The sequence below is a fragment of the Heterodontus francisci genome, chromosome 34 (genome assembly GCF_036365525.1).
Source record: "Heterodontus francisci isolate sHetFra1 chromosome 34, sHetFra1.hap1, whole genome shotgun sequence".
NCBI lineage: Eukaryota > Metazoa > Chordata > Chondrichthyes > Heterodontiformes > Heterodontidae > Heterodontus > Heterodontus francisci.
Genome location: NC_090404.1, coordinates 11788358 through 11860446, shown reverse-complemented (window position 1 = coordinate 11860446; position 72089 = coordinate 11788358). Strand labels below are relative to the sequence as shown.

Sequence of the window (72089 nt, the reverse complement as noted above, 5' to 3'; positions counted from 1 at the left end):
GGGGGCAGCAATACAAGATGGACATTAACAGATCAAATATAGAATTTAGGAGGAATTTCTCTACTCAGAGAGTGATGAGAATGTGGAGATTGCTGCCACATGGGGTGAATCAAGCAGACAGCAAAGATGCATTTAAGGAGAGGCTTGAGGGAGGAGGGATATGAGGGCAATGTGGTACGAGGTAATTAGATTGGTTGGAGGCTCTTTTTTTATTCTTTCATGGTATATGAGCATCACTGGCAAGGCCGACTTTTACCCATCCCTAATCGCCTACTTGAACCGCTGCAGTCAGTGTGGTGCAGGTACACAGTGCTGTTAGGAAGGGAGTTCCAGGTTTTTGACTCAGCGAAGGTGAAGGAACGGCGATGTAGTTCCAAGTCAGGATGGTGTGTGGATTGTAGGGGAATTTGCAGGTGGTGGTGTTCCCATGCATCTACTGCCCTTGTCTAGGTGGTACACGTTGTGGGTGCTGTCGAGGGAGGCCTTGGCGTGTTGCTGCAGTGCATCTTATACATGGTACAGACTGCTGCCACTGTACACCAGTGGTGGAGGGAGTGAATGTTTAAGGAGGTGTTGGATGGGGTGCCGATCAGGCGTACTGCTTTGTCCTGGATGGTGTCGAACTTCTTGAGTGTTGTTGACCTGCTTTTCTAGCACTTTGACAGAATGGATAGGGAAAGGCATTATATACTTAATGGAACAGTGCAGGAACAGAGGGACCTGGGAGTACATGTACCTCGATCTTTGAAAGTGACAGGGCATATTGAAAGAGTAGTTAGCAAAGTATATGGGATGTTGGGCTTCAGAAATAGAGGTAGTGATTACAAAAGCAGGGAAGTTACACTGAATCTTTATAAAGCTCTGGTTAATCTACAACGAGAGTTTTTGCATCCAGTTCTGGTCACCGCGCTTTCAGAAGGATGCGAGGGTCCTTGAGAGGGTGCAGAGGAGATTTACCAGAATGGTTCTAGGGATGAGGGAATTTAGCTACAAGGTTAGGTTGGAGAAGCCGTGGTTGTTCTCCTTGGAGCAAAGGAGGTGTACAAGATTAGAATAGGTTTAGATAAGGCAGACAAAGAAAAACTGTTCCCATTAGCTGATGGTACAAGGACCAGGGGATACAGATTTAAGCCTTTGGGCAAGAAATAGTGGGGGTGGGGGGTGGGGTGGTGGATGTGAGAAAGAACTTTTTTACACCGTGAGTGGTAATGGCCTGGAACTTGCTGCCTACAGAGACGATCAATGACTTCCAAAACAAATTGGATAGGCACTTGAGGGAAATAAACTTGCGAGAACAGAGCAGGGGAATTGGACTGATTGGATTGTTTGTCCGAGAGCTGACATGGACTCAATGAGCTGAATGGCCTACTTCTCAGCCGTAATGACTATATGGCATATTTGTGTAATCTCTCCTTGGAATTTAACCCTTGGAGTCCAGGTATCATTCAGGTAAATCTGCACTGCACCCCTTCAAAGGCCAATATATCATTCCTCATGGCTGGTGCCCAGAAGTTAACAGTACTCCAGGTGTGATTTAACCAGGGTTTTGTGTATCTCAGTGCTTTTCCAGTCACACGGATCATTGAAATCTTTTCCCACAGAGCAGACAAACCCTTTTGCTTCAACATTCAAAGGCCAATGATATTCAGGTCCTGATGATTTGAGTGACTGTCAGAGCTCGACATGATCTTTGTTTTGACCTTCCAGTCTGCAAATCCTCCCCTTCTAATACCCTGTAAAAGGAGTTTACAGGAGCAATCACTGTCAGTCCAGGATAGAAATGCGCAATTGAGCAGGGAGCATCTGTAAATAGAGGAGGAGAGAAAATGGTGAGAAACCCCCAGAGTGCAGAGTGATAAAGCAAATGAGTCAATGATCACAATGATCTTCCAGACTGATCGTGATCAACAACTTCAGATCAGAACTGCTGCTCCAATGAGGCGGTGCCGTAGTGGTAATGTCACTGGACATCCAGAAAAATAGGACATGGGTTCAAATCCCACCAAGACAAATGGTGAAATTTGAATTCAATTAATAAATCTGGAATTAAAAAGCTAGTCTAATGGTAACCATGAAACCATTGTTGTAAAAAACTAACTGGTTCACTAATGTCCTTTAGGGAAGGGAATCTGCCATCCTTACCTGGTCTGGCCTGACTCCAGACACACAGCATTGTGGCTGACTCAAATGGCCTAACAATTCAAGCACGGACAATTAGGGATGGGCAATAAATGCTGGGCAAGCCAACGATGTCCACATCCCATGAACAAATAATAAAAGACTGCAGCAGCTGTTGATAATGATTCTGCTGCTGCCATTTACACCTCCTCTAAACCCATCTGTTGTTTCTTTTCTTGTCCCATTACCATCTCCTTCTGCCTTGCACCATCCTCTCTTTAGTTATTTAATATTTCCTGCCTTCCACCCTGTCACAGACCTTCCCTTTTGTTCTGTCCTCCTCTCCCCCTTTCCCTACCTCTGTATTTGTTTAAAACCAGTTACATCTCTAACTTTTCCCAGTTCTGATGAAAGGTCACTGAGCTGAAACGTTAACTCAGTTTCTCTCTCCACAGATGCTGCCTGACCTGCTGAGGATTTCCAGCACTTTCTGTTTCCATCCAGATTTCCGTCTCTGCTTCAATGGTTTTCTCTCCTGGTCACTGGGACCCGGAAGCCCCGCCCACTCCTTGTTCCCTCACCAAGATGGCCGCGGATGCGCCCTCGATGACGATGACGGCCGGTTACCTCGGTAACCCGGGCCTGTCATCAGGGAGAAAGCCTGGTCTCGCCGATCCGCCCTGACTCCCACTCGCAAGATAGTGGCCAGTTTCCCCGCTCCCCTGGGCCTGTCTCGATGGTGTAAACCCGGAGCTTGTAGCCTCTTATTGAGGGCCTCAGGCTGGGTGCTAATAAAGCTTCCCAGCCTACCCAGGGCTCCAATTCCTCCCCTGCGCCCACAATCTCCTCCCGCCTCCCGGGCCGCCTGTTCGCCTCAGTCCATCTCCAACACCCACACTACGCATGCTCAGAGGACAGTGCCGTCCCCGCGCCGACGCACTGGGCTCCTGTTGGCATTGATAGGGGACTTTCTGCTATGCGGGAAGTTCTGAATAAATGCACCGCCATTGAAAACTCCAATTGCTGAAGAGAAAATGGATTTTTCGTCATCGACTTAGCATTGGGCCTTTCTTACTACTTGTTGAGGTGATGCTAACTTCACCCAGCGTCACCGGCTAAAAACAAAAACTGTTAAGTGCCCTAATGCACCACAAATATAAAACAAACAATACAATAACACACACAAATAGTTAATTCAAAATGTGAAAGTGTAGTTCGATCATTGCCTTGGCTGTGGAAGGCACCAAGCGTACACATGGACACTCTATCCTCCTTCTCCAGGGCCACGAAGCTACAACACTGGCATCTCCCTGGCAATGTGGAAAATTGCCCAGGTATGTCCTGTATACAAAAAGCAGGACGAATCCAATCTGGCCAATTACTGCCCCATCAGTCTACTCTTCATCATTGGTAAAGTGATGGACGATGTCATCGATCGTGCTATCAAGCGGCACTTGCTTAGCAACAACCTGCTCACTGACAGTCAGTTTGGGTTCTGCCAGGGCCACTCAACTCAAGACCTCATTATAGCCTTGGTTCAAACATGGGTGAAAGAGCTGAACTCAATAGGTGAGGTGAGAGTGACCCCCCTTGACATTGAGGCAGCTTTTGACTGAGTATGGCATCAAGGAGCCCTAGCAAAACTGGAGTCAATGGGAATCAGGGGAAAACTCTCCACTGGTTGGAGTCATACCTAGCACAAAGGAAGATGGTTGTGGTTGTTGGAGATCAATCATCTCAACTCCGGGACATCACTGCAAGAGTTCTTCAGGGTAGTGTTCTAGGCCCAACCATCTTCAGCTGCTTCATCAATGACCTTCCTTCAATTATAAGGTCAGAAGTGAGGATATTTGCTGATGATTGCATAATATTCAGCATCATTCACGACTCCTCAGATACTGAAGCAGTCCGTATAGAAATGCAGCAAGACCTGGACAATATCCAGGCTTGGGCTGATAAGTGGCAAGTAACACACAAGTGCTGGGCAAAGACCATCTCCAACAAGAGAGAATCTAACCATCTCCCCTTGACATTCAATGGCATTACAATTGCCACTATCAACATCCTGGGGTTTACCATTGACCAGTAACTGAACTGGAGTAGCCATATAAATACCGTGGCTACAAGAGCAGGTCAGAGGCTAGGAATCATGCGGCGAGTAAATCATCTCCTGACTCCCCAAAGCCTGTCCACCATCTACAAGGCACAAGTCAGAGTGTGATGGACTACTTTCCACTTGCCTGGATGGCTGCAGCTCCAACAACACTCAAGAAGGTCGACACCATCCAGGACAAAACAGCCTGCTTGATTGGCACCCCGTCCACAAACATTCACTTCCCTTCACCACCAACGCACAGTGGCAGCAGTGTGTACCATCTACACGATGCACTGCAGCAATGCACCAAGGCTACTCAGAGAGCATCTTTCAAACCCACAACCTCTACCACCTAGAAGGACAAGAGCAACAGATGCATGGGCACAGCACAATCTGCAGGTTCCCCTCCAAGTCACACACCATCCTGACTTGGAACTATATTGCCATTCCTTCACTGTCACTGGGTTAAAATCCTGGAACTCCCTTCCTAACAGCACAGTAGGTGTACCTACCCCACATGGTCTGCAGTAGTTGAAGAAGGCAGCTCACCACCACCTTCTCAAAGGCAATTATGGATGGGCAATAAATGCTACCTAGCCAGTGACACCCACATCACAGGAACGAATAAAAATAAACCCCTGCACAGACAAGACCATGGAAGACAGGCTGGCAGCCAAAGCCCCATGGACTGCACCCATCCTGGACCTACAAATCAGAGAAGTCTTCTTCATCAGTGCTCCTGCTACAAGACTCAATATCCACCTCCTCACCATTGGTGCCCTGTGTCTGTTTGGTCCCTGTAAATCCAATCTTCTGATTTCTGTTTTGTAGTGATCTTTCCATCCATTCTGCTGCCTGACCCTACACTCTACACAGCCTGATCTCAGTCACCTTGCAGATTGTACATATTGTTACAGATATCAAGCTGGTTACAAAACAGGAAACAGACAGTAGGGGTTAACAGTAGCTTCTCAGACTGGCAAAAGATGGGAAGTGGTGTTCCACAGGGAGCAATGCTGAGACCACTGTTATTCACCATTTATATAAACAATTTGGACTCAGGAATCAGAAATACAATTTTGAAACTTGGGACAATTAATGTAAACCATGGATAAAAATTCCCAATGAATAAAATTTGAGCACAGCTCATTAAATCTTTAATTCAATTGCAGAATAAACAAGGATACTGGGAAGTGATCAACTGGGCACAGTGGCGCAGTGGTTAGCACCACAGCCTCACAGCTCCAGCAACCCGGGTTCAATTCTGGGTACTACCTGTGCGGACTTTGCAAGTTCTCCCTGTGTCTGTGTGGGTTTTCGCTGGGTGCTCCGGTTTCCTCCCACAGCCAAAGACCTGCAGGTTGATAGGTAAATTGCCCCTAGTATAGGTAGGTGGTAGGGGAATATAGGGACAGGTAGGAATATGGGATTAGTGTAGGATTAGTATAAATGGGTGGTTGATGGTCGGCACAGACAGTGGGCCGAAGGGCCTGTTTCAGTGCTGTATCTATCTATCTAATATATATATATATATATATATATATATATATATATATATATATAAATAAATATGTAAAACTGCTTTATTTATTATTAATTATCAAATGGGGAGGCATAGCTAATACTGAGGAAGACTATGACTAAATTTTGATGTCTAACATGCATACATCAATAAAATAGGGAATTCCTGGAAACACGCTGTAGGTCGTTCTTCATTTGGAGATCAAATGTCTCTGGTATAATAGTACCAGTAGTTAACAGACTCCGATGAACTCCTTCATCTTTATATTATGCAGACGATACAGAACTTGGATGAACTGTGAGGAGGGTAGTATAGAACTTCTAAAGGACATAGACAGGTTGGTGGAATAGGAAGACAAGTGGCAGATGAAATTTGATAGGTGAAGTGATTCACTTTGGTAGAAAGAATGCAGAGAGGCACTATCAAATAAAGGGTACAATTCTAAATGGGGTGCAGCAGCAGAGGGACCTGGGTGTATATGATTGGTGACAGTGACTGTGGGGTTGGTTTATATCAGACAGGAGGAGATTGGTGTCAGTGACTGTGGAGTTGGTTTATATCAGACTGGAGGAGATTGGTGTCAGTGACTGTGGGGTTGGTTTATATCAGACAGGAGGAGATTGGTGTCAGTGACTGTGGAGTTGGTTTATATCAGACAGGAGGAGATTGGTGTCAGTGACTGTGGGGTTGGTTTATATCAGACAGTGGGAGATTGGTGTCAGTGACTGTGGGGTTGGTTTATATCAGACAGGAGGAGATTGGTGTCAGTGACTGTGGAGTTGGTTTATATCAGACAGGAGGAGATTGGTGTCAGTGACTGTGGAGTTGGTTTTTATCAGACAGGGGGAGATTACAGCCTTGGTCCAAACATGGACAAAATAACCGAATTTCAGAGTTGAGGTTACAGTGACTGCCTTTGACATCATTAGGGTTAAGCAACGAATTCTGGCCTTGGCAATGATGCTCACATCCCAAGAACTTACACTGAGACACCAAATCCAGGGACGACGTAAAGTCACATACCAAATCCAGGAACCACTCACACTGAGACACCAAACGCAGGGACCATTAACACTGAGGCACCAAATCTGGCTTCAGTGCGCCTCTGATTGGATGTAACCAGTGCAAAATCAAGTCTAATGTTCCTGATGTATTTTTCTGTGGGAAATGCAGAGATGTGAAAGGGAGGAAATTGGGCTCAGGCCCGGAAGAAGGTTCCTTGAACAAACAATTCACGAGGCTGTTTTGTGACTCGTCTTAATGAGCATAAAAAACAAGAAATGAAGAAGAATGTGTCAAGTGGCACTGGTGGTGTTAATAGTGGTTTCAAACCCTAATCACTAATTCCTAAACCGAACATCCCATTGACTACCCACAACCACTAACCCCAATCTCAACCAATAACCATTGGCCCCAAATGCTAACCCCTGACCCTACATCCTAACCCCAGCCCCTAATGCGAACCAAGGATTATTGACAAGGATCAATGAAGGAGCTGAAGAGCTAATAAAGGAAGAGTTTGAAACAATTCTCTCGATTAAGGAAACATTTGGTGGTATGTTAGTAACAGGAGATTAAATCAACAAGACCATCAAAATCAGCAATGACAATTATAAAGATCAGAACATTTCAAAGGCTCTCACATGCGGTATCTGTGGAAGAGTTTTACTAAATCAGATCCAAAAAGGGTGAGATGATGCAGAAAATATTCTATACAGGGGCGGTTCAAAGGAAATCCAGACGTGTGTAAAGTTCAGTCTATGACACCCACAAGCCGTGCACTCAAACTGAACAAGCTTGGGGTTTCTTCTTATTCTTTTTGCAGTAGAAGCAAAAAACCACATTAAATATCAATATCTGAGTCAGAACTCCAGACCAAAGCTTCCGGTGTAACAGTGTGGATATGGTGTAGGCTGCCTGTGAATTTCCTCTGAGGACAGTGTTTGACCATGTTCTCCAGGGTCTGTTTCGGAGCTCCGCAGTCCCATAATGGAGATGCTTTAAACTTCCTGCCATGGAGAAGGTGGCAGCAGTCACCATGAACGGGTCTGAGGCTGTTCTCGGTTGGACGATGACAGCCTTCTCGTGGCTCACCCTGTTCTGTCATCTTAGATCACAACTAACATCATCTCAAAGGACACTAAACTTGTTAAATCAACCTCCTGGTGAGAGCAGCAAATGAAACAGTCCTCTTCAGGAACAGAGAAAACCACATGTCTGGTCAACCACCCCAATATGTCAACTTAACATCGAAGGCATCTCTCACACAAAATTCCAACATCTCCAAAGCTTACCCTCCCAACACCTCTCCGCCTCTCTACCTCGCTTTCCTCCTTTATGACACTTATTAAAACCTACCTTTCTAACCCAGCTTTTGGTCATCTGACCTAATTTCTCCTTATGTGAATCTGTGTCAGTATTGTTATTATAATGCTCCTGAGAAGCACCTTGGGATGTTATCATTAAGTTAAAGGCACTATATAAATACAAGTTGTTGTTATTTACTCAGGAAACTCAGGGTTTCTGCCCTAGTTCTTTAAGAAACACACATCAAACACATCCACCAGTTTGACACAAATAGACATATTACAGTTTTTGACCCAGTTGTTTGCAATGACCCTCACAATAAGCCAGGCCTGTTACATCAAACAAAGCATTGAAAGCTGCACTGAACTGAAGTACACCCAGTATTGCTGGCGTTTTCACCACAACAATACATGTAGGGGAGTGAACAATCCCCAATGTGTACAAACCACCACTCATACAGTGACCTGACCCACTGCTCCCTCCTCTTCAACATCCATTCGCGACTCCTCAGATACTACCTGGACAATTTCCAGGCTTGGGCTGATAAGTGGCAAGTAACATTCGCGCCACACAAGTGCCAGGCAATGACCATCTCCAACAAGAGAGAATCTAACATCCTCCCCTTGACATTCAATGGAATTACCATCGCTGAATCCCCCACTATCAACAGACCTTCCCACGGTCCTCACATTTATACGGCTTCTCCCGTGTGACTGTGCTTGTGTCTCGAAAGGCCAGATGAACGGCTGAAGCCTCATACGCACACAGAACACGAGTACGGTTTCTCCCAGTGTGAATGGTGCTATTCCCTTTCATGTTCAAAGGATATCCAGATCCTGATGCTTGACTGTCAGATCTCGATGTGATGTTTGGTTTGAATTTATTGTCTGTAAATTGTCCCCTTCTGATACCCTCTAAAATGAATTTAAAACAAGATAAAGGAGACGTGAGAGAGAACCCACAAAAACACAAAGGCAGCTAGTCAAACTGAGCATCTGCAACTCAACCAGAAGTTTGACAGAAGATCCCAAAACCACAACCTTCAACACCTGGAAAGACAAGAGCAGCAGGTACATGGGAAAACCATCATCTCCACGTCACACACACACCATCCTGACTTGGACATTTATCACTGTTCCTACATTGTCACTGGGTTAAAAACCTCCAACTCCTTGCATTGTGGGTATATCTTCACCACACAGACTACTGTGGTTCAGGTTGAAGACCCACCATCACCTTCTCAAAGAGCAGCTGGGGGATTGGGCGATGTACGCTGGGGGATTGGGCGATGTACGCTGGTTTGCTATTGACACCCACATCCCAAGAATTACCTTTTTTCAAATCTATATAAAGCCTGCAATAAAGCAAGGATGCTGCAAATCTGAAATGAAAAGGGAAGATGCTGGAAATTCTCAGCAGGTCAGGTCAGTTCCTGCAGCATCTGTGGAGAGAGACAGAAACAGAGTTAATGTTTCAGCTGAAAGTTTGGATGAAAAATTTCTCCACAGATGCTGTTTTCCAGCAGCTTCTGCTTTTATTTCCAAAGCTGGTGAAGTTGTGACACTCACTGTTTAAATCACCTGAATATAAATATATAAATGTAAATACATATAAATCCAACATAAATATAAAATGTTCCAACTCCTGGAATTTTCCTTTTAACTGCGGGGAGTCTGCGGGGTTTAGAAAGTTGAACAGTTTATGGAGCAGCTGGGGTCGGCCTGAAGCCCCGCCCACTCTGTTGCATCACCGGGAGGTCAGCTTGAAGCCCCGCCCACTGATGCGCGACCAGGGGTCGAAATGATGCCCCGCCCACACTCTGCTGCATCAGGCGGATCAGCCTGAAGCCTCGCCCACACTGCTGCATCACTGGCATTGGCCTGAAGCCCCACCCACTCTGTTGCATCAGCAAGGGTCGGCTGAAGCCCCACCCACTCTTGCATCACTAGGGGGTTAATCTGATGCCCCACCCACTCCGATGCATCACCTTAAGCACCGCCCACTCTAAGTTGCCTCACCTGCCCACAGGCACTGTGTTTACCCCGCGGTGACAGACTCGAGGGCGCGGGACACTGGCTGCTATCTTGGACAGAGCGGGATCACGGTGCACGCGCGGACAGCTTGATGACGACACAGAGCGTGAGCGGGGCTTCAGGGTCCTAGTGACCAGCAGGAAAAAATCATTGACTCGTTGATTTTAGACTGCGTTTGCTGACAATGCAACACTAGATGGCACAGTACTAGCACATGCGCAAATGCAGTCTCTTCCACTGAAATGTCACCGTCTGCCATGTTCAGGCAGCTGCCAGGATTAAAGATGGCGCTGCTCAATTTATCACAAAAAACAAATTCAGTTCGAAAATCCCCTCAATGGTTGCCCTCGCTGCTCCATCCCACCCCCAACAGTCCTCTGCTCCTTCCTGCCATTGCACTTCTCTTTGCCACTCCCTCCTGTGCCTGTCTTCTTGCCGCTGCCACTCACTCTGGCCTCGCTGCTTTCCCTCCCGCCTCCGGCTGCTTGCTCCCCACTTCCCCAACCCCCACTCACCCCGCTCTCTGGCAGCTCGATCCCGGCTACACATCCCCCCCACCCCCAGCCACTTGCTCCTGACCTCGCCATTGCTCCCCCCGCCACTCAGCCAATCATGTCCCGCTCCTCACTCCCCTCCACAGCTCTCCAGCCGTCCGCTCCCTGCTTCCCCCCACCGCCCCTCCAGCCTCTATCTCCAGGCCACGCCACTTCCCTCCTCTCGGCTTCTCACTACCATGTTCGATTGTTCTCCGCCGCACCGCCCAAAGTAGCAAAGCGAGGGGTGACGGAGCAATGTAGGAGCAAGTGGCCAAGAGGAGAGAAGCGGTACGGCCTGGAGCTAGCGGCTGCGGGGGGGGGGGGGGGGGGGGGGGGGGTGGAAGCAGCCAATGGGAGTGGGAGGAGGAGAAAGCGTCGGGGGCAGGAGCAAGTGGTTAAGGGGCGGGAAGCGAGCGGGGGGGGGAAACGAGTGGATGAGGTGAGGCAGCAGCATGGCGGGGATCGAGTGGGGTGAAGCGGCATTTGAAGAATGGATGGTGGGAGGGAGGCGGGTACTGTTTGAGTGAATGGAGACAGCTATTGAGGGATAAAGATGTAATTTAGTGGTGATGTCACATGCACATTCATACTGGCAGGCCGGAAAGCGTTTGCACGCACTGATGACATCCGCGATCACTCTGCACATGCTCAGCATTGTCAGGAGTTACTTTGTCCAATGATATCTTCCTGCAGTCAACAGCTTTATTCCTCACTGTCAACCACAAGGCTGCAAAGGTCTTCATCATACCCTGCATGTTAAAGTCTAAATCATTGATATATACTGATATTGATATTGCTATAGTAGCGAACCATGCAGAGCCCCACTGGAAACAACCTTCCAGTCACAAAAAAATTACACTCTCGACCATTACACTTTGCTTCCTGCTGCTCCAGCTGATGACACTTTTTGCACATATGATTGTCCAGGACACGAGAAGCATCCTCGAGTTCCCACATGGAACAGGGTACACTCCACTGGGCTGAGGTGCCCTGCCATGCCTTTATTTATGAGACTATTAATTGACTTAACTGGAATAAACGTAAGATTTAAATAAATGAAGACTCATCAGCTACTCACCAGTCAGCTGCTTCCTTTGTGCTGACGTCACTTTATTTCATAGGGAGTTAACTTCAATGTTTTACTAAACTCTTATCTGTATATCTCAGATTGTAATTTACGGAAAAATTCAGAACCCTTTATTGTCACTATCCCTTGTTATTTAACTTTATCTGATTAATTGAACACTGTCTGGAATTATATGGTAAATTATCAAATTGGCTTTTATGCTTATTAATTGATATTGCCTTACTTTATAGCTGATTAAATGCAGTGACCAGATCTGTACACAGTTCTCTATCTGGGGGAGGGGGGGGGGGGGGTCTAACTATTGTTTGTACAGTTCTAGCATAATCTTCCTGCTCTAGGCCTTGGCTAATAAAAGAAAGTATCCCATATGCCTTCATGACCACCTTATCTACCTGTCCTGCTACATCCAGGTATCTGTGGACATGCACTCCAAGGTCCCGCTGGTCCTCCCCACCTTTCAGGATCCTACCACTCACTGTGCATTCCCTTGCCTTGTTTACCCTCCCACACCTCTCCAGGTTGAATTCCATTTGCCAATTTTCTGCCTACCTGACCAGGCCATTGATATCTTCCAGCAGTCTACAGCTTTCTTCTTCATTATCAACCACACAACCAATTTTCGTATCATCTGTAAACTTCTTAATCGCGACGCATACATTTAAGTCTAAATCATTGACAAATACCAGAAAAGGCAAGCGGCCTCATGCTGAGACCTGTGGAAACCCAAATGGAAACAGATTTTGAGTCAGGATGAGATTGACAGCAGCATCCAATCCTGCAGTCACCAGTGAACTCACTGGGGTCTCAGCTGTTTCTTTGAATTAGCAAATCCCTTCCCACACACAGAGAAGGTAAATGGTGTCTATCCTGTGTGAACTTGCTGATGTCTCAGAAGCTCAGATGAATCAGTGAATCCCTTCCCACACTCAGTGCAGGTAAACGGCCTCTCCCCAGTGTGAAGCCACTGGTGTCTCAGAAGGTGGGATGACCGAGTGAATCTTTTCCCACACTCCAAGCAGGTGAACGGCCTCTCCCCAGTGTGTATTCGCTGGTGTCTCAGAAGGTGGGATGACTGAGTGAATCCTTTCCCACACTCACAGCAGGTGAACGGCCTCTCCCCGGTGTGAGTACGTTGGTGTAGCAGCAGCTCGTTTTTACTTTTAAACCTCTTCTCGCAGTCAGAACATTTAAATGGCCTCTTATCATTGTGAACCCGCTGGTGTGTCTGGAGGATTGATAAACTATTAAATCCCTTCCCACATTCAAGGCAGATGAATGGTCTCTCTCCAGTGTGAACTCGCTGGTGTGCAGCGAGGTAGGATATTGTTGAGAATCCCTTCCTACAAATGGAACAGGGGTATGGCCTCTCCCCAGTGTGAGTGCGCCGATGAATTTCCAGCTGGGATGGGTAACTGAATCCCTTCCCACAGTCTCCACATTTCCACGGTTTCTCCGTGGTGTGAGTGTCCTTGTGTCTCCCCAGGTTGGATGATCAGTTGAAGCCTCGTCCCCACACAGAACACGTGTACAGTTTCTCCCCGCTGTATATGGTGCAATGTTTCTTCAGGCTGTGTAACTGGTTAAAGTTCTTTCCACAGTCAGTGCACTGGAACACTCTCACTCGGGTGTGTGTGTGTCTCGGTGCTTTTCCAGTTACACTGATGCTTGAAGTCTTTTCCCACAGAGAGAACAGGCAAACATATCTCCTTCCACATTCAAAGGATAATGATATGCAGATTCTGATGACCCTGTCAGATCTTGACGAGATGTTTGGTTTGAGTTTGCCTGCGAATCTTCCCCTTCTAATCCCCTGTAAAAGGAGGTTACACAGAATGACACAGAATACACAGTACACAGATAGGCCATTCAGTCCAACTAGTCTGTGCTGCTGCTTATACACCTCGTGTCTGCTCCCATTCCATCTACCTCATTTCAGCAGACCTTTCTATTCCCTTTGCTCTCATGTTTTCATCTAGTTTCCTTTTGAAAGCATCTCAACTATTTGCCTCAACCACTTACACATTCTACCCACACTCTGAATAAAGAAATCTCTCATTGCCTTATTGGATTTATCAGTAACTGTATCCATGGCTCCTAGATTTGGATTCACTCACAAGTGGAAACATTCTCTCCATGTCTACCCTGTCCAGTCCACTGATAATTTTAAAGAGTTCGATCACGTCACCGCTAAGTCTATATTTTCCTAATTAAAAAAGCACCAACCTTTTCAATCTTTCCCGATAGCTGTAATTTCTCAGTTTACAGAAGCCATCACTATCAGTCCAGGATAGAAATTCACAACATTCTTTCCTCCTGCTTCTTGGCCCAGGTTAGCTGCACATGCGCCCTACTGCACATTGCCTCCTTTAAGGATGGTGGCCGTTAACCTGGGCCTGTCACCGGGAGCAGCCCTGCTGCTGCGCACCACTTGGTGCAAACGCAGCACCAGTATCCTCTTATTCAGGGTTTGAGGCCTACACCGGGTGTTTAGGAAACCTCACCGCCCACTCATCGGCTCCATTCCTTCCTGCACTCGGCGGTTTCTCACCCACTGCGAATCCGACAATTGGCTTCGCACAGCTCCAGCACCCTTCACTGCACCGGCGCAGGGGCTCCTTCTAATGAAGATAGGGCACATTCTCTCCTGTGGGGAATGCTGGGTAACAGCTCCGCCATTGAAAGACCGTCTTACTGAACAGAAAATAATGTTGTGATCCAATTGCGATTGGAGCCAAAAGGCCAAAATATAAAATTAATGATCAACTGATACACAAACCCAAGTGCATCTGCCCTCCACCATAATTCTGTCCCAGATGTCGTTAACAGCAGCAACAACAGCAGAACCAACCCCTACAGTCAGATGTGAATCCCCTAGTCTGTCAGCGAGTGGGGTGAACAAGCAAATCTCATCCCACACTCTCTTCCTAACAGCACTGTTTGTGTACTTACCACCCACGCCTCCCCAACCAAGGACTGCAGCGGTTCACGAAGGGGGCTCATCATCACCTTCTCAATGGCAATTAGGGATGGGCAATAAATGCTGGCCTAGCCAGCAACGCCCAGATCCCATGAACAAATAAAAAAAAACATACACAACATTTTAACAGCCTCACTGCAGCAAGAATGCACTGATCATGCATCAAATAATTTCAACTTTGAAAGCTGGTGTGTTAATAGATGGGAAAACTGAGTAAGTCTCTTTACACATTTCAACTGTCATTACAGCACAGAAGGAAGCCATTCAGCCCATTGAGTCCATGCTGGTTCTCTGTAAAGCCACCCAGTCAGTCCCACTCCACCACTCTATCCCCATAACCGAGCAAGTTTATTTCCCTCAAGTGCCCATCCAATTTACTTTTGAGATCTTACCACCTCTGCTTCCACTACCCTCGGAGGCAGCGAGTTCCAGGTCATTATCACATGCTGTATAAAAAATTTCTCCCTCATATTCCCCCTACATGTCTCATCCAAAACCCTAAATCTGTGTCCACTGGTCATTGTATTTTTATTTATTTTATTTTGAGATACAGCACTGAAACAGGCCCTTCGGCCCACCGAGTCTGTGCCGACCATCAACCACCCATTTATACTAATCCTACACTAATCCCATATTCCTACCACATCCCCACCTGTCCCTCTATTCCCCTACCACCTACCTATACTAGGGGCAATTTATAATGGCCAATTTACCTATCAACCTGCAAGTCTTTTGGTGGTGGGAGGAAACCGGAGCACCCGGCGAAAACCCACGCAGACACAGGAGACCTTGCAAACTCCACAAAGGCAGTACCCAGAATTGAACCCAGGTCGCTGGAGCTGTGAGGCTGCGGTGCTAACCACTGCGCCACTGTGCCACCCATAGCTAATGGGAACAGCTTTTGTCTACCTTATCCAAACCAGTCATAATCTTGTACAGCTCTATTAAATCTCCCCTCAATCAACTTTGCTCCAAGGAGAACAACCCTAGATTCTCATACCTCGCCTTGTAGCCAAAATTGCTCATTTCCTGGATCCATTCTGGTAATGGGCTGACAATTGTTAAGTAACATTCACGCCACACAAGTGCCAGGCAATGACAATTTCCAACAAGAGAGAATCTAACCATCTCCCCTTGATCGTCAACAGCATTACCACTGCTGAATTCCCCACTATCAATATCCTGGGGCTGACCATTGACCAGAAACTGAACTGGACCAGCCACATAAATACTGCGGATACAAGAGCAGGTCAGAGGCAGGGAATTCTACAGTGAGTAACTCACCTCCTGACTCCTCAAAGTCTGCCCACCATCTACAAGACAAGTTTTTTTGTATATATTATTCTTTCATGGGATGTGGACGTCGCTGGCTTTTGTTGCCCATCCCTAATTGCCCATGAACTGAGTGGCTTGCTAGGCTATTTCAGAAGGCAATTAAAAGTCAACCACATTGCTGTGGGTTTGGAGTCACATGTAGGCCAGACTAGGCAAATTTCCTTCCCTAAAGGACAGTGAACCAGTTGGGTTTTTAATGACAATCAATGATAGTTTCATGGAACCAGGACTAATACTAGCTTTCAATTCCACATTCTAATAATTAATGTATTCACTGAATTTAAATTTCACCAGCAGCTGTAGTGGGATTTGAACATAGGACTTATAAACAGAAGTAGGCCATTCGATAAGATCATGGCTGAGTGCTTGTGGTCTCAACTTCACTTTCCTGTCTGTCCCCCACCTCCCCCAGAACCCTTGACTCCCTAGTTTATCAAAAATCTGTCTAACTCAGTCTTGAATAAATTCAATGACCCGGCCTCCACTGCTTTCTGGGGAAGAGAATTCCACAGACTAATGACCCTCAAAAAATTTCTCATCTGTCTTAATAAGGGAGACCTCTTATTCTTAAACCGTGAACCCTAGTTCTAGTCTCCCCCACAAGGGGAAACATCCATTCTACCAAGTCTCCTCAGGATCTTATATGCTTCAATAAGATCACCTCTCATTCTTCTAAACTTCAATGGGTATAGGCCCAACCTGTTCAATCCTTCCTCATAAGATAAGCCCTGAATCCCAGGAATGAATCGAGTGAACCTTCTCTGAACTGTTTCTAATGCAATTATATCCTTTTTCAAATAAGGAAACCAAAACTGTACGCAGTACCCCAGATGTGGTCTCACCAAGGTCCTGTACAGCTGCAGTAAAACATCTCTTTTATATTCCATTCCCTTGCAATAAACACCAACATTCCATTTGCCTTCCTAATCACTTGCTGTACCTGCATACTAACATTTTGTGATTCATGTACCAGGACACCCAGATCCCTCTGTACCACCGACTTCTGCAATCTCTCTCCATTTAAATAGAATACTGCTTTTCTATTCTTCCTGCCAAAGTTAACAAGTTCACATTTCCCCACATTATACTCCATCTGCCAAAATTTGTGCCCACTCACTTAACCTATCTAGATCCCTTTGTAGAATCTTTACCTCCTCTTGACAACTTACTTTCCTTCCATTCTTGGTGTCATCGGAAAATTAAACTACCATACATTCGGTCCCTTCATCCAAGTCTTCACCCAGCACTGATCCCTCTGGCACTCCACTAGTTACAGCTCACCAACCTGAAAAAGACCAATTTATCCCTTTAACCAGTGTCCCAGGGCATTAGCCTGGGCCTCTGGATCACTAGTCCAATGACATTACCACAATGCCACTGCCTCCCCTCTCGGAGTGGAACGGAATACTCTCCACTTTCCTGGATGAGTGCAGCTCCAACATTCAGGGAGCCTGACATCCAGGTCAAAGCAGCTTGCTTGATCGGCACCCCATCCACCAATCTAAACATTCACTGCTTCCACCACCGAAGCACAGTGGCTGCAGTGTATACCATCTACAAGATACACTGCAGCAACTAACCACTCCTTCGACACCACCTTCCAAACCAGTGACCTCTTCCACCTAGAAAGACAAGGGCAGCAGACACATGGGAACACCACCAACTGTAAGCTCCCCTCCAAGCCACACACCATCCTAACTTGGAAATCGCTGTTCTTTCACTGTCACTGGATCAAAATTCTGGAACTCCCTCCCTAACAGCACTGTGGATGTACCTACACCAGACGGACTGCAGCGGTTCAAGAAGGTAGTTCGCCACCACCTTCTCAAGGACAGATAGGGATGGGCAACAAATGCTGGTCTTGCCAGCAATGCCCACATCCCATGTAAACGAATAATTAAAAACAAAATTTCCTCTGCACCTTCTCAAGGACCTTCACATCCTTCCTAACATGTGACCAGGACTGGATTCAATACTCCAGTTGGGGCCTAACCAGAGCTTTATAAAGTTTGAGCATAATTTGCCTGCTTTTGCACTCAATGCTTCTATTTCTGAAGCCCAATATCCCATTTGCTTTGCTAACTACTCTCTTACTATGTCCTGGCAACTTCAAAGATCTATGTATGTGAACCCACAGGTCTCTCTGTCCTTGTATACTCTTTAGAACTGCGCCATTAAGTATATATGACCTCTCCCTAAGCCTTCTGCCAAAATGCATCACCTCCCACTTCTCTGTATTAAATGCCATCTGCCACTTGTCTGCTCATTCTGCTAGCTTATCTGTGTCCTGTTGCAGTCAATTGGTATCATCCTCAGTTTGCCAAATCTCAAAGTTTGGCATCACTTGCAAATTTTGAAATTTTACTCTGTATTCCAATGTCTAAGTCATTTATTTATGCGAAAAAAAAAAGTGGTCTAAGACTGACCCTTGGGCAACACCACTCGCAACCGTCCTCCAGGCTGAAAAACAGCCATTTACCACAACTCACTGTTTGTCCTTAAACCATTTTTTAAAATCCAAGCTGGCACTGAACGTCCTATTCCATGAGCCCCAATTTTGTTAACCAGCTTTTTATCTCATACTTTGTCAACTGCTTTCTTAAAATCCACATAACTAACATCCACTACATTCACTTCATCAACCTTCACCGTTACTTCATCACGAAATTCAAATTAGATTAGTCAAATACGATCTGCCTTTTGCAATCCATACTGGCTATCCTTAATTAATCCAAAACTCTCCAAGTGCCTGCTTATTTTTTTCCCTACTTCTTGTTTCTAATACCTTAACCACCACTGATGTTAAACTGACCGGCCTGTGGTTACTAGAGATGTCCTTGCACCCTTTCTTGAGCAAGGGTGTCACATTTGCCATTTTCCACTCCTCTGGCACTTCCCCTGTATCTGAAGAACATTGGAAGATTATGTCATCCTTCCACAATCTTCACTCTCTTGAGCAAGCTGGGATGCAAGCCATTTGGACCAAGCGACTTATCCACTCTAAGCATAGCCAGCCTTTCCAGTACATCCTGTCTATCAATTTTCACCCCACCCATTACCTCTAAATCTCTGCTTCTACTGATATTTTGTCACACAGCCTCTTCTTCAGTAAACACTGACAGAAAGTACTCATTTAGTATATTAGCCTTGCCCTGCACTTCTAAGCATATCAACAGACTTAGTGAGCAGGCAAGAACATGGCAGATGGAATATAATGTGGTAAAATGTGAGGTTATCCACTTTGGTAGGAAGAACAGATGTGCAGAGTATTTCTTAAATAGTAAGAGATTCGAAAGTGTAGGTGTACAAAGGGGCCTGGGTGTCCTAGTCAATAAGTCACTGAAAACTAGCATGCAGATACAGCAAGTAATTAAGGCGGCTAATGGTACGTTAGCCTGTATCGCAAGAGGATTTGAGTACAGGAGTAGCGAAGTCTTGCTTCAGTTGTATAGAACCTTGGTTATACCGCACCTGGAGTACTGTGTGCAGTTTTGGTTCCCTTACCTTAGGAACGATATTACTGCCATAGAGGGAGTGCAACAAAGGTTCACCAGACTGGTTTCCGGGATGGCAGGACTGTCCTATGAAGAGAGATTGGGGAAACTGGGCCTGTATTCTCTAGAGTTTCTAAGAATGAGAGGTGATCTCATTGAAACCTACAAATTACTTAAAAGGATAGACAGGGTAGATGCAGGTATGATGTTTCCCCTGGTTGGGAAGTCTAGAACCAGGGGACACAATTTCAAAATAAGGGGGAAGCCACTTAGGACAGAGATGAGGAGAAATTTATTGACTCAAAGGGTTGTGAATCTTTGAAATTTACTACCCCAGAGGGCTGTGGAAGCTCAGTCATTGAGTATATTTAAATAGAGAACATATTTCTAAATACCAATGACACAGTGGCGCAGTGGTTGGGGCGGCACAGTGGCGCAGTGGTTAGCACCGCAGCCTCGCAGCTCCAGCGACCCGGGTTCAATTCTGGGTACTGCGTGGAGTTTGCAAGTTCTCCCTGTGTCTGCGTGGGTTTCCTCCGGGTGCTCCGGTTTCCTCCCACAGCCAAAAAGACTTGCAGGTTGATAGGTGAATTGGCCATTATAAATTGCCACTAGTATAGGTAGGTGGTAGGGGAATATAGGGACAGGTGAGGATGTGGTAAGAATATGGGATTAGTGTAGGATTAGTATAAATGGGTGGTTAATGGTCGGCACAGACTCGGTGGGCCGAAGGGCCTGTTTCAGTGCTGTATCTCTAAATCTAAATCTAAAATAAAGGGATATGAGGATCATATGGGAAAAAGGCATTGAAGTGGATCAGCCGTGATCTTATTGAATGGCAAGGCAGGCTCGATGGGCTGAATGGCCTACTCCTGTTCCTATATATTACCCTCTCTGTCCCAAATGGCCCCTACTCCTCCTCTTACTACCTACTGACTATTTACATGCTGGTTGAAGATTTTTAGGTTCCCTTTTATGTCGACTGACATTCTATTTTCATATTCTCTCTTTACCAGTCTTATTTTCTTCTTCACCTCCCCTCTCAACATACTGTATATGGCCGGGCTGTTTGTGCACAAATCTTTGACGGTGGAAGGGCAGGTTAACGAAGCAGTTAATAAAGTATATGGGAACCTGTACTTTATAATTAGTGACGTTGTGTACAAAGGCCAGGAAAATACATGAAACCAATATAAAACTGCCTCTGCTGCTTCCCTCCCCAAACCTCAGCGCCTTTCTACCTCTCTCTACTCCTTTAAGATGCTACTTTAGAACTACCCCTTTAACTAAGCTTTTGGTCATCTACCCTAATCGCTCATTCTGTGGCTTTGTGTCAAATTTTGTTCTATAACGCTTCTGTGAAATGTCTTGGAATGTTTTATGACATTAAAGGTGCTATATAAATACAAGCTGGTGTTGATTTGAACCTTTATCGCTATTCCTTCATCGTCACTGGGTAAAAGTCCTGTAACTCCTTACCTAACAGCATTGTGGGAGCACCTTCACCACACGGACTGCAATGGGTCAAGAAAGCGGCCCAACATCACCTTTTCAATGGACAACTGGCGATTCACAATGTAGGTCGGTCTTGCTAGGGACGCCTACATCCTGAGAATGAAGTAAAAAATATCTGTATGTAAAATGGATTAAAAGCCTCTACAGAAATATTTGTTCCTATATCAATACTCCTTTATGGTGTACGGACAATGTCTCCTTCGCAACCTAATCTCCCCCAGAATCGACCACCCTTGAACTGTCCCACATTGTAAACTATTGGGCCGGACTGGACTCAAGTACATGGAATTAAACCCAGTAGCTTCTCTGCCATCTCCATTCCAGCTCAAACAGATGCAACAAAAAAACACCTACATTCAACACCCACCTTTATATAAACCAGCTCTCAACTGGCTCGCCTGTATTACTAGACTTGGTTCTATTAGCAGCGCCTGCAATAAAACAAAAGAAAAATATTGTGGATGCCGGAAATCTGAAATAAAGAGAGAAAGTGCTGGAGTTACTCAGCAGCTCAGACAGCATCTGTAGAGAGAGAAAGACTTAACGTTTCAGAGTGCGCAGAATGAATTACAGGAAATAAAAATAGTGCCGAATTTGATGGTCAATATAAGCTCAGAAGTGGAAAAGAAATTGACTATAGTGCAGGCAAAACCATTCCTGACCATGAAAGATACCATAAGATAAAGCTGATAATCCAGCAGCGCATGGTCAGGGAAAGTAACAGTAAAATATCAAACATGTCTAAAATGCAGCCATTATTAGAGGGAGAGGAAGTGAGACAATGGCAGAGGGGCGATCGGGGAGAGCAGAGGTGAAGCATAACAATGGATGTACATGGATTCAGATCCACAGCAAAGGAGCACACCAGCCCCAAAGCCATGGAACCTCTCTTAGATAACACAGCAAAGCACTAAAAGTTCTAAATTGTAGATATATGTTTAAAAATAATCACCTCTGAAACTATTCCACTGTTTTCAACTTCCGAAGGAGGGTCACTGACCCGAAACGTTAACTCGGCTTCTCTTTTCACAGATGCTGCCAGACCTGCTGAGTGGTTCCAGCATTTCTTGTTTTTATTATCACTGATTTTCTCTGCTGGTCACTGGAACCCTAAAACCCCGCCCACTCGCTGTGCCATCACTAAGATGGCCACGCATGCGCTCTGCTCCCCGCCCAACCAAGATAGCGATCGTTTACCTGGGCCTGTTCCCGGGAAAAAGGCCCAGAGCTGCAAACGCAGCACCTGGAGGGTCTTATTCGGGGCTTGCGGCCTACACCAGGTGTTTCTGAAGCCTCCCCGCCCACCCGCCCTCTCCATTCCTCCCCTGCGCCCCGCCGACGCTCACCCGCTGCAAAAGCGTCTCCAGCACTTGTTCAGCACTGATCAGTGACACTGCCCATGCTCCAGAGACAGTCAAGCAATGCGCCTGCGCACTGGGTTCCTGCAGTGTGAGTAAGTTCCAGCTGTAAATGCACATCTAATCGTTCCACTTCATCCACCCTTCTTGTTACATCTTCAAAGAAATCTAATAAATGTGTCAAACATGGTTTCTCTTTCATAAAACCATGTTGACTCTGCCTGATTGGATTATGATTTTCTAAACATCCTGCTACTACTTCCTTAATGATGGATTCCAGCGTTTTCCCAATGACAAGATGTCAGGTGAACTGGCCTATAGCTTCCTGATTTCTGTTGCCTCTATTCTTGAATAGAGGTGTTCATTTGCTGTTTGGGACCTTTCCAGAATCTAGGGAATTTTGGAAGATTAAAACCAATACATCCACTATCTCTGCAGCCACTTCTGTTAAGACACGAGGATGCAAGCCATCAGGTCCAGGGACTTCTCAGCCTTTAGTCCCGTTAGTTTTCCTAGTACTTTTTCTCTAGTGATAGAGAGTGTTTTAAGTTCCTCCCTTGCTTTTGCCTCTTGTTTTTCTGCTATTCTTGTGATGCTTTCTGTGTCTTCCACTATGAAGAAACAAACAAAATACTTGTGCAAAGTCTGTCATTTCCTTGTTTCTCATTATTAATTTCCCAGTCTCATCCTCTAAGGGAGCAACACGTATTTTAGCTACTCTCTTCCTTTTTATATATTTGTAATAGCTTTTACTGTCTCTTTTTATTATTTCTTGCTAGTTTACTCTCATACTCTATTCTCATTTTTTTTGTAGTCATCCTCTGCTGGTTTCGGAAATGTTCCCAATCTTCTGGCCTGCCACTAATCTTTGCAGCTTGTATGCCTTTTCTTTTAATTTGATACCATCCTTAACTTTGGTGCATCCTTCTCATAGTCTTTCTTTCTCAATGGAATATGTCTTGTTGACAGTTATGAACCATCTCCTTCAATGTCAGCCAGTGCTTCCTTTTAACTTATTTCTTAACTTATTAACTCTTACCTATTAACTTATTTTCCTCGTCCACTTTAGCCAACTGTCTTCATATCCTTGTAATTGCCTTTAAGTTTACGACATTAGTTTCAGACCCCAACTTCTCACCCTCAAACTGAATTTGAAATTCAATCATGTTATAGAACAAAGAACAAAGAAAATTACAGCACAGGAACAGGCCCTTCGGCCCTCCAAGCCTGCGCCGATCCAGATCCTCTATCTAAACATGTCGCCTATTTTCTAAGGTTCTGTATCTCTTTTCTTCCTGCCCATTCATGTATCTGTCTAGATACATCTTAAAAGACGCCATCGTGCCCACATCTACCACCTCCGCTGGCAATGCGTTCCAGGCACCCACCACCCTCTGCGTAAAGAACTTTCCACGCATATCCCCCCTAAACTTTTCCCCTTTCACTTTGAACTCGTATCCTCTAGTAATTGAATCCCCCACTCTGGGAAAAAGCCTCTTGCTATCCACCCTGTCTATACCTCTCATGATTTTGTACACCTCAATCAGGTCCCCCCTCAACCTCCGTCTTTCTAATGAAAATAATCCTAATCTACTCAACCTCTCTTGCCCAGAAGGTCCTTTACTATGAGGTCATTTATTAATATTGTCTCATTATACATTACCAGGTCTAAAACAGCCTGGTCCCGGGTTGGTTCCAGAACAGATTGTTCTAACAAACTGTCCCAAAAACACTATGAACTGATCCTCCAGGCCACCTTTGCCAATTTGATTAGTCCAATCTATATGAAGATTAAAATCACCAACAATTATTGCAGTACCTTTCCTACAAGTCCCCATTATTTCTTGATTTATATTCTGTCCTACAGTGTAGCTACTGTTAGGGAGCCAATAAACTACTCCCACCAGTGACTTCTTTACTTTGCTATTACTTATCTCCACCCAAACTGATTCTACATCTTGATCTTCTGAGTCAAGATCATTTTTCACTACTGTACTGATCTCATCCTTGATTAACATAGCTACTCCACCTCCTTTTCCTTTCTTCCTATCCTATTGAAATGTCAAATACTCCTGAATATTTAGCTCCCAGCCTTGGTCACCTTCCAACCATGTTTCTGAAATGGCTATTACATCATACCCATTTATTTTTATTTGTGCTATCAATTCATTCATCTTGTTACAAATGCTGCATGCATTCATATAAAGAGCCTTTAATTTTGTCTTTTTACCATTTTTACCTATTGTGACTTTATTTGCTGGTGCACTCCTTTTGTTTGTGTGCTCTGTCCCTTCCTGCCACACTCCAATTATCATTACTCATATTACTACCCTGAACTATTGCATTGTCTTCTTTTGTTAACTTTCCAAATTACCCATCACCTGAAACCTCACCCATCCCCCCACCATTATTTAGTTTAAAGCCCTCTCTACGCCCTAGTTATATGATTCGCCAGGACACTTGACCCAGCACAGTTCAGTTGATGACCGTCCCAATGATACAGCTCCCTCTTTCCCCAGTACTCGTGCCAGTGCCCCATGAATTGAAACCCATTTCTCACACACCAATCATTGAGCCACACATTCAATTCTCTGATCTTATTTACCCAAAGGCAATTTGCTCATAGCTCACCTTGTAATCCAGAGATTACCACCTTTGTGGTTCTGCTTTTTAATTTAGCCCCTAGCGACTTAGCCCCTTAGCAAGAGGCAGCATGGTTTTGTGAAGGGGAGGTCGTGTCTCACTAATTTGATTGAGTTTTTTGAGGAAGTGGCAAAGATGATTGATGAAGGAAGGGCAGTGGATGTTATCTATATGGACTTCAGTAAAGCCTTTGACAAGGTCTCTCATGGCAGACTGATACAAAAGGTGAAGTCACATGGGATCAGAGGGAAGCTGGCAAGATGGATACAGAACTGGCTCGGTCATAGAAAACAGAGGGTAGAAGTGGAAGGGTGCTTTTCTGAATGGAGGGACGTGACTAGTGGTGTTCCGCAGGGATCAGTGCTGGGACCTTTGCTCTTTGTAGTATATATAAATAATTTGGAGGAAAATGTAGCTGGTCTGATTAGTAAGTTTGCGGATGACACAAAGGTTGGTGGAGTTGCGGACAGTGATGAGGATTGTCAGAGGATACAGCAGGATATAGATCAGTTGGAGAGTTGGGCGGAGAAATGGCAGATGGAGTTTAATTCGGACAAATGTGAAGTTAAGCATTTTGGAAGGTCTAATGCAGGTGGGAAGTATACAGTAAATAGCAGAACCCTTAGGAGTATTGACAGGCAGAGAGATCTGGGTGTACAGGTCCACAGGTCACTGAAAGTGGCAACGCAGGTGTATAAGGTAGTCAAGAAGGCATACAACATGCTTGCCTTCATCGGTCGGGGCATAGAGTATAAAAATAGGCAAGTCATGCTGCAGCTGTACAGAACTTCAGTTAGGCCTCACTTAGAATATTGCGTGCAATTCTGGTCGCCACACTACCAGAAGGACGTGGAGGCTTTGGAGAGGGTACAGAAGAGGTTTACCAGGACGTTGCCTGGTCTGGAGTGCATTAGCTATGAGGAGAGGTTGGATAAACTCGGATTGTTTTCACTGGAACGACGGAGGTGGAGGGGCGACATGATAGAGGTTTACAAAGTTATAAGCGGCATGGACAGAGTGGATAGTCAGAAGCTTTTTCCCAGGGTGGAAGAGTCAGTTACTAGGGGACATAGGTTTAAGGTGAGAGGGGCAAAGTTTAGAGGGGATGTGCGAGGCAAGTTCTTTACACAGAGGGTGGTGAGTGCCTGGAACTTGTTGCCGGGGGAGGTGGTGGAAACAGATATGATAATGACGTTTAAGAGGCATCTTGACAAATACATGAATAGGATGGGAATAGAGGGATACAGACCCCGGAAGTGCAGAAGGTTTTAGTTTAGGCAGGCATTAAGATCAGCGCAGCCTTGGAGGGCCGAATGGCCTGTTCCTGTGCTGTACTGTTCTTTGTACTGATACTCCCTCAGCAGAACCTCTTTCTTAGTCCTACCTATGTCGTTGGTACCCACATGGACCACGACAATGGATCCTTCCCCTCACACTCCAAGTTCCTCTCCAGCCTCAAAGAGATGTCCTTGAACCTGGCAAGCAAAGCAGTCTTTGGGACTTTCACTCTTGGCTGCAGAGAACTATATCTACCCCATAACTATACTGTCCCCTACTACCACATTCCATTTTAGTCCCCCCACTTGAATGGCCACCTGCACCACAGTACTGTGGTCACTTTGCTCATTCCCACACTCTCGACCACACAAACTGCAAGAACCTCAAACCTGTTGGACAAGTGCAAGGCTGAGGCTTCTCCATTGCCACCTTCTGGATCCCCATACCTGCCTCATTTGCAGTCACACTCTCCTGTCCCTAACCACAGACCAAATCTGAAGCGCCTCGGTTTAAGGGGTGTGACTGCCTCCTGGAACAAAATGTTCAGGTAACTTTCCCCTCCCTGATGCATCGCAGTGTCTGAATCTCAGACTCCAGCTCATCAACTCTGAGCCAAAGTCCCTCAAGCTGATAATTTTAAGTTATATTTAGCTTACTTGGTTAACTTACAAATTTAATACAATACTCATAACTCCCAGTACCAGTTTAAACTACTGATCCAGTTTAGAAAGGTAAAAACTTTGAAAACCAATCACCTACCTGCTCCGTAATTGATGCCTCTGGTGTTCAGCTCTCAGGTTTCACAGTCTCCGGCTCCAGCTCTTGGATCACTGCTTGTACTGTAAAAGACCAGAACAGCAGTTTCTTCCTCACTGCACCAAATTCCCATACTTAGCAAATTCCTGGGTTCTGCTCTCCGTCTCGCAATCGAGCTGCTTACTTTGTGCAAAACCTCCTGCATTCATACTAAGTAGAATTCCACAGAGCTGAGTCAGGTCCTGCTGACTGGGGATAAGTGGATAAGTCACCAGAGCCGGATGGATCGCATCCCAGGTTGTTAAAGGAAGCCAGGGAAGAAATAGCAGCTGAGCTGAGGATCATCTTCAAATCCTCACTAGATACAGTAGAGGTGCCAGACAATTGGAAGTCTGCGAATGTTGCACCATTGTTTAAAAATGGTAGGAGGGATAGGCCAAATAATTACAGGCCAGTCAATCTGACCTCGGTGGTGGGTAAATTGTTAGAATCTATTCTGAGGGACAGGATAAACTGCCACTTGGAAAGGCACGGATTAATCAGGGATAGTCAGCATGGATTTGTTAAGGGAAGGTCATGTCTTACTAACTTAATTGAGTTTTTTGAGGAAGTAACAAGAAGGATTGATGAGAGAAATGCAGTGGATGTGGCCTACATGGATTTTAGTAAGGCATTTGACAAGGTCCCACATGGCAGACTGGTCAGTGAAATGAAAGCCCATGGGATACAGGGGAATGTGGCAGGTTGGATCCAGAATTGGCTCAGGGACAGGAAACAAAGGGTAGTAGTCGACGAATGTTTTTGTGAATGGAAAGTGGTTTCCAGTGGCGTTCCACAGGGCTCAGTGTTGGGTCCCTTGCTGTTTGTGGTTTATATTAACGATTTGGACTTAAATGGGGGAGGCATGAGTGGGACATTTGCTGATGACACAAAAAAAAAGTGTAGTTGATAATAAAGAGGATAGCCGTAGACTCCAGAAAGATATCAATGGTTTGGTTGAGTGGGCGGAAAAGTGGCAAATGGAATTCAATCCAGGTAAGTGTGAGGTAATGCATTTGGAAAGGGCAAATAAAGCAAGGGAATAAACAATAAACTGGAAAATATTGAGAGGGGCAGAAGAAGTGAGAGACCTTGAAGTGCACGTCCCCAGGTCTCTGAAGGTGGCGGGACAGGTAGATAGAGTGGTGAAGGCGGTATTTGGAATGCTTTCCTTTATTGGCCGAGGGATTAGTAAATTTGTAAGTATTAGTCTGATTAGTAAGTTTGCGGACGACACAAAGGTTGGTGGAGTTGCGGATAGTGATGAGGATTGTCAGAGGATACAGCAGGATATAGATCGGTTGGAGAGTTGGGCGGAGAAATGGCAGATGGAGTTTAATCCGGACAAATGTGAGGTCATGCATTTTGGAAGGTCTAATGCAGGTGGGAAGGATACAGTAAATGGCAGAACCCTTAGGAGTATTGACAGGCAGAGAGATCAGGGCGTACAGGTCCACAGGTCACTGAAAGTGGCAATGCAGGTGGATAAGGTAGTCAAGAAGGCATACGGCATGCTTGCCTTCATCGGTCGGAGCATAGAGTATAAAAATTGGCAAGTCATGCTGCAGCTGTACAGAACCTTAGTTAGGCCACACTTAGAATATTGCGTGCAATTCTGGTCGCCACACTACCAGAAGGACGTGGAGGCTTTGGAGAGGGTACAGAAGAGGTTTACCAGGATAAAAGCAAAATACTGCGGATGCTGGAAATCTGAAACAAAAACAAGAAATGCTGGAATCACTCAGCAGGTCTGGCAGCATCTGTGGAAAGAGAAGCAGAGTTAACGTTTCGGGTCAGTGACCCTTCTTCGGTTTACCAGGATGTTGCCTGGTCTGGAGGGCATTAGCTATGAGGAGAGGTTGGATAAACACGGATTGTTTTCACTGGAACGATGGAGGTGGAGGGGCGACATGATAGAGGTTTACAAAGTTATGAGCGGCATGGACAGAGTGGATAGTCAGAAGCTTTTTCCCAGGGTGGAACAGTCAGTTACTAGGGGACATAGGTTTAAGGTGAGAGCGGCAAAGTTTAGAGGGGATGTGCGAGGCAAGTTCTTTATACAGAGGGTGGTGAGTGCCTGGAACTTGCTGCCGGGGGAGGTGGTGGAAGCAGGTACGATAGCAACGTTTAAGAGGCATCTTGACAAATACATGAATAGGATGGGAATAGAGGGATACGGTCCCCAGAAGTGCAGAAGGATTTAGTTTAGGAAGGCATCAAGATCAGCGCAGGCTTGGAGGGCCGAATGGCCTGTTCCTGTGCTGTCCTGTTCTTTGTATTGAATTCAAAAGCAGGGATGTAATGCTGGAATAAAAACAGAAAGTCCTGGTAAAACTCAGGTGTGGCAGCATCTGTGGAGAGAGAAGCAGAGTTAACCTTTCAGGTCAGTGACCCTTCTTCAATTCAGAAAGAATTCAATTCTGAAGAAAGGTCACTGACCTGAAACGTTAACTCTGCTTCTCTCTCCACAGATGCTGCCAGATCTGCTGAGATTTTCCAGCACTTTGTTTTTATTTCAGATTTCCAGCATCTGCAGTATTTTGCTTTTATTTTGATGTAATGCTGGAATTGTGCAAAACACTGGTTAGGCCACAGCTGGAGTATTGCATACAGTTCTGGTCACCACATTACAGGAAGGATATAATTGTTCTGGAGAGAATACAGAGAAGATTTACAAGAATGTTGCCAAGGGTCAAAAGTTGCAGCTATGAGGAAAGATTGGATAGGCTAGGGTTGTTTTCCTTCGAACAGAGGAGGCTGAGAAGTGACTTAATAGAGGTGTACAAAATTATGAGGGGCCTAGACAGAGTAGACAGGAAGGACCTGTTTCCCCTAGTGGAGAGGTCAATTACCAGGAAGCACATATTTAAGGTGATTGGCAGAATGATTACAGGGGAAATGAGGAAAGTCTTTTTTCACCCAGAGGGTGGTGGGTGTCTGGAATTCACTGCCAGGAACAGTGGTGGAGGCAGAAACTCTCAATTCTTTTAAAAGGTACCTGGACAAGCACCTGAAGTGCTGTAATCAGCAAGGCTATGGACCAGGTGCTGGAAAGTGGGATTAGATTGGGCGGCTAGTTTTTTCGGCTGGCAAGGACATGATAGGCTGAATGGCCTCCTTCGGTGCCGTAATTTTTCTATGGTCTTATGGGGAACCAGTTCTAACTAACTACCTAAGTAACGAATTGTGCAGCTGACACTAGCAGGTAACTCATTTAGCATTGATTGAGACTGGAAGAAACTACAATTTAATGTTAAAGTTAAGTTAAATGCTCAATGCAAACTTGACTAGATTTTCGAAAGCGATCAACCCCTGAAGTTCCCACACTTACCAAATTCCCAAATTAAACACTCTGTCACACAGCACTCAGTCGTGGTTCTGTTACATTAATCCAGAGGCCGTGAGTTCGAATCCTGCCATGGCAGTTTGAGAATTGGAACTCAAAATCTGGAAATAAAAAAGCTGGTTGTCAGTAGAAGTGACCATGAAGCTGCTGGATTGCCTAAGAACATTCATTTATACAGCGCCTTTCCTGACCTCGGTGTTCCAAAGCGCTTTACAGCCAATTAAGCACCTTGAAAATGTGTACCCACTCTTGTAATGTAGGTTAACGTGGGCAGCCCAAGCTGTGCACAGCAAGATCCCACAAACAACAAAGGGATAAAAGGACCAGATCGTCCGCTTTTTCACAATTGGTGTAAAATTGGTTAATTAATGCCCCTCGAGGGATGGAAACATGCTGTCCTTACCCGGTCTGGGCCTGTATATGTGACTGAAGTCTTACACTAACATGGTTGACTATTAACTGCCCCTGAAGTGGCTGAACGAGCCACTCAGTCGTATGAAACTGGTTCGAGGAGGCGGTCGCCCACCACCAGCACCTTCTCAAGGGGTGACTAGGGACAGGGTAATAAATACCAGCTTTACCAGCGATGCCCACATCCCAAGAATGAATTAGTAAAAACTTGCAGCCAGTCCTTTCCTCAAAGGGACTGGTTTGAAATCTGAAGCCCACTCACTGGAGACACCAAAACCCATCCAAGCTCAGTAATTATCAACCAGGTTTTCTCGCACCCATTGCCTCCCCCTCAAAGGCTGTGACATTAAAATCCCCGTGTTTCAGTGTTTTGGGTGGCCCCAGTCAGAGCGGTATCCTCCCCAGGAGAGAGGCCAACCCGGCGGCTGCCACCTCCCACTCGAGCCCCAGGCTTTCTCCGCGTCCTGGCCGCTCACCTCGAGCTCGATGACCCACCTGTGCCGGCGCGCGCCGTTACCAAGCCCCAACCCTGCAGCTATGGCAACACCGGCGACCGTTAACCATTTCCCGTTCAAACTTCTGGATGCCAAAAAATCCTCGACAATTACTGTTGGCGCACGCGCATTAGCTGCGTTGGGGGGGGGCTTAAACAGCGAACGTCATCGTCGCCATCTTTGTTAGGGGCAAAATTCCTCCAACGCCAGTCAGCCAAGCGAAATGAACTGTCACTGTCCTGCAGAAAGATGGACGCCGCACTCGATAAAATATTTAACTTCCTTGTTTTGTGAAAAAAACAATTTATCTTTTGCAAGATGGGATGGACCTTATTTGCCGTTCTTCTTGGGCACAATATTATGCATGTATATTTTAATGTTTGTTCACTTGGATCCTTTTATCTGCAATTACTTAAATGGCCGATATCGCTGAGCCTGCCAGAGGATCCTTAATGGCAGGGATATTACCCACCATTCCGCGCGGAGGTGAATATGCCCTCGTCACAATATGAGTTCAGCGCGCAGGCGCAGTGCTCGACTGTATTTGGGGCATGCGCAGTGTCATTTTAATCGGCGTGCTGGCGAGATTATGGGCGCGGGGGAAGGAATTGGGGCCGTGAGTGGGCTGGGAAGCTTCATAAACACCAGGGGTTGGCCTGAGGCCACACGCTGCAGGTTAACGGCCGTGGTGGTGAGCTTCTCAAGGGCAATTAGGGATGGGCAACAAATACTGGCTTAGCCAGCGACACCCACATCCCAGGAATGAATTTTTAAAAATCACAAAAGGTTGGTATTAATGTATTAGGACACCCAGATCCCTCTGTACCTCAGAGTTCTGCAATCTCTCTCCATTTAAATAAAATGCTGCTTTACTATTCTTCCTGCCAAAGTTCACATTTTCCGACATTTATACTCCAAATTTTTGCCAACTCACTTAACCTATCTATAATCCCTTTGCAGGCTCCTTATGCTTTCGAGCAGAGAGATCCACCATTGACATGCTGTTCTCCCTTTACCAGCTACAGGAGAAATGCCATGAACAACAGATGCCCCTCTACATTGCTTTCATTGATCTCACCAAAGCCTTTGACCTCGTCAGCAGACGTGGTCTCTTCAGACTACTAGAAAAGATTGGATGTCCACCAAAGCTACTAAGTATCATCACCTCATTCCATGACAATATGAAAGGCACAATTCAGCATAGCGGCACCTCATCAGACCCCTTTCCCATCCTGAGTGACGTGAAACAGGGCTGTGTTCTCGCACCTACACTGTTTGGGATCTTCTCCTTGCTGCTCTCACATGCGTTCAAGTATTCAGAAGAAGGAATTTTCCTCCACACAAGATCAGGGGGCAGGTTGTTCAACCTTGCCTGTCAAAAAGCGAAGACCAAAGTACGGAAAGTCCTCATCAGGGAACTCCTCTTTGCTGACGATGCTGCATTAACATCTCACACTGAAGAGTGTCTGCAGAGACTCATCGACAGGATTGCGGCTGCCTGCAGCAAATTTGGCCGAACTATCAGCCTCAAGAAAACGAACATCATGGGACAGGACGTCAGAAATGCTCCATCCATCAATATTGGCGACCACGCACTGGAAGTGGTTCAAGAGTTCACCTACCTAGGCTCAACTATCACCAGTAACCTGTCTCTTGATGCAGAAATCAACAAGCGCATGGGAAAGGCTTCCACTGCTATGTGCAGACTGGCCAAGAGAGTGTGGGAAAATGGTGCACTGACACGGAACACAAAAGTCCAAGTGTATCAAGCCTGTGTCCTCAGTACCTTGCTCTACGGCAGCGAGGCCTGGACAACGTATGTCAGCCAAAAGCGACGTCTTAATTCATTCCATCTTCACTGCCTCTGGAGAATTCTTGGCATCTGGTGGCAGGACCGTATCTCCAACACAGAAGTTCTCGAGGCGGCCAACATCCCCAGCTTATACACACTACTGAGTCAGCAGCGCTTGAGATGGCTTGGCCATGTGAGCCACATGGAAGATGGCAGGATCCCCAAGGACACATTGTACAGCGAGCTCGCCACTGGTATCAGACCAAACCGGCCGTCCATATCTCCGCTTTAAAGATGTCTGCAAACGCGACATGAAGTCCTGTGACATTGATCACAAGTCGTGGGAGTCAGTTGCTAGCGATCGCCAGAGCTGGCAGATAGCCATAAAGGCGGTGCTAAAGTGTGACGAGTCGAAGAGACTTAGCAGTTGGCAGGAAAAAAGACAGAAGTGCAAGAGGAGAGCCAACTGTGTAACAGCCCCGACAACCAATTTTATCTGCAGCACCTGTGGAAAAGTCTGTCACTCTAGAATTGGCCTTTATAGCCACTCCAGGCACTGCTTCACAAACCACTGACCACCTCCAGGCGCTTACCCATTGTCTCTCGAGACAAGGAGGCTGAAGAAGAAGAATCCCTTTGCAGGCTCCTTTTGTCCTCTTCACAACTTACTTTCCTACCTATCTTTGTTTCGTCAGCAAATGTAGCAACCATACATTCAGACCCTTCATGAGGTGTATAAGAACCAGCACAGACTAGTTGAACTGAATGGCATGTTTGTGTACTGTGTATTCTATGTCATTCTAAATATAATCTTTTACAGGGAATTAAAAGAGGATTTGCAGACAAGAAACAAACCAAACATCTTGACAAGATCTGGCAGAGTCACTCGATTCATCAGAACCTGAATACCATTCGCCTCTGAATGTGGAAGGAGAAATGTTTGTCTGTTCTGTTTATGGGAAAAGATTTCAAACATCAGTGTGACTGGAAAAGCACCGAGACACACACACCCAACTGAGAGTGTTCCAGTGCACTGACTGTGGAAAGAGCTTTAACTAGTTACTCAGCCTGAAAAAAAAATCGCACCATTCACAGTGGGGAGAAAACATACTATGTGTGGTCGAGGCTTCAACTGATTGTTGAATCTGGAGAGACACAAGGACACCTGCACATGGAGAAACTATGGAAATGTGGGGACTGGGAAGGGATTCAGTTCCGCATTGAAGCTGGAAATTCATCAAAGCAGTCACACTGGGGAGAGGCCATTTACCTGCTCTGAGTGTGGGAAGGAATACAGGGATTCATCTGAGCTTCTGAGACAACAGCAAGTTCACACAAGGGACAGGCCATTCACCTGCTCCATCTGTGGGAAGGGATTCCCTAATCCATCCACCCTGCGGACACACCAACTTGTTCACAAAGATAAGAGAACTTTTGAATGTTCTGAATATGAGAAGAGATTTAAAAGTAAAAATGATCTGCTGAAACACTAATGCACTCACACTAGGAAGAGGTCATTCACCTTCTCCGTGTGTGGGAAGAGATTCACTCGGTTGTCCCACCTTCTGAGACACAAACAAATTCACACTGGGGAGAGGCCATTTACCAGCACTAAATGTGAGAAGGGCTTCACTTGGTCATCCCACCTCCTGGGTCACCAACTTGTTCACACTGATAAGAGACCTTTTAAATGTTTTGACTCAGAAGAGATTTAAAAGTAAAAGCAAACTGTTGACACATCAGCGAGTTCACAGTGGGTGAGGCCGTTCACCTGCTCCGTGTGTGGGAAGGGATTTGCCAATTCAGAGAAACTGCAGAGACACCAGCGAGTTCACATGTGACTACAGAACCCTTTATTGTCACTATCCCTTGTTATTTAGCTTTATCCCCTGGATCTGATTGACTAATTGAACACTGACTGTAATTATATGATAAAGTATCAAATTGGCTTTAGTTTTATGCTAATTAATTGATCTAGTCTTACTCTATGATTAATGCAGTGACTAGATCTGTACAGTTCTCTAGCTGTGGGGAGGGTCTAACTAGTGTTTTATACTGTTCCAGCATAATCTCCTTGCTGTTATACTTTAGGACTCGACTAATAAAGGAAAGTAACCTCTGTTACTTCTTGACTACCTTATCTACCGGTCCTGCTAAGTTCAGGTATCTGTAAACATGCATTCCAAGGTCCCTCTGTTCCTCTACACCTTTCAAGATTCTACCATTCCCTTGCCTTTTCTGCCCCCCCCCCCCCCCCCCAAATGCATTACCTCATGCTTCTCTGGGTTGAATTCCATTTGCCTCTTTTCTGCCCACCTGACCAGTCCATTGCTATCTCCCTGGAGTCTACAGCTTTCTTCCTCACTGTCAACCACATGACCAATTTTTGTATCATCTGCAAACGTCTTAATCATGGTCCCGTACACTTAAGTCTAAATCATTGATCTCTAGTAAGTGCCTTACTACTGAGACCTGAGGGACGCCGACTGGAAACAGTCTTTTAGACATGACTCAGCCATGGATTAACAGCAGGAATAACAGAGTTTTTTTTTAAAATTCTTTCATGGGATGTGGGCATCACTGGCAAGGCAGCTTTTGTTGCCTATCCCCAATTGCCCTTGACAACTGATTGGTTTGTTAGACCATTTCAGAGGGCAGTTAAGAGTCAGCCACATTGCTGTGGGTCTGGGTTCACATGTAGGCCAGACCCGGTAAGGACAGCAGATTTTCTTCCCTGAAGGACATTAGTGAACCAGATGGGTGTTTATGACGATCAAAGTTAATTTCATAGCACCATTACTGCGACTAGTTTTCGATTCCAGATTTTTATTAATTAATTGTATTTAAATTCCACCAGCTGCCATAAATTGGCAGGTTTAAGTTTCCAGTCTGAAAATGACTGTAGGAATTATTCTACGAAGACTTAACATTTTTGTGTGACAGTCCTGAGTCAACCATTTTCAGAGTTTTTAAAATAGACCAGTTTAAAATAATTGAAGTCTGCATTAAAATAGTGGATGGAGGAGTTCGCAGGAGCCTGTTAACTGCTAGGACAATTATGCAACAGACATTTGCTCTCCAGATTGTCACAAAAGTTGTCAGTGTGCCTTTAAGACTGAGAAAAAAGATTTCTCTGTGAACAGTGAATGCTAAACTGGGTGGGGAAATTGTTTTTCCAAGCCACTCAGCAGAGAGAAATGACTGTCACATGACTGGCCGCTGGGGAGTTTATAGTTTCTCTTTTGAAAGAGAAAAACAGTCTTGGCTGGAACCTGTTTTTGGAAACCAGAGAAAGAGACCTCTCTCTGAAGGAAAGTAGAAGACCAGTTGCTACTAAAAACCTGGGGTTTGCAGACCAGAAAAAGAACTCTCCATGAGTGGAATGCTTGTCTCTTTTGTGTAAAAAAAGGAATCTTACATTTGGTTTTGTCCTGCCCGAAGAGAGGGGAGACTCCTGGAGAGAGAAAAGGCCCAGGAAGAGAAAGGATTCTTTGCTGACAGGAAGATTTGCATTGTTAAGGGTGGAAAGATTCCTGTTATTTCCAGTCTCTGAAAACTCTCTGCCTCAAAAAGTGAGTCCTGTTGCCATTTTGTGTGTTTGAAAAATCCTGAAACCTCAGGAAAGTTTCTGCCGTTGGACTGCTACTTAGAAATCCAAGTAGACCTGTTGCTGCAACCTTTTGCTGGCAGATCTGTGTGAAGCCTGCTGCAGATAAATTGCCTTGAAAGCCTACCCACCACAGAACGTTCATTAATTTAACCTGAAGACTTTGGGTGGCGTCTGACTATTCGACTCTGGGACCCCTCACTGAACTGGAAATAACCCACCAGGCCTTACAACCCAGTTATTTTATTATTCCTAAGAAACAGCACTAATTTAAAACATCATTTTAAAACTGGTTAACCATTGGATTTTGAATATATGTGTATGCATGAGGGTTCGGAGAATAAGAAGTTATAAAATCTGTTCGGACATATAGTTTTATCTCATTATCGTTTAAAATTGGTTTATGAATAAATAGTTAATTTGTTGTTGTTTAAAGAAACCTTGTTTGGTGTGCTTTATTCTGGGGAATAAATACGGTGCTTAATTAGGCTAATTTTCTAGTAGGTGGGAAACTTTACTAATATGTTGTGACCTGTGGAGTAGTGGGACTGAAATAACAGTGCATTACTCCCACCTTGGTGATAACATAGTAATTGGGGGTCTCTTGTTGGGATTGTTTCCAACGCTTGCGTTAATTGTGAGGGGAGTAATTTTTTGTATCAGGTAAAGGCTATACTATCGGGATGGTATTAGCAGTTGCAGCAGAGTTTCTGGGAAAGGAGAATGTGTCCCTCACTGACTTGAAAATGTTAACCAAGTATAAATTGATAGATTTGGTGGCAAAGTGGTGTTATAATTGAAATCAGGTGCCAAAAAAGCAGTGATAATTGATATAACAACTCAAAATCTGGAATTGGAAGAAGATAGTAAGTCAGAGAGGGATGCAGTGGAATTGGCTAGAATTCAATTAGAAATGAAAAAAAACTGAGCAGGAGCAAGAAATGAAAAAACTTAGGCTTCAACAGGAAACAGGAAAATAAATAGCAATAAGAAAACTTGAACTTCAGAGAGAAAGTGTAAGAGAGGGAATTTATTTTAAAAGAGATGGAACGAAGACAAAGGGGTAGTCTTGACTCCAGGGAAAATTCTGGTCAGGAAGAATCTGAATCCAGCCCAGGACCTAGCGAAAAGCTAAGTTTGAGAAAAGGGATGTAGAGTCATTTTTCATTTCTTTTGAAAAAATAGCCAAACAAATGAAATGGCCAAAGAAAAGCTGGACACTGCTTATGCAAAGCATGTTGATGGGCAGAGCGCATGAAGTTTATGGCATGCTTTCTGAAGAGGCTTCTGTAGATTATGAGATGGCAGAAAAAAGCTATTCTTGCTATGTATGAGTTAGTCCCTGAGGCTTACCGACAGAAGTTTCAGAACTTACTGAGATTAGCTGGACAGACTTGTATAGAAGTTGAGAGCGTAAAACAAATTAATTTTGACTGTTGGATACGGGCAGTGAAGATGGAAGCCATCTATGAGAACCTTAGAGAATTGATTCTCTTGGAAGAGTTTAAAAATTCAATCCCTCCAGTAGCGACAACTTATGCAGAGAACCAACAAGTTTCAAAAGCCAGGCAAGCAGCTGAATTCGCTGAAGATTTTGAGCTTGTGAATAAAACAAAACCCTTTGTCTGTCACCCCCACAAACCTGAGGAGGATAGAAAGTGAGAGAGTGAAAGGAAGGCAAGAAGCCGTGGACAAAAAGGAAAAGTTGGGAACGCCCCAGGATCCCTCGTCAGGCCAGAAAGGAAGGTGCTGAGGGTAGAAGTGAGGTCTACAAGCTGAAGTGTTATCATTGTCACAAGGTGGGACATCTTCATTCAGAATGCTGCAAGTTGCGAGATAAACCCATGGGACTTGTTGGGATACACAAAGCTAATGCAGAGAAAGGGGCTCTGACTGAGAGTACAGCAGACTAGACTGTAGTTTTAACGGCAGCTGTAGAACCAGATTTTTAAAAAAACAAAGTCAGTGTACGGGTTGAGAATAAGATATCCGAAAGTTGTAGGGGATTCTTGTCGAAAGGAAAAGTAACTCCATATCCCTCAAATGAGGCAGGCAAACCTATTGTTATACTTAGGGATACAGGCGCGACCAAACTCTCTTGCTGGAGAAAGGTATAACACCAGAGAGTGCACTGAATGCTAAATTTTTAGTTAATGGTATTGGTGGGGTGGGGAGTATATACCCGTACCTTTGTATCAAGTGCACCTAGACTGTGACCTAATGTCTGGGATGGTAACCGTAGGAGTTGTCCATAGTTTGCCGGTAGAGGGAATTGACCTACTCCTAGGGAATGATTTGGCCAGAACAAAAATATCAGTTTCTCCTGTAGTCATAGAGGAACCAAGTGAAGTTAACGAAACTGAACAATTACAGGAACAAGTTCCAGGAATATTTCCTGCATGTGTATTAACCCGATGACTAAACAAGTTCCATTGTCGGAGGTAAAATTGGCACCACAAACAGATAGCCGACTACCTGAAACTTTCCTTTGGGATTTAGATAATCTAAATGAGATGTTTAACAAATCTTCTATAATTGCAGCACAACAAGCTGATCCAGAGTTACATAGAATAGCAGTCGGCTCTGACAGAAGATGAGGCAAAATGAGTTCCAGAAAGATATTATGTTGAAGACGGATTCTGATGAGGAAATGGAGACCGTCTCTTACACCTGCGGATGAAGACTGGACGGTTGTTCGACAGGTCGGGGTACCACCTAAATACTGCCGGGAATTATTAAGGTTCGCACATGACATTCCTCCAGCAGGGCATATGGGAATTTGAAAGACCAAATCACCTATAGGTCAACATTATTACTGGCCAGGCCTTACAAAGAAAGTGGTGCAGTTTTGTAGGACATGCCATATGTGCCAAATGGTGGGAAAACCGCAACTTACCATAAAACCGGCACCACTAATTCCCATACCAGTTATTGAAGAACAATTTATTGATAAACTGCATAGGGCCCTTACCAAAAACAAAAGCGGGATCTCAATATATACTCCCTATCATGGGTATGGCTACTCGATTTCCAGAGACCATTCCCTTGAGGACAATTACTGCTAAAGCAGTAGGAGAGAAGTTAACCCAATTCATTATGAGATATGGAATACTACTTGAAGTTCAATCAGATCAGGGCTCTAATTTTATGTCGAAGATATTTCAAGAAGTCATGGGTAATTTGGGTATCAAACAGTTAGGATCTTCGGTGTGTCACCCACAAACACAGGGAGCTTTAGAAAGGTACCATCAAACTCTCAAAACAATGATTAGGGCATACTGTCATGAATATTCCCATAATTGGGATAAACAACTAGACTGTCTTTTATTTGCCACTAGAGATTCACCGAATGAGACAACAGGTTTTAGTCCTTTCGAATTGGTTTACAGACATGAGTTAAGAGGTCCTCTAAAACTCATCAAAGACAGGTTCCTAGAACAAAGGAATGAATCTTCCGTACTAGACTATGTATCCGTGTTCCGGGAAAGGCTCACAAAAGTTAGCAATGTGGCTCAAAAACACCTGAAAGAATCCCAAACCATCTTGTCTGGCCATTTTTTCATGAATGCAAAGACCCAAACTTTTCAACCAGGGATGAAGTATTTGTATTATTACCTTTACAGTGTGAACCATTAAAAGCATGATTCAGTGGTCCGTATAAAGTGGTCAAAAAGTTGGAGCGGTAAATTACTTGACACCCCAGAAAAAGAATTAGCTGTGTCAAATCAATATGTTAAAGCAATATTATCGCAGAGAGAAAGATAGGTCAGTACAGGTATGTCAGGTAATAGGGACAGATAAGAATGAGAAGGATAGCGAGGATGAGGCAGAAGGAGTCCTATACAATTCACAAATTGAACATCCGACTATCTGGTTAGCTAATGCAGAATGGCTAGGAAAATTGGACAACATGCTTTTGTACTTAGATGCAGAACAACGAGACCTAAAAAGGCTACTCACAGAATTTAAAAGCATCTGTAGGGATAAGCCAGATGGACAACCTTAGCCATACATGATGTGGATGTAGGGGATCAGTTCCTATAAAACAGCATCCTTACCGCTTAAGTCCAGACAAACAGGCCCAAGTAAAAGCAGAAATCCAATACATGCTGGAGAACAGCTTAATTGAACCTAGTCAATGCAGCTGGAGTTCACCAATAGTATTAGTGTCTAAACCTGATGGGTCAACCAACTTTGCATAGACTACAGAAAAGTCAATGCAATAACAAAGGCAGACTCCTACCAATTCCTCGCTTGGAAGACTGTATTGACAGAGGGGGAGTACCATGTTTCTTACAAAGATAGATTTGTTAAAGGGATACTGGCAAATTCCTTTAACACCCCAAGCTAAGGAAGAATCAGCTTTTATCACACTGGATGGGGTTTTCCAGTGTCAAGTGATACCTCACAGGTTAATGGATACTTGAAAAACTTCTCAGAGCCTAGTGAACCCAACAGTGGCCCATGTTCCTAACTGTGCAGTTCACCCTGCTGAGGTGCTGGTCGAGAGGGACACTTAGAAATAACGCATGAAATAACTGGGAAACTATGTTTGGAAAGTTGCGGTTGGCTGACTGGGAGAACCTTTGTGGAAAAATTTAAAACGCAAAACGCCAGACTATTCAGATGGAGTCTATTGTTACAGCCTTATCACTTGAAGGTTGTACATATTTCAGGAAAAAACAATGTTATCGCAGATGCTTTGTCACGAATTTAACATTGTTGGGTTACATGAGTAACAATGGTACAAAGTAAAGTTGCGTTAATTACCAGTAGAATGAATGAGGGGCATGTATGTGAAAATGTTTAAAAAGTTTTCAACTTCTGTCTTTACATTGTAGTGAAACACATTCTAGAATGGCATTTCATTTCGCCAAGGGCACAGGTGTCACAAGAGTTTTGTTTTGGTATTGAAAACTTAGAATTCTGTGTGTTTTTTAAAAAAACTGAGAAAAGGATTTTTCTGTGGACATTGCTGAATCTTGGTGGGTTTGAACTGAGTGAAATACACATACTGCAAGTCACCTGTTTCCAAACAACTCAGCAGGGGAAAGACAGGTCAAGATTTATGATTCTCATGTGACTTGATTGTTGAAGTTTAGTTTCACTTTCGGATTGTGAAAAGGCTACAGAGAGGTCTTTTCTCTGGTCTCCAGACAGGTCACAGCCAGATTTCAAAAATGCCTACTCTTCCCACACTTGAAGCAGATGAACGGTTTCTCCCCAGTGTGAACTCGCTGGTGTGTCAGCAGGTTGGATGACTGAGTGAATGCCTTCCCACACATAGAGCAGGTAAATGACTTCTGCCCAGTGTGAAGTCGGTGGTGTCAGCAGGCCAGTGATTGTGGTCTTAACTCCACTTTCCTGCCTGCCTCCCCCATAACGCTCGTCAACCTAAATCTGACCAACTCAACCTTGAATATATTCAATGACCCAGACTCCACAGCTTGCTGGGTAAGGGAATTCCAAACACTAATGACCCTCTGAGAGAAGAAATTCCTCCTCATTTCCCTCTTTAAATGGGAGACCCCTTAATCTGAAACTGTGTTTTGTATTTCTAGATTCCCCCATGAGGGGAAACATCCTCTCAGCATCTACCTTGTCAATCCCCCTCAGAATCCTATACATTCCAATTAAATCACCTCTCAATTGTCTAAACTGCAATGAGTACAGGCCCAACCTGCTCACCCTTTCTTCATAAGACAAACCCCTCATCATCTGACTTTGCCGCTGCCTCTGAAACTTACATCAATGTATTTGTTGCCTTTCAGCTTGACTATTCTGACACACTCCTGGCTGGCCGCCCACATTCTACACTCCGTGAACTTCAGATAGTCCAAAGCTCTGCTGCCTGTGTCCTTACTCGAACCATGTCCTGTTCACCCATCACCCTTACTTTCATATCCCTCCATGCTCTCACCCTACTATCTCTATAATCTCCTCCAACCTTACAACCTGCCAAGATATCAGCGCACAACTAATTTTATTTTATTCATTCATGGGATGAGGGTGTCTCCAGCTAGGCTAACATTTATTAACCATCCCAGATTGCCCTCGAGAAGGTGGTGGTGAGCTGCCCTCTTGAACCACTGCACCCCATGTGGGGTAGGTACACCCACAGTGCTGTTAAGAAGGGAGTTCCAGGATTTTGACCCAGTGGCAGTGAAGGAACGGCGATATAGTTCCAAGTCAGGATGGTGTGTGGCCTGGAGAGGAGAGGCGGTGTTCCCATTCAATAAAAACAGAAAATGCTGGAAATAGTCAGCTGGTCAGGCGCATCTGTGGAGAGAGAAGCAGTGTCAACGTTTCAGGTCTGTGACCTTTCATCTGCTGCCCTTGTCGTTTTAGGTGTTAGAGGTTGCGGGTTTGAAAGGTGCTGTGAAATGAGCCTTGGTGAGTTATTGCAATGCATCTTATAGATGTTACATACTGCTGCCACCGTGCGACGGTGAAGGGAGTGAATGTTTAAGGTGGTGGATGGGGTGCCAGTCAAGCGGGCTACTTTATCCTGGATGGTGTCGAGCTTCTTGAGTGTTGTTGGAGCTGCGCCCATCCAGGCAAGTGGAGAGTATTCCATCACACTCCTGACTTGTGCCTTGTCGATGGTGGACAGGCATTGGGGAGTTAGGAGCTGAGTTACTTGACGCAGAATTCCCAGCCTCTGACCTGCTCTTGTTGCCACAGTATTTATGTGGCTGGTCAAGTTCAGTTTCTGGTCAATGGTAACCCCCATGATGTTAATAGTGGGGGATTTAGTGATGGTAATGCCATTGAACATCAAGGGGAGATGGTTAGACTTTTTCTTGTTTGAAATGGTCATTGTCTTACACTTGTGTTGCATGAATGTTACTTGCCCTGTATCAGGCCAAATCTGGATGTTGTCCAGGTCTTGCTGCATCTGGACATGGGCTGCTTCAGTATCAGAGGAGTTCCCAATGGAATTGAACATTGCATAATCATCAGTGAACATCCCCACTTCTGACCTTATGATGGAGGGAAGATCATTAATGAAGCAGCTGAAGATGGTTGAGCCTAGGACACTACCCTGAGGAACCCCTGCGGTGATGTCCTGGGACATCCAATAACCACAACCATCTTCCTTTGTGCTAGCTATGTCTCAATTTCAGCTGGAGGAACAGCAGCTCATCTTTCAATTTGGCACTTCAGTCTTCCGGACTTAACACAGAGTTCAACAATTTCAGATTGTTTTTAAGAAAGGACATACTGGCATTGGAGGCAGTTGACAAGAGATTCACTAGGCCGATTCCTGGGATGAAGGGGTTGACTTATCAAGAACGGCTAAACAGGTTAGGCCTTTATTAATTAGAGTTTAGCACAATAAGAGGTGATCTTATTGAAACGTACAAGATTCTGAGGGGGCTTGACAGGGTAGATGTTGAGAAGTTTCCAGTAGTGGGGGAATCTCAAACTAGGGGACAGTTACAGAATAAGGGGACACTCATTGAAAACTGAAATGCAAAGCAATTTCTTCTGAGGATAGTGAATGTCTGGAATTCTCTACCCTAGAGAGTTGTGGAGGCTAGATCACAAAGTATTTGAAGAGGAGGTAGATAGATTTTTGAAATATTGGGGGGTTAAGGGCAATGAGGACCTGGCACGAAAGAAGAGTTGAGGTCTGGGGCAGATCAGCCATGATTTTATTGAATGGCTGGGCAGGCTTGAGGGGCCAAATGGCCTACTCAAGCACCTATTTCTTATGTTAGATCATTTGAGTTCCAATACAGTGGGATGTCAATAGTAACCCCAGAACTTACCAGCACCTTCAGGAGAGATGGTGGGAAACCCCACTGTGTGCAGAGTGAGAATAAAATCAATGTCTCCAAATCCTTCCTTCCTAATCCCTGTAAAAGGAGTTTACAAAAGTCATCACTGTCAGTACAGGATAGAAATTGAGAACAGACAATTCTAGCTTCTATGGAACATTTTTTCCTCTCTTACTCCCCCAAAGCTGTAAATCCCCGTCCCACACACTCTCCCTCCTCTCTGTGCTGAAATCCAAACCCATCGCACCATTTCTTTCCTCCACTGCCAGTTTTCTCCCTCCCTCTACTCTGACTGGGTTCAGTTCTCCAGCCCCTGTGTGCAGAGTGAGAATCAAATCAATGACTCAATGATTTTCTCTCCTGGTCACTGGGACCCTGAAGCTCCGCCCACTATGTGTCGTTGTCGAGACCGCGCATGCGCTCCGCTCAACCAAGATGGCGGCTGCGCATGCATTTACAGCATTTTAATTAAAACACAAAGTGCTGGAAATACTCAGCAAGTCTGGCGGCATCTGTGGACAGAGAAGCAGGGTCAACGTTTCAGGTCTGTGACCTTTCAACAGAACCGGCAAAGGTTAGAAAAGAATTTTCTAAATGGTTTTTTCGCAAGTGAAGGAGGGGGGGAGAGGGGGTCAAAGGTAGCGACCGTTATCCTGGGCCTGTTCCAGGGAAAAAGCCTCGGAGCTGCAAACGCGGGATCTGGAGGTTCTTCTTCGGGGCTTGCGGCCTACATCGGGTGATTCTGAAGCCCTCCCCGCCCACCCGCCGGCTCCATTCCTCCCCTGCGTCCCGTCGACTCTCACTTGCTATGAAAGCGTCTCCAGCACTCGCACAGCTCCGATCAAAGTGGCACTGCGCATGCTCCAGATACAGTCCAGCACTGCGCCTGCGCACTGGGCTGGTGGAATGAGAATGGAGGAGGGAGTGTGTGTGGGACGGGGATTTACAGCTTCGGGGGAACAAGAGGGGAAAAAAGTGTTGCATAGAAACTAGAATTATCTGTTCTGAATTTCTATCCTGTAATTTGTGAGGTTTTTTAAAGACACCTTTTGCAGGCTATTGGAAGGGAAGGATTTACAGACGTTGATTTTATTCCCACTCCGCACACTGGGGTTTTCTCACCATCTCCTGAAGGTGCTGGTAAGGGCCGGGGTTACTGTTCACATCCCACTGAATTGTACCAGAAATGATCTGAAATTGTTGAGCTCAGTGTTCAGTCTGGAAGACTGAGGTTCTGTTGAACTTCATTAGAACAGCGTAGGAGGGTGAGGGCAGAGTGGGAGTGGAACAGAGAATTCAAATGATAGGCAACCAGAAGCATGACAAAGCGGTCACCTCATCTGCTTTTGATCTCGCCAGTATAGAGGAGGCCGCATCGTGGGCAGTAAATACAGAGTATTAAATTGAACGAAGTACAAGTAAATTTCTTTTTGATCTTGTGGGGGTGTTTGGGGCCTTGGTCAATGAGAAGGGGGGAGTTAAAAGACAGCTGTTACATCTCCTGAGCTTGCATGGGAAGGGAAGTGGGTGCTGGATGTGATAGAGGTTTGGACCAGGGTGTCACGGATGGAACGGTCCCACCAGAATGCTGAAAGGGGAGGTAAAGATGTGTTTGGTGGTGGCATCACGCTGGAGGTGAGGGAAATGATGGAGGATGCTGGGGTGGAAGTTGAGGATATGGGGAACACCCTATAGTGCTTCTGGCAGAGGGGGAAGGGGTGAGTTTAAAAGTGAGGGAAATGGAACGCAAAGGAGGAAGCTGGGGGAGTGGATTAATAAACCGTGGGGCAACGCGGGCTTCGCACACACCGAGTGCAGTCCCATGCCCCAATATAAAAGAGGGAACATTATCCAATTTACAAACATCCAGTGTCAGGATTGAGAACCAGAGGGCACAGATTTAAGGGAATTAGCAAAAAACGCAATGGCAACATGAAAAACTTCTTCACACAGCAAGTGGTTAGGATCTGGAATGCACTGCCTGAGTGTGGTAGATGCAGGTTCATTCGAGGCTTTCAAGAGGGATTTGATTATTATCTGAAAAGGAAAAATGGGCAGGGCTACGGGGAGGAGGTGGAGGATTGGCAGTGGGTGAATTGCTCCTTCAGAGAGATAGCACAGATAAGATGGGCTGAATGGCCTCCTGTGCTGGAACCGTTCGATGATTCTATGACAGTGATGCTTTTGTAAACTGAGAAATTACAGCTATCGGGAAAGAATTGAACAGGGTGGGGCTTTTTTCCCTTTAGAAAAGGGAAGACTTAAGGGTGATGTGATAGACATCCTTAAAATTATGAATGGGTTGGACAGGGTAGCTGTTGTGGAAGAATCCAAACTTAGGGCCAATAAATACAAGGTAGTTAGAAATCCAGAGGAGATATTTCTTTACTCAGAGTGGGTAGAATGTGGAACTCGATACCACAGCAAGTGGTTGAGGCAAATGGCGTAGATATTTTCAAACGGAAACGAGACAAGTCCGTGAGAGCAATAAAAAGCCGTGCTGAAAGGCTAAGATGAGGTAGACAGAATGGGAGGAGATGCATGAGCGGGATAAACACCAGCACAGACTAGCTGGACTGAATGGCCTGTTTGTGTATTGTATATTCTAATTAATCCTCTGTAAACTCCAGTTATAGGGTATTAGAAAGGGAGGATTTGCAGACGGGAAGTTCAAAACAAACCTCACGTCAAGACCTGACAGTCGCTCAATTCATCAGGACCAAAATATCATCAGCCTTTGAATATGGAAGGAGAAACGTCTGTCTGCTCTCTCTGTGGGAAAAGATTTCAAACATCAATGTGACTGGAAAGCACCGAGACACACACATTCAAGTGAGAGTGTTCCAGTGCACTGACTGTGGAAAGAGCTTGAATCAGTTACACTGCCTGAAAAAACATCACACCATTCACAACGGGGAGAAACTGCACACCTGTGTGTGGGCAAGGCTTCAACTGATTGCCCAACCTGGAGAGACACAAGGGCATCCGAATCATGGAGAAACCATGGAAATGTGGGGACTGTGGGATGGGATTTAATTACCCATCCAAGCTGGAAACTCATCGGCGCATTCACACTGGGGAGAGGCCATTCACCTGTTCCTTGTGTGGGAAAGGATTCACTGAGTTATCCAAGCTCCATGTACATGTGCAAGTTCACACTGGGGAAAAGCCGTTCACCTGCTCCATCTGTGGGAAGGGATTCGCTCAGTTATCCACCCTGCTGACACACCAGCGAGTTCACACTGATAAGCGACCTTTTAAATGTTTTGAGTGTGAGAAGAGCTTTAAAAGCACAAGTGAGGTACTGACACACCAACGCATTCACACTGCAGAGAGGCCGTTCACCTGCTCTGTGTGTGGGAAGGGATTCACTCAGTCATGCACCTTGCAGAAACACCAGCGAGTTCACACTGGGGAGAGGCCGTTCACCTGCTCCGTGTGTGGGAAAGGATTCACTCACTCATCAACTCTGCAGAAACACCAGCTAATTCACACTGGGGAGAGGCCGTTCACTTGCTCTGTGTGCGCGAAGGGATTCAGTCGTTTGTCCAACCTTCAGGCACACCAGCGAGTTCACACTGGGGAGAGACCATTCACCTGCTCTGTGTGTGGGAAGGGATTCACTCAGTCACAACATCTGCTGAGACACCAACGAGTTCACACTGGGGAGAGGCCATACACCTGCTCTGTGTGTGGGAAAGGATTTGCTCGATCATCTCACTTGCTGACACACCAGCGAGTTCACATTTGACTGCAGGGGTTGGATTCTGCTGTGAATCACATCCATTGTTTCTGCTGCTGTTACTAACCCTTATAACTGGGCTGGAGTTTAATATTCTGCATCGCTGTCAAATAAATCAGTTTTGGTGGAATCACAGAACATGTTGTGTTCTATATTACTCCAGGATAGGAGGAGACTAATTGACATCGTGTTCGTAACTGCTCCATTTTTGGCCTTTTCTCCTTTCTAACACTAGATTATTTCAGTTTTCATACCTTCGGTTACTCTCATGGACAAGTCCCAGCTCCCCATACCTTGCAGAGTGCCTCTCCTCACCTTGGGATCCAGGGAAGGTATCAGTAACACACCCAGGATCACTAAACACAAAACCCAGTCTGTTAATCACTTTCAGCTACCAGACTCAGTTTGTGTCCCACGGCATCTCTCTCACCTTCGATGTGTGACCAGATCATCACACCTGCAAACCTGGTTTAAATTTAAATCCACTCAGGAAATATATTTAACAGGAGCCTGCAGACTGAGGAGACTCGGTTAAGCTGCCAGTGCGCTGCCGTACTGCTCTGTATTTTACCTGTAATGGAAAATAACTGAACCTCTGTCCCAGTGTAACCTTTGCTGTTCTGAAATGTGGGTGTAGATTAATGAGCTTCACATCCTTGCTCATGTCTGCTGCAATTGTGTAGAAAGGGGATGTGTAAAGAGATAGTCATTGTAAAGAGACGTGAAACAAAGAAACGGTATCTGTGTGTGATAGTGACACAGTCTTGTGATCACAGTCAGAGCAATGCACAGATATCATTGTGGTTATGGTTTGATCAGGGGCTGATCACCAATGCAGTGAACAAGTTAAATATAAATATCGCCAGTGCAGCAGCAGCTTGTTCAGTCAGACCTGGGGAGAAGAGAGCTCTGAATCCACTGTATTATCTCTGTTCTCTGGATCGAGTAACTGTACTCTGTCTGTATTAGTGCAGTGCTGTTAATAAAGTCAGTAAAAGACAATCTGTTGTTGTGAGCTTGATTATCTGGTGACTGAAACCACAAGATTCAGTATTTAGACTCAACAAGATGAACAAGGAAACACATCACAGCCCAATACTCCAGCTCGATATTCACAGAAGAAGATCTGTTAGCCAACACCTCGAGTGGACAGAATAGAGAAAGATCCCAAATGTAAGAAACCCTTGTATCATTTGTAAATATCTTTCAAATGCTGACAGGTTCCAACTGTCAGTTTCCATTACTTTGAAGTCAATGGAAGATGAGAACGCGGTTATGCAGAGATTTCAGGATTAGAGGGGAGTTGAGGAATTTTTTCACCCAAAGGGTGTCGAGGGTCTGGAACTCACTGCCTGAAAGGCTGGTAGTGGCAGAAACCCTCATCACATTCAAAAAAAACACTTGGATATGCACTTGAGGTGCTGTAACTTACAGGGCTATGAACCAAGAGCTGGAAAGTGGGATAGGGCTGAATAACGTTTTTGGCTGACACAGATTTAGATTTAGAGATACAGCACTGAAACAGGCCCACCGGGTCTGTGCTGACCATTAACCACCCATTTATACTAATCCCATATTCCTACCACATCCTCACCTGTCCCTATATTCCCCTACCACCTACCTATACTAGGGGCAATTTATAATGGCCAATTTACCTATCAACCTGCAAGTTTTTTGGCTGTGGGAGGAAACCGGAGCACCCGGAGGAAACCCACGCAGACACAGGGAGAACTTGCAAACTCCACACAGTACCCATAATTGAACCGGGGTCGCTGGAGCTGTGAGACTGCAGTGCTAACCACTGCGCCACTCCTTCTACACTTATGTGAGGAACAAGAGGATGGCCAGAGTGAGGGTAGGGCTGATCAGGGATAGTGGAGGGAACTTGTGCCTGGAGTCGGAGGAGGTAGGGGAGGTCCTTAATGAATACTTTGCTTCAGTATTCACTAGTGAGAGGGACCTTGTCGTTTGTGAGGACAGGCTGATATGCTCGAACAGGTTGATGTCAAGAAGGAGGATGTGCTGGAAATTTTGAAAGACATGAGGATAGATAAGAGGATAGATAACGTTTTTGGCTGTCTGGATACAGAATTGGCTGGCCCACAGAAGACAGAGGGTGGTAGTAGATGGAAAGTATTCAGCCTGGAGCTCGGTGACCAGTGTTGTTCCACAGGGATCTGTTCTGGGACCTCTGCTCTTTGTGATTTTTATAAATGACTTGGATGAGGAAGTGGAAGGCTGGGTTAGTAAGTTTGCCGATGACACAAAGGTTGCTGGAGTTGTGGATAGTGTGGAGGGCTGTTGTAGGTTGCAACGGGACATTGACAGGATGCAGAGCTGGGCTGAGAAGTGGCAGATGGAGTTCAACCTGGAAAAGTGTGAAGTGATTCATTTTGGAAGGTCGAATTTGAATGCAGAATACAGGCTTAAAGACAGGATTCTTGGCAGTGTGGAGGAACAGAGGGATCTTGGGGTCCACGTCCATAGATCCCTCAAAGTTGCCACCCAAGTTGATAGGGCTGTTAAGAAAGCGTATGGTGTGTTGGCTTTCATTAACAGGGGTATTGAGTTTAAGAGCCACAAGGTTATGCTGCAGCTCTATAAAGCCCTAGTTAGACCACACTTGGAATATTGTGTTCAGTTCTGGTTGCCTCATTATAGGAAGGATGTGGAAGCTTTAGAGAGGGTGCAGAAGAGATTTACCAGGATACTGCCTGGACTGGAGGGCATATCTGATGAAGAAAGGTTGAGGGAGCTAGGGCTTTTCTCATTGGAGCGAAGAAGGATGAGAGGTGACTTGATAGAGGGGTGCAAGATGATGAGAGGCATAGATAGAGTGGATAGCCAGAAACTTTTTCCCAGGGCGGAAAGGGCTATCACCAGGGGGCATAATTTTAAGGTGATTGGAGGAAGGTTTCGGGGAGCTGTCAGAGGTAGGCTCTTTACACAGAGAGTGGTGGGTGCGTGGAATGCGCTGCCAGCGGTGGTGGTAGAAGCAGATACATTAGGGACATATAAGCGACTCTTGGATAGGTACATGGATGATAGTAGAATGAAGGGTATGTCGGTAGTTTGATCTTAGAGTAGGTTAAAGGTTCGGCACAACATCGTGGGCCGAAGGGCCTGTACTGTTCTATGTTCTAAGTCGTTTTGTAATTTCTGTATTAATCTTGAGGCTGTGTAATGTGCCATTGTATAATGATGGGTACTGCATATCATGAGGCACCATAGAATCTTATTAGAAAACCATTAAATTTAATGAAAGTATCAAAAAATGCTGTAATGTGGGGTACTGTTCTGCAGGTGACTGACACCTGAGTGAACCAATCAGTAAGTGACATCTGTAGGACGCATCTTCCCCCCCCCCCCCCCCCCACTTCCCCTGTTAGCATTCCGAAGGGATCGCTCCCTCCGCGACACCCTGGTCCACTCCTCCATTACCCCCACCACCTCATCCCCGTCCCATGGCACCTTCCCCTGCAATCACAGGAGGTGTAACACCTGCCCATTTACCTCCTCTCTCCTCACTATCCCAGACCCCAAACACTCCTTTCAGGTGAAGCAGCGATTTACTTGTACTTCTTTCAATGTAGTATACTGTATTCGCTGCTCGCAATGTGGTCTCCTCTACATTGGGGAGACAAAACGCAGACTGGGTGACCGCTTTGCGGAACACCTCCCCACAGTCCGCAAGCAGGACCCTGAGCTTCCGGTTGCTTCCATTTCAACACTCCCCCCTGCTCTCATGCTCACATCTCTGTCCTGGGATTGCTGCAATGTTCCAGTGAACATCAACGCAAGCTTGAGGAACAGCATCTCATTTCCCGATTAGGCACACTACAGCCTGCCGGACTGAACATTGAGTTCAATCATTTCAGAGTATGACAGCCCCCATTTTACTTTTATCTTTAGTTATTTTTTCTTTTTTACATTTTTTACAACTTTTTTTTCATGTTTATTTCATTTCATCTCAGTTTGTTCAGTTTGCTTACCCACTGTTTTTCTTGTTTGTACTTGCTGCTGTTCAACCTTCAGTCCGTTAACACCCTATTTGTACTAATGCTTTGTCTTTCAACACACCATTAACATATTGTTTGCCTTTGCTCCATGACCTTTTGGTCAGTTATGTGGCCTTGTCCAATCTACACCTTCTCCTTTGTTATCTCTTGCCCCACCCTCGCCTCACTTGCTTATAACCTTTGACATTTCTAATATTTGCTAGTTCCGAAGAAGGGTCACTGACCCGAAACGTTAACTCTGCTTCTCTTTCCACAGATGCTGCCAGACCTGCTGAGTGGTTCCAGCATTTCTTGTTTTTATTTCTGTAGGTGACTGTCGTTCTAAAAGAAACCCTATCAGAGACGGATCACGCACTACCTGAACCAATCAGAGGCTGATCATGCACTGCCTGAACCAATCAGAGGCTGATCATGCACTGCCTGAACCAATCAGAGGCTGGGAATGCCATTGATCATGAGCATGGCAAGTGCACCAGAAAGGGTTAAAAAGACTCGCTGGCAGCAACACAGCGCAGAGTGTGAAGGGGGAGACTGCATACCAGGTGACAGAGTGAGGAGACCATGTGTCGACTGGTGCCCTAGGCTGAATCAGGAGGCAAGATCCACATTGAGCCAATAAAGTCGCTGTCTAACTTTTGACAAATATTACTTTTGTTACTTAATAAATGTTTCCTGATATTATGACACCAAATTATCTCTTATTGCCTGTATGGTTACCGTCTCAAAAGGACAAATTGATATTAATTGGATAAAGATTCACATAGTTCAAGTTAATAAGACCCAGATCTTTTACAGAAGGGATTCAATCAGTCATCCCACCTCACAGAACATCATCTTGTTCACATGAATCAGAGACCTTTTACATGTTCTGACTGTGAAGGGCTTGAAAAAAGAATCTGCTGAAACTCCAATGCACACTCTGGGGAGAGGCCATTCATCTGCTCCACGTGTGGGAAGGAATTCAGTCAGTTATCCCACCTGCTGAAACACCAGCGAGTTCACAAGTGACTGCGGGGATTGGATTCTGCAGTAATTGCTGCTGTGAATCACATCCAGGATTGAACCATGTTCATGCTGACAGTTGGGGTTTGTTTCTGCTGATGTTAATAACCCCTATAACTGGGCTGGAGTTTAATATTCTGATAATTCTCAAATGAATTAATGTTGTTTCAAAAACACACTTCGTTGGGTCCTTAATTTCTCCAAGATAACAGTAGATTAATTGGTTCCTGTTACAGACTGCTCCATTTTTGGGCCTTTTCTCCTTTTTAACTCTAGATTATGAGTTCTTATACCTTCGGTTACTTCCATGGACAAGTCCCAGCTCCCATACCCTCCAGACTGCCTCTGCTTGTGATCCAGAAAAGGTATCAGTAACAGGTCTAGGATCACTAAACACAAGTTTCAGTCTGGAATTCACTTTCAGCTACTGGACTTGGCATGTGTCCCACAGCATCTCTCTCACCTTTGATGTGTAAATCATGCATCACGCCTGCAAACATCGGAAGATAAGAGCAGGAGTAGGCCATTCAGCCCATCGAGCCTGCCCTGCCATTCAACATGATCATGGCTGATCATTGACTTCAATTCCCTTTACCCACACTATTCTCATACCCCCTTATGTCATTTGTATTTAGAAATCTGTCAATCTCTGCTTTAAATATACTCAATGACTGAGCTTCTACAGCCCTCTGGGGTGGAGAATTCCAAAGATTCACAATCCTCAGTAAAGAAAGTTCTCCTCATCTCTGTCCTAAGGGGCTTCCCCCTTATTTTGAAATTGTGTCCCCTGGTTCTAGACTCCCCAACCAGGGGAAACATCTTACCTGCATCTATCTACCCTGTCTATCCTTTTAAGTATTTTGTAGGTTTCAATGAGATCACCTCTCATTCTTCAAAACTCTAGAAAATACAGGCCCACTTTTCCCAATCTCTCTTCATCGGACAGTCCCGCCATCCCGGGAATTAAGTCTGGTGAACCTTCATTGCACTCCCTCGATGGCAATAATATCCTTCCGAAAGTAAGGGGACCAAAACTGCACACAGTACCCCAGGTGCAGTCTAACCAAGGTTCTATACAATTGAAGCAAGACTTCACTACTCCTGTACTCAAATCCTCTTGTGATAAAGGCTAACATACCATTAGTCTTCTTAATTGCTTGCTGCACCTGCATGTTAGCAGTGACTTATTGACGAGCACACTCAGGTCACTTTGTACAACTACACTTTCTAAACTGGTTTAAATTTAAATCCACTCAGAAAATATATTTAACAGGAGCCTTTTAAGTTGATGAGACTCTGAAGGTGCCAATAGTATAAACCCACAAGTTCAAAATTAAAGTGAGATTTTTATTGTAGCAATTTTTACATGTCTGGATAAATCAACATTTTTGCTGCACAGAAGTCAGCCTTTTCCTAATGCTTGTGGTAAGGAGATGTTGATATCACAAAAAGGGAAGATCAGTGGGGCTTTAAGTCAGCACCTGACACACACCAGGATGAATCCAATTTCCTTCCACTCTGGTTAATGTTGTTCTTATCCACCATCAGCTTCACGGACCCTGATTGGAAATGACTGGGAACATTGGGACAATTGTGCTCTGTATGAGATCACAGCCCTGGGTTCATCTTGGGTGTTGTGTTAACCTTGGATTAGCAGCTACTCTGCGTCTGAAGTGGAGAATCAACGTCAGTGAAATCGAAAATGAAACCGTGAGTGGTAGACACAGACAGAGAGAGTGAGAGATAATCAGAGAATGAGCCAGGCAGATGGAGAAAGACAAAGAGTGAAAGACAGAGAGAAAGAGTGACAGACTGACAGTGAGAGAGTAAATTTCAAAAATTGAGATGGATGTATTTTTGTTAGTTAAGGTTCTTAATGATATGGAACCAACATGGGTAAATGTAGTTGAGATACAGATCACAGAATTGTTCCAGTGCAGAAGGAGGCCATTCAGCAAATCGTGTCCACATCGGATCAGTCATGAGGTAATTGAATGGCGTAACAGGCTGGAGGGGCTGAATTGCCTCCTCCCACTCATGTGTTCCTCTATTTCACAGGATCACCAAGACCAATGCCCTGAGCCTCCTTTCGCAATACCAGGGCCATCTGTTCCTGACAGTTATAGAGTAAGGTGTTATGATCCCTGTAGAGATCACAAAAACAAAAGAATCGAATGTACCAACTGACCCCAAAAGAAAAAAACACAGAAAAAATTCCACTTTTATGAGCTTTAACACTCAAACGAAAAGCAACATAAATGAAACATGAAATTCTCAGTGTATATATTTACTCGGCAATCCTTTCAACAAAGATGTCACCGAATAGTCTTAAAGTTCCTCAAACCATGAACTTCTTCAGGTGGAGTTCCAGCTCCTGTCCTCCAAGATGCAAACACAGATGTACTGCCTTCTCATCAATAGTGAGCGTTGCAGTCTTCCCTATAACATTTCAGTCTTGTCACCTCTCAGTGTCCTCAGTCCTGCTGTCAACAGTTTTAATGGTGTGGTTCCACCCATAACTCTAAGTCACTGAAAACAGTTGCAGCAACTCATATTTGCCAAGGGCCAGCTCCCAGAAACAAGCCTTCCCTTTTTGCGGCCCATCCTTCTAAAAGACAACAGCCTGCAGCTTGCTTCCACACTGCAGACCTGTGATCTGACAATTCAATAACTCTGGTCACATGACTCTGTTTCATTTAACCTGGTTCTGACTTCCCATTTGCCAGTAAGTGACTGTCTAAAAAAAAAAGCCTTTGATACCAAAGTCCTTGCACCTAACGGTACATTCATCAAGTCAACTGTTCAGATAAAAGTCTGCAGACTTTTCAGGGTGGTTGAGACAGAGCAACAACCTCCTCTTCATAGATACATGATTCTGACTGCAAGGCAATGGTGAGTCTGGGGAGAATGATGGGTGGACACAGTGTGTGCTGTCATTGTAATGATAATCCTACCCTCAATAAGCAAACCATTCCCAGGACTGATATATGAAACATGAAATTTAATTTGCAGAAAATCAGATCTGGATGGTCTTTCTCACACATGGATGTCGAGATGGCCCATGTTACTGGGGCGGGTGGAGCTGGACGGGGTCTGACCCAGCACCAACAGGACAGGACGGTTCCACTGGGAGGTGATATAAAGCTGAATTAACACTCGTGTATCATTTTCATTGCAAAATTAATGTTACAATGAGACTCAGTGGATATTTCCTGTCCGGTTATGTTTCAGCTGAAGGGAGCATAAAAGTTTTCACATCACCAATCACATCAATGTTCACTATATTAGACAGTCCTGGAATATGTTCCTGCAAGTCCCTTTAACAGGACACTGATGAACCTTACATTCAGAAATGTAAATGTACCAGGAGTTTATAGTATAATTTAGGTGGTGGGGTTTGTAATTATTAATCCATTTGAACAGGAGTCCTTCAACCAAAAATCTTTGAGGTCACTGCTGTCAATTCAATGTAACTCTATGTACTCGCTGTAATTCTCTGTAACTCTATGTTACTATGTCTCTGACTCCTGATGTAGCCGGAAAAGCTTTTACTATTATTACAATTGTGCACTCTTAGCTCCTCTAATAGCTGCTTTTTGTCTTGTTCAATTGTGGGTGATATTTGTCCTTATTCCCCTGTAAACTGAATTCACTTGTTTCAACTGGGTTCAATGTAAGACAGTTTGGGGAGTCAGGCATCATTGACCCCTAGACCTACACTGGCAGGTAAAACCCCAGACAGTTCCTTAGTAAGGATTCATCTGGTTCCTCACCATATATTTGTCAGGATACAGAAACCCAGCTTTCTTACAGTCCACTCCTGGAAGCCCCACTCCCTTCAGCAGGGTCAGTGATAGAGTTCCACAGCGGGAATGATCCTAGGGTAACTGTTGGGATCGCACCCTCATGGATGGTCCGGGTTATTTATTTTTAGTTATCCTAGTTTCTAACACTCACACATCAATAAAACAGGGAACTCCTGGAAACACATTGCAGGTCCCACTTGATCTGGAGAAAAAATGTCTGTTGTGTAATTCTGCCAGCAGTTAACAGGCTCCTGTAAATTCCTCTGTCTGCTACTATAATGCACACTTTAATCTGTTTATTTTAAATGGGTTTATTTCAAATAAGTTAACACCCATTTGAAAATGATGGACTCAGGACTGTCACAAAAACATGTTAATTCATCATAGAATAATTACCACAGTCACTTTCAGACTGGAAACTTAAACCTGCCATCGGGAACAGATCACAGTTTTACACCAATCTCTGATTTGACAGCACGTTTTCAGCATTAACTGTTGTTCTTCCTGACTCGAAACACAGTTGTAAAGGAGCCTTCTGTTCCGTGCCCAGGAGCTCTGAACCATGGAAGAGAGCGGCTGGGACACATTTCTTACACATCTCAGGATTAACCCACGCGGGGACTTTGTTGTCAGTGAAGAGAGACAAGAAAGACCAAAGTGCCATTTGTCCCTCTCAGTGTGATCCTGAAGGACTGTGTCCAGGCTGAAGTTCTGTTCCTGCCGTACGATCCTCCCCCCAGATTGCCCTTTCTGAGCTCTAGTGAGATGATGTTAAACACTCAGGTGAGAAAGACAAAAATCTACAAAAATGTGTTTAAAAGAAAGCTGATTTATTTCAAATCTATCCAGAATATTAAACTCCAGCCCAAGTTGAGGGATTATTATCAGAAACAATCCCCAACTCTCACAACAGAAACACAGAAAATTTACGGGACAGAAGGAGGCCATTTGGCCCATCATATCTATGCCGGCCAAAAAGAGAGCTATCCAGCCTAATCCCACTTTCCAGCTCTTGGTCCAGTGCCCTTTAGATTACAGAACTCCCAAGTGCATATCCAAGTGTTTTTTTTTAAATGTGATGAGGGTTTCTTCCTCTACCATCCTTTCAGGCAGCAAGTTCCAGACCCCCACCACCCTCTGGGTGAAATGATTTCTCCACTCAATCCTTCTACAAATTACTTTAAATCTGTGACCCCTGGTTATTAATATCTCTGCTCAGGGAAAAAGGTTCTTCCTGTCCACTCTGTCTAGGACCTGCATAATTTTATGCACCTCAATTAAATCTCTCTTCAGCCTTCTCTGTTCCAAAGAAAACAACCCCAGCCTATCTAATCTTTCCTCATAGCTAAAATTCTCCAGTCTTGCCAACATCATAAATCTCCTTTGTACCCTGTCTGCTGTGATCACACCTACCCTGTAATGTAATGACCAGAACTGGACGCAGTACTCTTGCTGTGGTCTAACTAGTGTTTTATTCAGGTATATCATAACCTCCCTGCTCTTCCAGAAATTGCTGGAAATACTCAGCAGGTCCAGCAGCTTCTGGAAAGAAAAACTGAGCTAACGTTACAGGTCTGTGATCTTTTATAAACAGAAAGTGCTAGAATTCCCCACTGCTCTTCTATTCTATGCCTTGTCTAATAAAGTATCCCATATGCATTCTTAATCACCTTATCTACCAGTTCTGCTACCTTCAGAGATCTGTGGACATCCACGCCAAGGTCTCCCTTCCTCTACACTTCTCAGTATTCTACCAGTAATATTGTATGCCCTTGCCTTGTTAGCCTTCCCCAAATGCATTATATCACATCTCTCCGGATTGAACTCCATTTGCCTCTGTTCTGCTCATTTGACCAGTCCATTGATATCTTCCTGCAGTTTACACCTTTCTTCCTCACCATCAACCACAAGATGGCAAACATCTTAATCATGCCCCCTAAGTTAAAGTCTAAATCATTGATATATACTGACATTGATAAAGTACTGAACCATGCAAAACCCCACTGGAAACAGCCTTCCAGTCACAATAACACCTCATGACCATGACCCTTTGCTTCCTGCCGCACCAGCTGACATCACTTCCTGCACATGTGGTTGTCCAGGACAGGAGAAGTGTCCTTGAGTTCCCACATGGAACCAGATGTACACTCAACTGGACTGAGATGCCCTGCCATGCCTTTATTTATTAGAGTATTAATTGACTTAACTGGAATAAAGTTAAGATTTGAATAAATAAAGACTCATCAGCTACTCACCGGTCAGCTGCTTCCTTTGTACTGATGTCATTTTATTTTATAGGGAGTTAACTGTTTTACTGAACTCTTATTATCTGTATATCTCAGGTCTTAATTTACTGAAAAATTCAGAACCTCTATTGTCACTATCCCTTGTGATTTAACTTTATCCCCTAGATCTGACTAATTGAACACTGACTGTAATTATATGATAAATTGGCAAATTGCCTTTGGTTTTATGTTACTTAATAGATCTTGTCTTATTTTATAGTTGATTAATGCAGTTCTCTAGCTGGGGGGGGGGGGGGGGGGGAGGGGTGGAGGAGGTGGTGGTGTAACTAGTGTTTTATACAGTTCTAGCATAATCGCCCTGCTTATACTCTAGGCCTCAGCTAATAAAGAAAAGTAATCCGTATGCCTTCTTGACCACCTTATATACCTGTCCTGCTCATGTCAGATATCTGTGGACATGCAGTCCAAGGCCCCTCTGTCCTTCAACACTTCTCTTCCTACCATATTATTGTGTATTCTCGTCTTGTTTGTCCTCCCCAAAAGCATTAACTCATACTTCTCCAGATTGAAATCTATTTGCCACTTTTCTGCCCACCTGACGAGTTCATTGATATTTTTTTGTAGTCTACAGCTTTCTTTTTTATTACCAATTTTTGTAACATCTTATCATGGCCCCTACATTTAATTCTAAATCATTGATACATAACCACGAAAAGCAAGCGGCTGGTGCTGTGGAAAACCAGTTGGAAACAGGTTTCCAGTCAGGATTCAGTTGTGGATGTGATTAACAGCAGCAATAGCAGCAGAATCCAATCCCTGCAGTCACTCATGAACTTGCTGGTGTCTCAGCAGGAGGGATGAATTAATGAATCCCTTCTCACACACGGAGCAGGTGAACGGCCTCTCTCCAGTGTGAACTCGCTGGTGTGACAGTAGGTGGGATGATTGCTTAAATCCCTGCCCACAAGTGGAGCAGATGAATGGCCTCTCCCCAGTGTGAATGCGCTGGTGCCTCAGCAGGAGGGATGAATTAATGAATCCCTTCTCACACACAGAGCACGTGAACGGCCTCTCCCCAGTGTGAACCCGCTGGTGTGTCAGCAAGGTGGACGATTTATTAAATCCCTTTCCACAAATGGAGCAGGTGAATGGCTTTTCCCCAGTGTGAACTCGCTGGTGTGTCAGTAGGTGGGATGGCCGAGCGAATCCCTTCCCACACACAGAGCAGGTGAATGGCCACTCCCCAGTGTGAACTCGTTGGTGTGTCAGCAGGGTGGACGGCTGATTAAAGCCCTTTCCACAAATGGAGCAGGTGAACGGTCTCTCCCCAGTGTGAATGTGCTTGTGTCTCAAAAGATGGGATGCTTCAGTGAATCCCTTCCCACAGACAGAGCAGGTGAATGGCCTCTCCCCTGTGTGACTGCGACGATGTGTATCCAGCAGTGATGGGTAACTGAAACCCTTACCACAGTCTCCACATTTCCACGGTTTTTCCATGGTGTGGGTGTCCTGGTGTCTCTCCAGGTTGGATAAACAGTTGATGCCTCGTCCACACACAACACGTGTACGGTTTCTCACTGCTACAAATGGTGCAATGTTTTTTCAGGCTGTGTAACTGGTTAAGGCTCTTTCGACAGTCAGTGCACTGGAACACTCTCACTCGGGTGGGTGTGTCTCGGTGCTTTTCCAGTCACACTGACGTTTGAAATCTTTTCCCACAGGCAGAAGAGACAAACATTTCTCCTTCCGCATTCAAAGGCCGATGATATTCAGATCCTGGTGAATTGAGTGTCTGTCAGATCTTCACGTGACCTTTGGTTTAGTGTTTGCAAATCCTCCCCTTCTAATCCCCTGTAAAAGGAGTTTACAAAAGTTATCACTGTCAATACAGGATAGAAATTCAGAACAGACAATTCTAGTTTCTATGGAACATTATTTCCTCTCTTGTTCCCCAAAGCTGTAAATCCCAGTCCCACACACTCTCCCTCCTCCCTGTGCTGAAATCCAAACCCATCGCACCATTTCTTTCCTCCACTGCCAGTTTTCTCCCTCCCTCTACTCTGTCTGGCTTCAGTTCTCCAGCCCGTGTGCAGAGTGAGAATCAAATCAATGAGTCAATGATTTTCGCTCTTGGTCACTGGGACCCTGAAGCCCCGCCCACTCTATCACTAAGATGGCCACGCATGTGCTCAGCTCCTCGTTCAACCAAGATGCGGCCATCAGCCTGGGCTTGTCCCTGGAAAAAGCCCCACGCCAATCTTTGAGCCACGCATTCACTCTCTGATCTTATTTACCCAAAGCCACTTTGCTTGTGGCTCAGGTAGTGATCCAGAGATTATCACTTCTGCAGTTCTGCTTTTTAATTTAGACCCTAGCTACTCATACTCCTTCAGCAGAACCTTTCTCTTCGTCCTACCTATGTCATTGATACCCACATGGACACAAACTGGAGCCTTCCCCTCCAAGTTCCTCTCCAGCCCCAAGAAGCTGTCTTAACCCTGGCACTGGGCAGGCAACACAGCATTCAGGGCTCATGCTCTCAGATGCAGAGAACAGTGTTATCCCCTAAATATACTGTCCCCCACTACAACTACATTCCCTTTTACTCCCCCCACTTGAATGGCCCCCTACACCACGATGCCTTGGTCAGTTTGCTCATCCAGCCTGCAATCCTTGCTCTCGTCCACACAAGCTGCAAGAACCTCGAACAAGCTGGACAATGGCAAGGCCTGAGGCTTCTCCAGTGCTACCTTCTGGATCCCCATACCTGCCTCACTCAGTCACACCCTCCTGTCCCTGACCAAGGACCAAATCTGAAGTAACTAGCCTAAGGGGTGTGACTGCCTCCTGAAACAACGTATCCAGGTGACTTACCCTCTCCCTGATCTGAATCGTGGACTCTACTACATCAATTCTGAGCTGATGTTCCTCAAGCTGCAGACACTTACTGCAGATGTGGTTGCAGTGAATGACACTGGTATCCACCAGCTCCCACATGCTACAGCTGCAACACATCACCTTCCCTGCCAACTATATTGTGTTTTATATCACTCATTACATTTCAAGTTTCAAAACATAACTGATAATTTGTAGTTATATTAAGCAGTTTAACTCATCAACCTACAAATGTAATACTTATATCTCCCCAGTACCAGTTTAAACTACTGCACCCATTTAAAAAGGGGGAAAAAAGGGAAACTTAAAACTCAATTACTCATCTGCTCCCTAATTAATGCCTCTGGGCTTCAGTTCTCAAGTCTCACTGCCTCCGGCTCCCGTTTTTGGATCACTGCTTGTTCTGTAAAAGACCAGAACAGCACCTCCTCCCTCACTGCACCAAATTCCCACACTTAGCAATTCCCGAGTTCAGCTCGCTGTCTCACAGTCAAGCAGATCTTGTGCTATTTACTGTGTGTCAGCAAAACCTCCTGTATTTATACTAACTAGAATTCCACAGACCTGAGTCAGGCCCTGCTGACTAGGGAACCAATTCTAACTAGCTACATAAGTAACTAAGTGTGCAGCTGACACTCGCAGGCAGCTTGTTTACTGTTGACTAAGACAGAAAGGAAAGTACAATTTAATGTTCAGGTTAAGTTCAAAGCTAAATGGAAACTTGACTAGATTTTAGAAAGAAATCAACCCTTGAAATTCCCACACATACCAAATTCCCAAATTAAGCACTCTGGCACACAGCACTCAGTCGTGGTTGTGTTAGATTAATCCAGAGGCTGTGAGTTCTAATCCTGCCATGGCAGTTGAGAATTGGAAATCAAAATCTGGAAATCAAAAAGTTGGTTGTCAGTGGAAGTGGCCATGAAGTTGCTGGATTGCCTAACAGCGTGCATTTATACAGCGCTTTTCCTGTCCTCAGAATGTTCCACTGTGCTTTTTAGCCAATTAAGCACCTTTAAAAAGTACACTCACTCTTATAATGTAGGATAAGGTGGGCAGCCCAAGCTGTGCACAGCAGGATCCCACAAACAGCAAAGGGATAAAAGACCTGATAGTCCACTTTCATGAAATTGACATAGAATTGGTTCATTAATGCCCCGAGGGATGGAAACCTGCCGTCCTTACCCAGTCTGGGCCTGTATATGTGACTGAAGTCTTACACTATCATGGGTGACTATTAACTGCCCCTGAAGTGGCCGAACGAGCCACTCAGTCGTATGAAACCGGTTCAAGGAGGCGGCCGCCCACCACCAGCACCTTCTCAAGGGGTGACTGGGGACAGGGTAATAAATACCAGCTTTACCAGCGATGCCCACATCCCAAGAATGAATTAGTAAAAATTTGCAGCCTGTCCTTTACTCGAAGGGACTGGTGGAAAATCTGAAGCCCACCCACTGGAGACACCAAAACCCATCCAAGCTCAGTAATTATCAACCAGGTTTTCTCGCACCCGTTGCCTCCCCCTCAAAGGCTGTGACATTAAAATCCCCATGTTTCAGTGTTTTGGGTGGCCCCAGTCAGAGTGGTGTCCTCCCCAGGAGAGAGGCCTGCCGGCTGCCGCCTCCTACTCGAGCCCCAGGCTCTCTCCGCGGCCTTGCTCCTGGCCGCTCACCTGCGGCTGCTCAGCTCGATAGCCCACCTGTGCCGGCGCGCGCCGTTACCAAGCCCCGCCCCCGCAGCCATGGCAACGCCGGCGACCGTTAACCGTTTCCCGTTCAAAATAATATGAAAGAAATCCTCCGCGCGCCTCCAACAACCGCCACTCGTGCAGTTCGCGTATGCGCACCAGCCTGCGGCCGACGGTAAAAGGTCAGACGGTCTTGGGCTTTGAGAACCCCACCCCTGTCATCGCCATCTTTGTTAGGGGCAATACTGCAACAAAGCCATTAAACCAGGTGAAATGAAGTGCCACTGCCCCATAGAAAGATGGACGCAACTCCTGCTGAGACAATTTCACAAAATTGGCAAAGGTTAGAAATGTAATAGGTTTTAATCAAGTAAAGCGGGAGTGCGGCAAAAGATAACAAAAGGACAGAGGGTCACAGAGAATAACTGACCAGAAGATCATGGAGCAAAGGCAAAGGGTGTGTTAGTGGTCTGGTGAAAGACAAAGTGTTAGTGCAGAGAGGGTGTTAATTGACAGTAAAATGAACAGCCCTGGCCCAAAGCACACACACGACAAAACAGTACGCAGGCACATGGTAAAAAACAAGTGAATGATGAAATAAACTAAAATAAAAAGAAAACTAAAATTAAAAAATGGGGGCCAGTCATACTCTAAAATTATCGAACTCAATGTTCAGTCCGGCAGACTGTAGCGTGCCTAATCGGTAAATGAGATGCTGTGCTTGGGATCATGTTTTTGGACTGAGCGAAGGTGTTCCGCAAAGCGGTCACCCAGTCTGCGTTTGGTCTCCCCAATGTAGAGGAGACCACATTGTGAGCAACGAATACAGTATACTACATTGAAAGAAGTACAAGTAAATCGCTGCTTCACCTGAAAGGAGAGTCTGGGGCCTTGGATAGTGAGGAGAGAGGAGGCCAATGGGCAGGTATTACACCTCTTGCAATTGCAGGGGAAGGTGCCGTGGGAAGGGGACAAGGTGTTGGGGGTAATAGAGGAGTGGACCAGGGTGTTGCGGAGGGAATGATCCCTTCGGAATGCTGACAGGGGATGGGAGGGGAAGATGTGTTTGGTGGTGGCATCACGCTGGATGTGGTGGAAATGGCGGAGGATAATCCTTTGGATGTGGAGGCTGGTGAGGTGGAGAGTGAGGACAAGGGAAACCGTGTCACGGTTCTGGGAGGGAGGGGAATGGTTGAAGGTAGAGGTGCGGGAAATGGGTTGAGGGCCTTTCAACCATAGCGGGGAGGAATCCTCGGACTGGCCTCTCTCCTGGAGAGGGCACCACTCTGACTGGGGCCACCCAAAACACTGAAACACGGCGATTTTAATGTCACAGCCTTTGAGGGGGAGGCAATGGGTGCGAGAAAACCTGGTTGATAATTACTGAGCTTGGATGGGTTTTGGTGTCTCCAGTGGGTGGGCTTCAGATTTTCCACCAGACCCTTTGAGGAAAGGACTGGCTGCAAGTTTTTACTAATTCATTCTTGGGATGTGGGCATCGATGGCAAAGCTGGCATTCATTACCCTGTCCCTAGTCGCCCCTTGAGAAGATACTGGTGGTGGGCGACCGCCTCCTTGAACCAGTTTCATACGACTGAGTGGCTCGTTCAGCATCTTCAGGAGTAGTTAATAGTCAACCATGTTAGTGTAAGTCTTCAGTCACATATACAGGCCCAGATCGGGTAGGATGGCAGGTTTACATCCCTCAAGGGGCATTAACTAACCAATTTTATGCTAATTGTGAAACAGTGGATTATCCCTTTGCTGTTTGTGGGATCTTGCTGTGTGCAGCTTGGACTGTCCATGTTTTCCTACATTACAAGAGTGAGTATACATCCTAAAGGTGCTTAATTGGCTGTAAAGTGCTTTGGAACACCCTGAGGTCAGGAAAGGCGCTGTATAAATGAATGTTCTTAGGCAATCCAGCAGCCTCGTGGCCACTTTTACTGACAACCAGCTTTTTTATTTCCAGATTTTGACTTCCAATTCTCAAACTGCCATGGCAGGATTTAAACTCACAGCCTCTGGATTAATGTAACAGAACCACGACTGAGCGACGTGTGACAGAGTGTTTAATTTGGGAATTTGGTAAGTGTGGGAATTTCAAGGGTTGATTTCCTTCTAAAATCTAGTCAAGTTTTCATTGAGCATTTAACTTAACTTTATCATTAAATTGTAGTTCCTTTCAATATTTGTCAGTGGTAAACAAGCTGTCTGCTAGTGCCTGCTGCATAGTTAGTTACTTAGATAGATAGTTGGAACTAGTTCTCTAATCAGTAGAGCCTGACTCAGGTCTGTGGAATTCTAGCTCGTATAAATACAGGAGATTTTGCTAATGCACAAAGTACACAGCACAAAGATCTGCTCGACTGCAAGACAGAGAGCTGAACTCGGGTATTTATTAAGTGTAGGAATTTGGTGCAGCGAGGCAGGAGGTGCTGTTCTAGTCTTCTGCAGAACAAAATGTGATCCAAGAGCGGGAGCCGGAGAGTGTGAGACCTGAGAGCTGAAGTCCAGAGGCATCAGCTAGGGAGCAAGTAGGGATTGGTTGGTGGGTTTTAAGCTTTTTTTCATTCCAAACTGGGGCAAGTAGTTTAAACTGGTACTGGGAAGATGTAAGTATTATATTAAATATGTAGGTGAACTAGTTAATTTGTAGTTATATTAAGTAGTTTATCAGTGATATTTCCAAACATTAAAAGCTAATTTTTTTATTCATTCATTCATGGGATCTGGGCATCACTGGCTAGGCCAGCATTTATTGCCCATCCCTAATTGCCCTTGAGAAGGTGGTGGTGAGCTTCCTTCTTGAACAGCTGCAGTCCATGTGGGGTAGATACACCAACAGTGTTGTTAGGAATGGAATTCCAGGATTTTGATCCATTGACAGTGAAGGAATGGCGATATAGTTCCAAGTCAGGATGGTGTGTGGCTTGGAGAGGAACTTGCTGGTGGTGGTGTTCCCATGCATTTGGTGCCTTTGCCCTTCTAGGTGGTAGAGGTCATGGGTTTGGAAGGTGCTGTCTAAGGAGCCTTGATGCATTGCTGCAGTGCATCTTGTAGATGGTACACACTGCTGCCACTGTTCATTGGTGGTGGAGGGAGTGAATGGCACCCCATCCAGAACAATCAAGCAGCTGCTTTATCCTTGATGGTATCGAGCTTCTTGAGTGTTGTTGGAGCTGCACCCATCCACTCCTGCCTTGGGCCTTGTCGATGGTGGACAGGCTTTGGGAATCAGGAGGTGAGTTACTCGCCACAGGATTCCTAGCCTTTGACCTGCTTATGTAGCCACAGCATTTATGTGACTGATCCAGTTCATTTTCTGGTCAATGATAAGCCCCGAGGATGTTGATCGTGGGGGATTCAGCAATCGTAATACCATTGAACGTCAAGGGGAGATGTTTAGATTCTTTCATGTTGGAGATGGTCATTGCCTGGCATTTGTGTGGCGCAAATGTTACTTGCTACATATCAGCCCAAGCCTGGTCATTATCCAGGTCTTGCTGCATCTTGGCATCGGCTGCTTCAGTATGATTTTAAAAATGTTTAACAGTTGGAAATATTGCATTGTACCCCGTAATCTCCCCACATCACCTGAAATTGTGATACTCCTTCCCCCTCCCTCCAGCTTATTTCAAGAGTGCGGTCTGAGACTCAGGCCTGGAGTTTCCTCTTGCCAGCACAATCTCACTTCCATCCAAGTTTACACAATGTTTTAAGCTTCGCTAATTGTTTGTGCCCAGACTGCACGTCTCTCTGTGTGAAAATGCCGAGGAATCTCTGGGCCTGGATGTGGTGTACAGGGCAGGTCAACTACTGCTGGATACAACTGCAATATTCCAGCTTTGAAAGCAAACACATTCTCTACAACTGAGACCATTGATCCTCAATGATGGGGGAGCCCAGCACATGAGTGCGAAAGATAAGGCTGAAGCATTCGCAACAATGTTCAGCCAGAGGTGCCGAGTTGATGATCCATCTCAGCCTCCTCCTGAAGTCCCCAACATCACAGATGCAACACTTCAACCAATTCGATTCACTCCACGTGATATCAAGAAATGACTGGAAGCACTGGATACTGCAAAGGCTATGGGCCCTGACAATATTCCGGCAATAGTACTGAACACCTGTGCTCCAGAACTTGCGGTGCCCTGAGCCAAGCTTTTCTAGTACAGCTACAACACTGGCATCTACCTGGCAATGTGGAAAATTGCCCAGGTATGTCCTGTACACAAAAAGCAGGACAAGTCCAACCTGGCCAATTACCGCCCCATCAGCCGCCCCATCAGCCAATTACCGCCTCAATCATCAGTAAAGTGATGGAAGGTGTCATTGACAGTGCTATCAAGCGGCACTTGCTTAGCAATAACCTGCTCAGTGACGCTCAGTTTGGGTTCCACCAGGGCCATTCAGCTCCTGACCTCATTACAGCCTTGGTTCAAACATGGACAGAAGAGCTGAACTCAAGAGGTGAGGTGAGAGTGACTGCCCTTGACATCAAGGCAGCATTTGACCGAGTATGGCATCAAGGAGCCCTAGCAAAACTGGAGTCAATAGGAATCAGGGGGAAAACTCTCCGCTGGTTGGAGTCATACCAGCACAAAGGAAGATGGTTGTGGTTGTTGGAGGTCAATCATCTGAGCTCTGGGACATCACTGCAGTAGTTCCCCATGGTAGTGTCGTAGGCCCAACCATCTTCAGCTGTTTCAACCTTCAATCATAAGGTCAGAAGTGGGGATGTTTGCTGATGATTGCACAATGTTCAGCACCATTTGTGACTCCTCAGATGCAGAAGCAGTCCGTATAGAAATGCAGCAAGACCTGGACAATAACCAGGCTTGAACTGCTAAGTGGCAAGTAACATTCGCGCCACACAAGTGCCAGGCAATGACCATCTCCAACAAGCAAGAATCTAACCATCTCCTCTTGACATTCAATGGCATTACCATTGCTGAATGCCCCACTATCAACATCCTGGGTGTTACCATTGATCAGAAACTGAACTGGAGTAGCCATATAAATACCAAGTCTATAAGAGCAGGTCAGAGGCTAGAATCCTGTGGCGAATAGCTCACCTCCTGACTCCCCAAATCTGTCCACCATCGACAAGGCCCAAGTCAGGAGTGTGATGGAATACTCTCCACTTGCCTGGATGGGTGCAGCTCCAACAGCACTCAAGAAGCTCAACACCATCCAAGACAAAGCAGCCTGCTTGATTGGCATTGCATTCACAAACATTCACTCCCTCCACCACCTACGCACAGGGGCAGCAGTGTGTTCCATCTACAAGATGCACTGCAGCAATGCACCAAGGTTCCTTCGACAGCACCTTGCAAACCTGCAACCTCTACCAACTAGAAGGACAAGGGCAGCAACTGCATGGGAACACCACCACCTGCAAGTTCCCCTCCAAGCCACACACCATCCTGACTTGGAACTATATCGCTGTTCCTTCACTGTCACTGGGTCAAAATCCTGGAACTCCCGTCCTAACAGCACTGTGGGTATACCTGCCCCACATGGACTGCAGCGGTTCAAGAAGGCAGCTCACCACCACCTTCTCAAGGGCAATTACGGATGGGCAATGAATGCTGGCCTGGCCAGTGACACCCACATCCCACAAACAAAGAAAAAAAATGGTGTGATGTGTTTGGATTCCAACACATGGAGGAGGGAGAATGTGTGGGACGGGGATTTACAGCTTTGGGGGATCAGGAGAAGAAAGAATGTTCCGTAGAAATGAGAATTGTCTGCTCTGAATTTCTAACCTGTACTTACAATGAGTGCTTTGTAAACACCTTTTACAGAGTATTACAGGGGGAAGATTTGTCGATGGGAAACTGAAACTAAACATCACATCAGGATCTTCAGGATCAGAAAATAACGGGACTTTGAATTTGGAAGGAGAGATGTTTGTCTGTTCTGTCTGTCAGAAAAGATTTCAAACATTAGTGTGACTGGGAAAGCACTGACACACACACCCGAGTGAGAGTGTTCCAGTGCACTGACTGTGGAAAGAGCTTTAACCAGTTACACAGCCTGAAAAAACATCGCCCTGTGCACATCAGGGAGAAGCTATACACGTGTGCTGTGTTTGGATGAGGCTTCAACTGATCATCCAACCTGGAGAGACACAAGGACACCCGCAACATGGAGTAACCATGGAAATGTGGGGATTGCAGGAAGGGAAAAGGTTCCCCGTCCCATCTGGAAACTCATAACGCAGTCACACCAGGGAAAGGCTGTTCACCTGCACCATCTGTGGGAAGGGATTCACTCAGTCACAAAACCTGCTGAGGCACCAGCAAGTTCACTCTAACAAAACACCATTAAAATGTTCTGACTGTGAGAAGAGCTTTAAAAGCAGGCACCACCTGATGCAACACGAGCGCATTCACACTGCGGAGCGGCCGTTGACCTGTCCCTTGTGTGGGAAAGGATTCACTCAGTCATCCACCCTGCTGAGACACCAGCAGAATCACAGTGGGGAGCGGCCATTCACAGGATCTGTATGTGGGAAGGGATTCATTTAATCGTCCACTCTGCTGAGACGCCAGCGAGTTCACAAGTGACTGCAGGGATTGGATTCTGCTGTTATTGATGCTGTTAACCACTTACATTCTGATGGTTGGAGTTTGCTTTTTCTGATGTTAATAAAGCCTATAAGTCAGCTGGAGTTTAATGTTCTGAACATCTGTCTAATAAACCAGCTCTATTTTAAACAGGTTGTAGATGTTTTGTCTTTCCCACTTGGTTGTTTAGCATCACCTTGCTGGAACTCAAAAAAGACAATCTGTTGGTGGGGGCGGCAATGGTACAGCAGGAACAGAACTTTATCCTGGACCCAATCCTCCTGGGCCACACTGAGAGAGACAAACTTTCTTGTCTCTCTTCACTAACAGCAAAGTCCCCATGCAGATTAATCCTGAGGTGTGAAAGAATTGTGTCCCAGCCGCTCTCTTCCATGGTTCAGAGCTCCTGGGCAGGGAACAGAAGGCTCCTTTACAGCTGTGTTTAGAGTCAGGAAGAACAACAGTGAATGCTGGAAACGTGCTGTCAAATCAGAGATTGGTGTAAAACTGTGATCTGTTCCTGACTGAAAATGAAACGACAGGTTTAAGTTTCTGAAAATGACCGTGGTAATTATTTGTGAAGCTTTGATGTGTTTGTGTGTGAGTCTTGAGTCTAGCATGTTAAGGCAGGTGTTAACCCATTTAAAGTAAACCCAATTAGAATAAAATGGTTAAAGTCTACATTAAAATATCTGGTGGAGGAGTTCACAGGAGTCTGTTAACTGCTGATACAATTATACAATAGCCATTTGACCTCCAGATAAAGAAGCACCTTGCAGCATGTTTCCAGGAATTCCCTGTTTTATTGAGTGAGTGTTAGACACCATTATAGCTAAAAATACATGACCCAGTGTGATCCCGACAGTTGATCTGGGATAGTTCCTGCTCTGGAATTCCACCACTGACCCTGTTGAAGGTTGTATGCTCAGGAAGCGAGCTCTCCAGGAGTAGACTATAAGAAAGCTGGGTTTCGGTATCCTGACAAATATAGGGAAGGAACCAGAGGAAGCCTTACTAAGGAAAGGTCTGGGGATTTACCAATGTTGGTCTAGGGCTGAATGATGCCTGACTCCCCGAATTGTCTTCCACTGAGCCCAGTTCAGAACAAGATGGATTCGTTTCAGAATAGGGACAAAATATGACCCACCTTTCCTTCCATTCTGCTGCCTGGTCCTTGAGTCTACACAGACTGACCTCGGTCATCTTACTTCAACCTCAGTTTGATTCCACTCAGGCTGTTGAGTGAGTGGATTCACTCTTTCTTGATAAATGAACAAGGAAGAAATCAGATGATAAGCCACATCCTAAACACAACCGATAGTTAAATTTGAGCACTTGGATGTTTTATTGACATGTATAAATGTAATCAGTATTATTCAACAGTTGAGCAACAAATGACTAATGGACAGAGTTTCTTAACAAAAGCAGAAGACTATGTTACACTAACTATTCAATGATTCACAGTAAATCAGCATTTATGGATACTGAGTATTAATTACAGCAGGGACCAGAGGTTATAAATTGATGAGATTACGAGTAATTCCGTCGATAGCTAACAGCTTTGAACAGTCCATCTATCAAATGCCTCAA

General features: G+C 45.2%; 1 protein-coding gene and 2 long non-coding RNA genes across 12 annotated transcripts; 1 reads left to right on the top strand and 2 right to left on the bottom strand.

Annotated features, from left to right (window-relative positions):
* Positions 1 to 13094: 13094 nt before the first annotated feature.
* LOC137349058 (uncharacterized) lies at positions 13095 to 45398 on the bottom strand. 6 transcript variants are annotated; one of them, XR_010969222.1, is made up of 7 exons: positions 45331 to 45398; positions 44519 to 44605; positions 30425 to 30540; positions 27058 to 27137; positions 21387 to 21450; positions 20984 to 21112; positions 13095 to 13508 (listed from the first exon to the last, which is right to left on the bottom strand). It is a non-coding gene; the product is annotated as an uncharacterized lncRNA (long non-coding RNA). The 6 variants fall into 6 exon arrangements; XR_010969223.1 differs by lacking the exon at positions 45331 to 45398 and adding an exon at positions 45174 to 45276; XR_010969225.1 differs by lacking the exons at positions 44519 to 44605; positions 45331 to 45398 and adding an exon at positions 31346 to 31571 and having other exon boundaries at positions 27058 to 28803.
* A 10055-nt stretch (positions 45399 to 55453) lies between these two features.
* LOC137349053 (zinc finger protein 436-like) lies at positions 55454 to 64094 on the bottom strand. 5 transcript variants are annotated; one of them, XM_068014337.1, is made up of 3 exons: positions 63937 to 64094; positions 63007 to 63121; positions 55454 to 61193 (listed from the first exon to the last, which is right to left on the bottom strand). In XM_068014337.1, the coding sequence occupies exon 3, from the start codon at positions 60837 to 60839 to the stop codon at positions 60165 to 60167; it is 675 nt and encodes a 224-aa protein (XP_067870438.1). In that variant the 5' UTR covers positions 60840 to 61193; positions 63007 to 63121; positions 63937 to 64094; the 3' UTR covers positions 55454 to 60164. The 5 variants fall into 5 exon arrangements, with proteins under 5 accessions (XP_067870438.1, XP_067870436.1, XP_067870437.1 ...); XM_068014335.1 differs by lacking the exon at positions 63007 to 63121 and having other exon boundaries at positions 63910 to 64094; XM_068014336.1 differs by lacking the exon at positions 63007 to 63121.
* A 127-nt stretch (positions 64095 to 64221) lies between these two features.
* LOC137349057 (uncharacterized) lies at positions 64222 to 70611 on the top strand. Its single transcript, XR_010969220.1, has 3 exons — positions 64222 to 64267; positions 65897 to 66012; positions 69735 to 70611. It is a non-coding gene; the product is annotated as an uncharacterized lncRNA (long non-coding RNA).
* The last annotated feature ends 1478 nt before the right edge of the window (positions 70612 to 72089 follow it).

Excerpts from the sequence above, each read along its gene's own strand:
- LOC137349053 (XM_068014335.1), bottom strand. The coding sequence starts at position 60,839 with ATGGAAAAACCGTGGAAATGTGGAGACTGTGGTAAGGGTTTCAGTTAC.